The 72,089-nt window shown below is 41.4% G+C and overlaps 1 protein-coding gene, 1 long non-coding RNA gene and 1 pseudogene across 2 annotated transcripts; 2 read left to right on the top strand and 1 right to left on the bottom strand.

Annotated features, from left to right (window-relative positions):
- Window positions 1-13,780: 13,780 nt before the first annotated feature.
- On the top strand, window positions 13,781-16,125 carry LOC110880670 (annotated as a pseudogene).
- A 2,048-nt stretch (window positions 16,126-18,173) lies between these two features.
- Window positions 18,174-19,274, bottom strand: LOC118484282. Its single transcript, XR_004873176.1, has 3 exons — window positions 19,180-19,274; window positions 19,052-19,104; window positions 18,174-18,911 (listed from the first exon to the last, which is right to left on the bottom strand). It is a non-coding gene; the product is annotated as an uncharacterized LOC118484282 (long non-coding RNA).
- An 844-nt stretch (window positions 19,275-20,118) lies between these two features.
- LOC118484072 lies at window positions 20,119-63,904 on the top strand. The gene is made up of 5 exons (XM_035979964.1): window positions 20,119-20,563; window positions 20,848-21,972; window positions 62,646-62,827; window positions 62,904-62,969; window positions 63,083-63,904. The coding sequence occupies exons 1-5, from the start codon at window positions 20,119-20,121 to the stop codon at window positions 63,902-63,904; spliced, it is 2,640 nt and encodes an 879-aa protein (XP_035835857.1).
- Window positions 63,905-72,089: the final 8,185 nt, after the last annotated feature.

Here is a 72,089-nt window from a genome sequence, read left to right as displayed (position 1 = left end):
CAAAACGAACCACACCCTTCCAGGGTGAGACTTTGAGTAGCACTCGATCCCCGACTTGGAACTCAAGCGGTTTCCTGCGCTTATCAGCGTAACTTTTCTGACGGTCGCGAGCTGCGCCATTCGTTGTCGTATCTGTGCAATCCGTTCAGTAGCATCAACTACCATTTCTGGGCCTGTGATCTGGCTATCCCCCACCTCTGCCCAACAGAGAGGTGACCGGCATTTACGTCCGTACAATGCCTCGAATGGAGCGGCTTGAATGCTGGTGTGGTAACTGTTATTGTACGAAAACTCCACTAACGGGAGGTGTTTTTCCCAGCTGTTGCCAAAATCGATAACACACGCCCGAAGCATGTCTTCTAGAGTTTGAATCGTGCGCTCAGACTGCCCATCCGTCTGAAGGTGGTAAGTTGTGCTCATGTCTAGCCGTGAGCCGAACGCTTTGTGCATTGCTTGCCATAGTTCTGAAGTAAATCGTGCATCCCGATCCGAAATAATAGAAGTTGGCACTCTGTGCCTCGAAACAACTTCTTTCAAGTAGACGTCTGCTAAGGTCGAAAACTTATCCGTTTCTTTGATAGCCAAGAAATGAGCAGACTTGGTGAGTCGATCTACGATCACCCAAATAGTATCATTCCCACGCTGGGATCTAGGCAGGCCAGTAACAAAATCCATAGAAATTTCTTCCCATTTCCACTGTGGTATCTTGGGTTGCTGAAGCAGGCCTGAGGGTTTCTGGTACTCCGTCTTGACCCTTGCACAGGTCAAACACTTGCCGACGTATGTTGCTATATGGGCCTTCATGCTTGGCCACCAATATGTAGTTCTAAGATCATGGTACATTTTATCTGAACCTGGATGTACCGAATAGCGAGACTTGTGAGCTTCATCCATTACAAGTTCTCGTAAACCGCCATAGAGTGGGACCCAAATACATCCTGTTACATAGTAGGCGCCGTCTTCCCTTTGTTCTAATCGTTGCCTTGAGCCGCGTAAGGCTTCAGCCCTTACGTTTTCTGGTTTCAATGCTTCTACCTGAGCATCTCGTATTTGTGCAGGAAGACTAGACTGAATAGTAAGCTGTAGTGCTCGCACGCGCCTAGGTAAGTATCCTTTCGACTGAGAGCGTCAGCCACAACATTGGCTTTGCCTGGATGGTACTTGATGGCACATTCATAATCATTCAGCAGTTCAACCCATCGACGTTGCCGCATGTTCAATTCCTTCTGCTTGAAGATATGCTCGAGACTCTTGTGATCGGTGTAAATAGTGCACTTGGTACCGTACAGGTAGTGTCGCCATAACTTAAGCGCGAAAATAACAGCTCCCAGCTCTAGATCGTGCATCGTGTAATTCCGTTCGTGAACTTTGAGTTGGCGCGAAGCATAAGCGATAACTTTATCCCGCTGCATCAATACGCAACCAAGCCCCTGTATCGATGCGTCACAATAAACCACAAAATCATCCGTGCCCTCTGGCAATGAGAGAATAGGTGCGTTGTAAAGCCTATCCTTTAGGTACTAGAAAGCCGTTTCTTGTGTATTACCCCAGCGATAAGTAACACCTTTCTGTGTTAGCAATGTAAGCGGCTGTGCGATCTTGGAGAAGTCTTTAATGAATCGCCTGCAATAACCCGCCAAACCCAAAAATTGGCGTATTTCCGTTGGAGTGCGAGGCGCAGGCCAGTTTCTGATCGAATCTACCTTGGATGGATCGACATGAATCCCATCCTTATTAACCACATGGCCCAAAAAGTGAACTTCACGAAGCCAGAAGTCGCATTTTGAAAACTTGGCGTACAGTTGCTCCTTTCGAAGAAGTTCCAAAATAAGACGCAGGTGCTGCTCGTGTTCCTCCTGACTCTTGGAGTAGATCAGAATGTCGTCGATAAAAACAATCACGAACTTGTCTAGATAAGGCTTGCACACCCTGTTCATAAGATCCATGAAAACGGCAGGTGCGTTCGTTAACCCGAATGGCATGACTAGAAACTCGTAGTGGCCGTAGCGAGTTCTGAATGCTGTTTTAGAGACCTCCTCATCCCGGACTCTCAGCTGATGGTAACCTGACCTCAGGTCAATCTTGGAGTAGTAACTCGACCCTTGCAACTGGTCGAATAAGTCGTCAATACGTGGACGAGGGTAGCGATTCTTCACTGTGACTTTGTTCAGTTCGCGGTAATCTATGCACATTCTGAATGTACCGTCTTTCTTCTTCACAAATAATACTGGTGCTCCCCAAGGCGAAGAGCTAGGATGAATAAAGCCCTTATCCAAGAGCTCTTGCAATTGCTTTGACAGTTCCTCCAGTTCAGTTGGAGCTAAACGATACGGTGCGCGGGCTATTGGTGCTGCTCCCGGAGCTAACTCGATTTGAAACTCGACCTGGCGATGAGGCGGTAGACCAGGTAAATCTTCAGGAAACACTTGAGGAAATTCGCGTACCACAGGAATATCCTCTATTCTTTTCTCTTTTGTTGATGCATCAGTAACTAGTGCCAAAATGGCAGTGTGCCCCTTTCGTAAACACTTTTGGGCCTTCAGGAAGGAGATGATGCCAACCACAGCACCACTCTTGTCGCCTTGAACTTCGAGAGGTTCTTGACCAGAACGGGGAATACGAATGATCTTTTCTTTACATAGGATCTCTGCTTGCTGCTTGGATAACCAATCCATACCAACGACGATGTCGAAACTACCCAGAACTATAGGAATAAGGTCGATGGAGAAAGCTTGACCAGCGAGGATAAGATTACAACCCTGAACTATGTGTGTGGCCTCTATGTTTTTACCATTAGCTAACTCTACGACATGTTTGGTGTTTAATGGAGTTGGTGCACGTTTTAACATTTGGCTAACTTTAAGAGACACATAACTTGTATCCGCACCCGAATCAAACAATACAGTAACGTAAAAGTCGTCGAGAAGAAACTTACCCATGACCACGTTAGGGTCGTTCCATGCGTCACCCCTACCCAGCACGAACACACGGCCTCTAGCATCATTGCCGTTGTTGTTGTTGTTTCCCCTGTTGTTGTTGTTCCCATTGCCCTGGTGATTGTTGTTGTTGCGATTCTGGTTCTGGTTCAATTGAGGGCAATCACGTTTGAAATGACCTTCAGCCCCACACTGGAAACACCCCCGGTTTCCTCGCTGTGGCTGCTGTTGCTGGTTCTGTGGAGCTGGTGGTAGGAGTTGCTGATTCTGATTTGCAGGTCGCGAACTCCTGCAGTCTTTAGCTTCATGCCCTAACTTGAGACATCTCTGACAACGTTCCTTGCGACACCGTCCACTGTGGTGTCTGTTGCACCTATTACATAGTGGGTGAATTCCCCGATATCCACCCTGCCCTAGACTGCCTGATGATTGCTGACCCGGATTCTGGTAGTCATTTATCTTGCGCTGCTGTGCTTGAGACTGAACAGAAACTGATCCCTTGCTGGAATCCCCATCCCATTTTCTCTTGTTGTCACTGGGAGTAGCAGAAGTAGTAACAGCAGTAGTGGTAGCACTGATGCATTTTGGCAGCTTGTTCTGTTCCACTGCTTGATCGGTGAGGCGATGAGCAAGACGCTGGATGTCTTGAATGTTGTGAAGGTTAGCCGATGTCACATGGCTCTGAATCTCTAGCGCAAGTCCCTTGAGATACAACTCAATGCGCTTAACTGGAGGGTCCACCATAGTTGGACACAAGATGGCCAGGTCGTTTGACCGTTTCGTATAAGCTTCGATTTCTGACCCCGTCATCTTCAGGTGGTACAGCTCCACCTCCAACTTGTGGATGTCATCACGCGTGCAGTATTCTCTCTTGATAAGTTCCTTGAAATCTTCCCAAGGTGTGGCGTTAGCAGCTGCCAACCCTAGGATCTGTACTTGCGCGTTCCACCAAGTTAGCGCTATTCCTTCGAGAGTGCCAGTGGCGTACTTGACCCTGCGTGCCTCAGGGCATTCACACATTTCGAACACTGACTCGAGCTTTTCAAACCAATGGAGGAGTCCCACTGCCCCCTCAGTGCCACTGAATGTGCTTGGACGACAGTCCATGAAGTTCTTGAAAGTGCAAACGGGTTGCTGAGCGTGTTGACCTATTGTGCAAGAATAGGACAGAGTTAAACACAAGAGTTGGGTTAGGAATGTAGGATCTAAAAATCCTAGTGTGAATCATATCCGCAGGGTATACTACCTGCTTGTGCAGCTGCAAGTGCCGCAGCAACTTGTTCGGCAATGAGAGCCGACAACTGGGCTTGAGTCATATTAACACGTCCAGACATGATCTTCATAGTAAAAGTAAAACAAGTGAGAATGGTTCGCGAGTAGTGCGATGACAGAAGAGAGTAAGCACTCAAGTGTTCTCAAGCAATAACGAATAGTAGGCAATGTATTCTAAGCATACCACGAGCAAAGTTCTATGTAATTCTAGCATGTAGGCAATAAACATAAACCTTATTACCTAGGATGTTGAGTCTTGCACGTGGAGAGAAGGGTCGTTGTGGATCGTTGAGAGCACTGTTCTAGTTATAGTCTGGTTTTAATAAAAACGTTTTTCCCATATTAAAACCAAGTTCTCTATAACCAATGGCTCTGATACCAATCTGTCACACCCCCAAATCCACATGCGGAGTACCACCGCTTGGGAGCGTGACTGACCAGGATCAAGCCACCAATCATATTGAACATAGCATATAATAATTAAAGTAGTTCATAAAAATCCAACTCAATACAATTGATGTTCAAACCAAACGTAGTTTAGTAGCGGAAGCATAATATGAAAACCCAATGTATGTAATAAGTTCAAGTGTTATAAAGTTTAACATGGCATCCACGATCCATGCTCCACAACGACCTGCTCCTCCCTGTGCAAGCTCCATATGTACCTAAGGTCCTGCAAGGCATGCAACAGAGAGTCAACAACTAGTTGAGCGAGTTCACAGTTAATAGTTCAGTAATTGTAATAATATAGTAAGCCTTGTGTTCGTTCATTAAGTCATGTGTCGTATTAGTTCGTATCGCGGCCCTCTAAGCATGTATGCGAAGATTAGGGAAAGTTCCCAAGTATTCTAGACTAGGTATATTTGTATCGCGGCCACCCGGCATGTGTGCGAAGTTTAGTGTATAGTTCGCAGCCTTCCTAGGCATGTGTGCGAAGATTAGTCATATTATCGCAGCCAACCCCGGCATGTGTGCGAAGATCAGTTCTATTAGTATCACTAGTCTAGTCGTATCTTATCAATAACCCTTCCTCACCCGAGGACCATATATCTAAGTTCCATAAGCTAGGTAAGTACAAGTAAATAATCCAAACCCATTCCCACCCTGGGAACCCCATGCCTTGGCTGTGTGAACTCACCTTGGTTTGCTCGGTATGCTAACTATGTGCTCACGAATAATCAATCACGTCCTATAGTATGCATGTATATTAAATCAGTTCAAGTTCGCATGCCATTTATGTCACGAAGTGTGTTTAAACAGTTATCACATATCACGTATGCAGTTTAGTCAAAATCGCACCATTTATGCTTGACAGGATTAACAGGCATTTAACATACTTCATACAGTTAACGCACTTAACAGAACTCATACACTAGCAATGTTACATGCCTAACAGAGTTATCTTGCTTAACAGGACATATTAGTTAACGGCGTTAACAAAAGTTAAGTGCATAACCTTAACATAGTAACATATTGAAAGAGTTAAATGATTTAACTAAGTAAACAACGTTTAGAGGCTTAACAGAATTAACAGAAACTCGGGCATACATCCTTTAACAAACTCGGACCTACACATTATACATTCAAAGGTCGGACTAGGTTATCCCTTCACAAATTCGGACCCCCATGCATTATGTAAAACTCGGACCCCCTTGCCTTATATAAAACTCGGACATCATCCATCCCTTTAAAAATTCGGACTCATTTCCCCCATATAAAACTCGGACAGGATCTCTTTGATACAAAACTTCGGACAAGATCTCTTTGATACAACAATTCGGACAAAGATCTATTTGTTACAAAACTCGGACAAGATCTCTTTAAAAGTCGGACATCCATTATATCATTAAAGGTTGGACCCTTGTATTTGAACAAAAGTCGGACTCCTTGTTTGTGCATTCAAAAATTCGGACCCCTTTATCAATTAAAAGTCGGGCCCCCTTGTTATATATAAAAGTCGGACTCATGTCCCTTATACAAAATTCGGACCCTTATAACTTTACAAGAGTTCGGATATTACAACACAATCAAAAGTCAGCATCAATCATACAATCATAAACTCAATATAACAGTTACGTTTTTGTTTGCACGATCAGGAACCCTAATTCATTCATATGCATTGCAGTAATCCAATTATCAAATCAGTAATTCTAACATATCTTGTATCTTAACATCAGGCAATGATTACACACTAATCAAATCATTCCACAATAATCAGAATTCAATAAACACAGAACCATTACATGTAGAACTAGGGTTTTAGCATGAATCAATCAATCGATGATTAATAATAAACAATCGTTAAACAATTACCTTGGATTGATTCTAGATAAGGAGAGGAATCAAGAGTGATGATTGAGAGCTTGCCAATGATTAAGAAGATGATTGTAGAGAGGATTAGAGAATGTGAAAGTACGTGTTTTGATTCTTGTGTGATGATTAGTGAAAGGGATTAGGGTTAAGAGTGATTAAGATTTCACTATCTACTCTACACACCCCTAAGTATCATCTTTTACATAAAACACACCCATCACAATATAATTTACAATTTCATCACCAAGTTCATGCATTTGTCAAATCTTTCATAAGTAACACATAACCATGCACAATTACAATACACTTTATCGAACCAAAACATATACAGTTACAAAGCAAACCAATTGTGCAAGTAAATAACTAAACAACCAGTGAACGTGCAATAAATGCGAAAGTGGAATCTTGGAAACTCGAGTTGTCACATTATCCCCAACTTGAAAGAAATTTCGTCCCGACATTTAGCATGCGGTTACTGAGGAAGCTAGGTAAGTCGTATCGTTTACTTGTTTTCCTGGGGTGTCACAAGCGGCGGCTATGACAGCACAATTCTTGCTGTTGTTGTTCTTTCTCTTGCGACGGGAGGACTTGGAAGCTTGCGGTGCGGTGGCGGTTTCAACGGTGGGAGCGACGGTAGCTTGATGAAAATTCTTCGGAGTGTTCTTGAAGTACCCAGCAAGAACTCGCTTGTCATTCATCTCGGCAACGAGTAGGTAGGTCTCTTCGATTGTTGTTGTCTTCGCGGCTTGCATGAAGTCAGCAACACAATCCGGTAAAGCACGGATATACTTCTTGATCCTCATATCAGGTGTTGCCACCTGGCTTGGACAAATGATACTCAGCTATTTGAAGCGGGCATTTAGACCGGCATTATCGCCACCATCCTGCTTGATGTTCCAGAACTCATTCTCCAGCTTCTAGAGCTCGTGGGGTGGGGCAGAATTCTTTTATCATGAGTTCCTTCAACTCATCTCATGTAAGCCCATAAGCTGCATCATTCCCACGTCTTTTCCTTTCGGCTGTCCACCATTCCAGCGCCCTGGACTGGAACACGCCAGTTGCGTTGACAATACATAGGTGTTCGGGACATCCACTCTGGCGTAGCGTGACTTCGATTGAGTCGAACCATTGAAACATAGCGCTTGGTCCGTCTTCTCCTGTAAAGTCCTTTGGGCCACAGGCCTTAAACTGCTTAAAGCTGAAAGTAACCTTAGGCGAGTCATTCCTTGATTTCTCAGAGGACTTGCTAGCGTTTTCATTAAGCTCACTGCGATTTGAGCGATAACTTTAGCCATCTGCTTAGCGACTAGAGAAGCGATTCGCTTGTCAGCGTAATTGCGGCGAGCGGCGCGGGAGTGATGCGATTCAAATGACGGCATTGTCTGCAACAGACATCGCCATAGGACTCAAACACTATATAATCGAATCTCACCTTACACGCACTACTACTGAATAAACTCAGGAACACATCAATCACGTAATCACAAAGGCACATAATCCACATAGGCACGTAAGCACATAAGCACGTAAACACATAGCTCACAGAAACCACGAAATACACTATATTTGTCACGTATTCACCTACATATATTGCACGTATTCACCTATCATTCAAGTCCGCGAAGCGCGTTCAAGTGTAGCGATTGCGAGTAGCGAGTAACACAGCGAGTAGTATAGCATAAGTGAGTAACATGGCATGCGATTTGTTAGCGTATTGAGATAGATGTGCAGTGCGAGTTGTGCGTGTTGATCAAAGCGAAAAGCAAAAAGCATATAAACCACCAAATATCAAAACACATAAGCATGTAAAACCACATAAATCACATAAAATTCCACATGAAAGCGATAAAGCACAGAGTTAGCGGCTTGCGGGCTCAGAATCGAAACACATAAAATCGAAAAGAGATTGTCTCGGCTGATAGACGTCGACTACCCAAAGTGATTTGACTATTCTCAAGGACTTTGAGTACACGTTTTGGCCTGATAGATTGTGCTCTGTCACCGGAATACGGTGAATGGCACGCATCCTTTCAGTTATTTACGCAACTCGAGTCGTTGGAATCCATCGAGACCTTGGTGAGAGTTTTGTAAAACCAAACTAGAGAGGGGAACAAGTCATCAAGGTTCGGGTTTCACCCCTATCTTAGCGACTATGTTCCTGTTTGTGTGATAGAACCACGAGACAGAGAGAGAGATTTCCGTCAAAGTATGGATTTCACTCCTGATTCAACGCAAATTCTCGTGTTTATAGTAAAAATCGCGCGTCGAACAAGCGATCCAATCGATCCAATCGAGAGTTTGCAGTTTTCACACCTAATCTTGACCTAATCACTTGTTCATTTTCGAAAATAGTGTGCGGTGCTAGCCTTAGGAAAGGCTAAGTGATAGTGGTCGACCTTAGGAAAGGTCAATGGAGCGTAGTATGTTCGCGAGTCGATCGAATAACAGAAATAGGCTCGCGCGGAACCCCTACCGGGTTCGCACAAGGCGGTCTGTTGGTGCTTAGACAATAGACTAGGTCGTTTCTAAGACATCGACCCGGACTAGGTCGAGTCTTGCCTAATTCCCTATAGTTATGGCTCTGATACCAATCTGTGACACCCCAACTGATGGCGGAAACATCAGGGTGAGGCACTGAGCGAAACAGATCGTCCAAGAGAAATCCATAACAACTAAATTACCGGATAATTAACATTATGTCCCATACCATAACTTATCAAATAAAGCAGTTACTACAGACGTAGATATCCCAAAGACAAATTATAGTTTCGACAACTCAAAATATTAATTATTTTGTTTCTAGACTCTTCCTAACTGGATTCCACATAACAAGCATCCTAGCATCTCAAACACCTGTCACATACGTTAAAATAGAGGTCAATACACATAGTGTAAAGGTGAGCATACAAGTTTAATAGTAATATAGATAGCGAAATCGGTTTACGCATAACCAGCATGTAACATGTAGCAAAGTGAAGCTAGTAGGTTATCGACAATGAAATATGCACAGACGTGACTGCGAGTTGTAGAATGCACAACACATATCACCACTGTGACACGTGAATTAAAAAAACTTATAAATATAGTACTAGTAATTAAACAATATAATTAAAATGATATAAAATGTATTAAAAACTTATAAATATATTACTAGTAATTAAACAAATACATAACACTAAAATAAAAAAAACATTACATAAATTTTAGAAACATTACATAAAATTAAAAATACGAAACTAAAAACCACATAATTTAAATAAAAAATATAATGAATTCCACGCCGAGCGGAACTTGAATTCATGGTTGTGCACGTGCCTAAAGTTGATGAGAGCCACTTGAATGATGTCGTCCTCCCCGAGATCACCACTCTCGATCTCCACGGCGGTGTGGATCGTCTCGAATCTTTCACAATCAAGACGGGTCGTCCTAAAAGAGACGAGAGGGAGTCGACGGTTCGTTTGTTATGACCCGTATAGGCTTGGAAGTGTTATCGGATTGACCTCCAAAAAGGATCGCTCGAGCGCCTACCCGACATGTGGTGGCTCAAAGCTTTGACCCATGACTCGCAAAGTGCAATATCCTCTTCTTCGGTCCACGCCACGACTCCCATCCTCGGTTTTCCTTTGGGTGAAGTGGAACGACGTTGAAGTGGAAAAGTTTGTATGAAAATGAAGAAGTGGTGGAGTTTGTATAAATTTGGGTAAAAATGTTGGTTGTATTTATACTTTATAGTGTGAAATTATAATTTAAAAAAAAGTATTTTTTTTTTTAAATTTAAAAGTTAACCGTTGGGGTTAAACGACTAACATTCACGTCCATTAACCATGTGGCACGTTGTCTGCAAAATGTCTTACACGCTGGTGGAGATTCCCCCGCCCTTTGAATAACGTCGTGGTAAACGCCATGGACGGGATGGTGTGAACGACGTTGAGCAGCAACAACGTTGAACGCTGTCACACCCCAACCGATGGCGGAAATATCGTGGTGAGGCACTGAGCGAAACAGATCGTTCAAGAGAAATCCATAACAACTAAATTACCGGATAATTAACATTATGTCCCATACCGTAACTTATCAAATAAAGTAGTTATTACAGACATAGATATCCCAAAGACAAATCACAGTTTCGACAACTCAAAATATTAGTTGTTTTGTTTCTAGACTCTTCCTAACTGGATTCCACATAGCAAGCATCCTTGCATCTCAAACACCTGTCACATACGTTAAAATAGAGGTCAATACACATAGTGTAAAGGTGAGCATACAAGTTTAATAGTAATATAGATAGCGAAATCGGTTTACGCATAACCAGTATGTAACATGTAGCAAAGTGAAGCTAGTAGGTTATCGACAATGAAATATGCACAGACGTGACTGCGAGTTGTAGAATGCGCAACACATATCACTACTGTGACACGTGAAGTAAAGCCCTTAACAACCCCTGTCCACGACAGGTGCTGATTCCAAACTATAGTACTATCGTTGCTAAGGTGTCAGGCAACAATCACTGTGTAAACATAACATACAAGCATTCATCGAGTAACACGTATAACATGCAGTAACGGTCAACGTATAAAAGTGTTTGCGTTGTGTCTTGATTGTGATTTGAAATAGGTAACGTTTGTAACACCCAAAAGTACGTAAAGCAAAAAGGGTTCGAGTATACTCACAATTCGTGTTAAACGAATAACACAAGCTTGGATTGAAGGGAGCGCTGGAAAGTTAGTCTGATTACAGAACGATGGCATAAGCGATGAACGGTGCATTAAACGGTGCGAGTGAGACAAGTGACGGAGGGTCATTCGATCGGATGACAATCCGGACGGATGGTCATCCGGTCGGATGGCCATTCGACCGGATTGTCATTCGTTTAGGATGGATATGTTTGTGTTTGTGTATGATGTGACTTTGAAGTTTTCGTTGTAGCATTTTAAAAACAGAGAAGTATCTCTACCTTTCAAGGAGTCCGGATGGTCATCCGGTCGGATGGCCATTCGGCCGGATTGTCATTCGTTTGGGATGGATGTGTTTGTGTTTGTGTATGATGTGACTTTGAAGTTTTCGTTGTAGCATTTTAAAAACACAGAAGTATCTCTACCTTTCAAGGTCGTTCGATCGAACGGTCATCCGGTCGGATGGTCGTTCGATCGGATGGCGATCCGTTCCAGGTGAGACATTCCACAAAAACAAGTTCACAGTAGGATGGTCATTCGGTCGGATGGTCGTCTGATCGGATGACCATTCGTTTGGATAATGACATGTATTGAAAATTTGTAAAATGTTTAAGTATTTGTGACCACAAGTCATCCGATCGGATTGTCATTCGATCGGATGGCAATCCGATTGGACGGCAGTCCGTTCAGCGACCTGATCGTTTGAAACTTGCAAAATTTTGTTAAGTTTGAAAAGTTTGCGGTTTGACCGAGACGGTATGACAACGTGTTAAACAACGGAAACTCCACCAAGTCCAAGTCATCCTATTGCATGGGAATGACCCCGTCTGATCAATTAACTGTTCTTGACGGTTGTTCATGTTCACCTCGCTAAGTCGTTTATCTCGTCGATAAGAATCAGTTCTCGGACCGACACATAACTAGAGAATGAATGGAAGGCCTGAATGAGCTCAGATTCTATCGGTTTTGAGTACAAGAGTGTAAAGGAATTGAAAGAAACTTTAATCGGTTTGAAGATGTTTGGATTTTTAGGTGAAATCAGTGTTTAAATATGTTGAAATCTCTTAGATCTGAGTTGTTCTTGGTGGAATGGGGTCACACTTTGAAGTTCATGAGAACCCATGATGACATCACCCTAGAATAGCCCAAATCGGTAGATTTCATGGTGAAAAGTTAACATTTGATGGTGAAAATGATGGAGAAGTGTGTGTAGATCAAGAAAGTACAAGATTTGAGGTAGAAACTTACAAGAATTGCGAGGAATCGAGAGAAAACTAGGCTGAGAAGTTGATGGGTCGGAGGAGAGCTGTCACATCACTGTTCATGATGTGACATGTGAGTATTTATAGGTGCAGAGGAGAGAAAGGCGGTGTAGGTGTGCGATCGGAGGGCAATCCGATCAGATGGCCATCCGATCGGATGACCATTCGATCGAATGGTCCTTCAATCGGATGGCGGGTGCGAGTTGGATTTCGACGTTTCGTTTCGTGCGTTGAGCGTTGCGATGCGTTTAAGCGAGTGTCGATTAAGCGATGCGATAGATTTAAATAGTAGTTACACAAATAACATAACTAACATACAACAACATAATTAAACTTGCGTTTCCAGTTCGCGATGAGATTGCATTGCGATAGAGTTGCCATTGCGTTTTCGATTAATCGCCACAAACATAAAATAAACATGCACAAGTAACACATAGATAGCACACACACGTAAAACAATATTCAGAACCTGCGATTCAAGTTGCGACGCCATTGCGATGCGATTAGCGATAAATTGATTAGCGATTAACATGCGATTAAACTGCGATTATTATAGATACTCCACATAATACAACTAAAGTACACAAATAAAAGACATCGATTGACGAGTCAAAGAGTACAATCAATAATTAAGCAAGGAGTGACAGATCGCATTTAGCAATCTTTTCTTCCTTTGACTTTGACTTTGACTTTGACTTGTACTTTGACTTCAAAAATGCGGGTTGTTACAAACGCCCACACAGTGTGGTCTTATTGTAGGGCCTATAGGTAAATACCAGTTTTAATTAATTTATTGTATTGTCATAAATTAGCTAACTAATTAAATATGTAACTCATTTTTTAAAACATAGTCTTTCAATTCAACCTAATTTATGGCGAATGGACAATTTTCGATATGTGTGGGATAAAGTGTATGACAAATTTTGATGTGTGTAGGGATAAAATGTGGATAAATTTTGATATGTGTAGAATAACTTGTTAATTAGGAGTTATAAACTATTTATTCTTTTTCTATTACATTCTTCCTTCCTTTTCTTTTCACATTACATTTTTTCTCAAATGATCATTCATCTATATATATACTAGTAAGAAACCCGCATGATGCGACGACGGTGACAATTTACAATGCGGTGGTGGCGACAGTCTTCCTCGATTTCTTCTTTTTTTTGTGGTTTCTTATGATCCCTTCATGCCTGTCGTTTTTTAGACAATTGCTTTGGATCACGCTATGAAAGAGCATATTAAATAATTGTTTTAAATTGGGTACCTTTTTGTTTTAATAAATATGTTTAACATTACCCTAAAACTTAAAGCACAAAGTCGGTGCAAATTTCACATTACATCCCTCGCACGTTTTCCTCTTTTTCCCTCTTCACTTCCACATGTCTTGCAACGTGGCTATCATCTTCAAATGCTTCCTTCCTTCACTTTTCTCTCAGATGAGAATAATTGGAAGGCTTTAGTGCAAGATTGAGAAGATTAGAACGCAAAGGAAATCAGCAAATCATCTAAAATCGTTCAAATCGTCAAGAGGGCTTTCAAGTTGTAGGCTACCAGGACCTTTAATTTGCTTTTCAGGTGAGTTTTTCTTAGCACATTCCTTTTAATTAATAGTCTAGGGTTTCTTAACTTGAATGAAGTTGATGCATGTATGATTGCTTTGTTTTGACTTGCTGAAGATATTGGCTTTATGAAATTTTGCTGCTGGGATGTTATAAATGTTAGCAAACTGTAAAAAAATTGGTGGGATGTTTTGACTTGCTGAAGACATTGGCTTTATGAAATTTTGGTGGGATGTTATAAATGTTAGTAAACTGTAAAAAAAATTGGTGGGATGTGTTTTACCCAAAATTTGAACACTTGAATAGTTATGTTCCATGTGAATTCTATGAATTTGTGTTAACAAATTATGAAAGCATATTTGAACAGTTGAATACTTATGTTCCTATAATGTAGAAGTAAAGTTCAGCTTTTTTAACGACTCCTAGGCTACACCTATCAGGCTATCCCCGTTAGGGGGATTAAATCCTTTTCGCTTTGAATGAAGATTTCCCACAGTTTGAATAAATGTATGGCGTATTATACTCATCGTGCGATTCCAGCAGCTTTGACTTACTATTGGCATATGAAGATGCCGCAAACCGCACGTTTCACCGCTTTGGTAGCAAAAAACGCTAAACAAGCGACGCAAGACATGGCTCAAGTTTTACAAGTTTAAATCAAAGCCGAAGAGCATAAGGTAGACAAAATTGCTCATTCTACTAGAAACTCGTTCGGATTGTTTTTGAAAGACTTCGCCCGTCGCCACAGCCTCCAGTTGCATGGATTCACTTCCACTTGGTTCTTACTCGATATCGCTTTCTACTGAAACAACGAAAGCCCAAACCTTTATCGCGATATTCAGTACCGTTTATCTTTTTCATACATCGCATGGATCTTTTCGCAATCCAACTCATGGGATTCTTTTTCATGACCGTATTCTTGTTCGTCCTTGCCATTCCTTACCACCACTGGACCAAACACGAGAACCATATCGACTTTGTACATGTGCCCCTTAATATTCTTTTTGGCCAACTTCGGCCCTAACTCCACCACTTTCGTGGTTCCAGCCGAAATTTTCTCCGCAAGACTCCATTCCACTTGTCACGGTATCTCCGCCCAGCCGGAAAAGCTTCCGCCATTGTCGGGGCCTACGGGCTCCTCTACGCCTCTGAAAGTACATACCCGAAAAAGACCGACGCCAGTTATCCTACCAGTATTGGAATCAGGTACATCCTCATCATTTTGGCTGTAATCCATGCATTAGGATTGTCGTTTACGTTTTTGGTCCCCGAGCCTAATGGCAAATCGTTCAAAGAAATGTCGGGTGAGAACAAAGAGGAGAGAGAATTGTAGAAATATTTCTTCATAGCCATTAGCTGATAGATCTAAGTTTCTGTTTGTTTTTTTTCTCATGCTTCATATCCCAATCTCAGAATAAAGGCAGTGTAGCCAATAGTTACAGGGACAAAGGTTGAACGAGTGTGACATGTATTTCATGAAGGGCATGACTGCCAACATGGCACTGAACCAGTTGGTCAGTGAAGTTTTCCGTAAGGCTTCTCCTCTGGGGAGGTCCCAGGTTCGACTCTTTCTGTGTACATATTGGGATTTCAGTATGGAGTTGGGCCTGGGCAGGGTTTAAGAGCTTGTCTCGCCCTGTGGGGTAGTGGGTCCTTTGGCTCCTACAATTGTCGTTCGAAAAAAATTAAGGCATCACTATTGACGAAGGATACTCCATTCCGATGAGGCGGCCAGAGGAAGTTATCCAGCAGGCCTGCTGCAAAGAGCTCCAAAACGTAGACGAGAAGTGCCAATGCAAGGCGGTAAAGCAGCTGTTCCAAGAAGCCTTGCGGATGGTGAAACAACAACAATCGGTACCCATATTGGGCTCTCAATGACAGAAGATCCAAAAGTTGAAGCAGAGGGCTCAGATTCTCCCTAATGTATGCAACTTTCAATCAAAACGATGCGAGATCGGAACCATCACCACCACCATCACTGACAGCAATATGGAAAGGGAGTTTAGTTATAATAATAAGGAGCACATAGGGTAATTCATTTGTAATCGTGGTTTTCATCTTATCTTTTAGATGTTGAATGACACAAATGAGTTAAAAAGAAAAGTGACATGATGTTCATGAAAATCAAATTAAAATCTAAAGTTAATGATTAAAAGCGATTTTTCTATCTATTTAACAAATAGATGTATCTTGGGCATAGAAAAAACTATAGAGTTGAATTTAACGTTTCAAAATTCAATTCTCATTACCAATTACCAAATTCTATAATTTGCAATATTTTTAGGCATAGAGGTGTTGTACCTTATGCTTTGAGAGTTTTGAAAAAATGATTTTTTTACTTTTAACCCAAAACTATTTGATTCTTTACTTTTAACCCAATTAGATTTTTTTTTTTACTTTTAACCTAAAAAATTATTGATTTTTTTTTACTTTTAGCCCAAAAACTTTTCGTCTTTTGCAATTAAATCTCATAACTTTTTTACTTTTAGTTTTGGTCCTCTATACTTTTCATAAATAACAAATAGACCTTCTCTTTAAAAAATTGTCTTCTATTTTTTCTAACAATAATAATAATAGTAATAATATTTATAATGTTTTGCTTATACGAACACGCAACACCATTTCATTTCGTACCTTTTGCTTTTTATTCAGTGTTTAGGGATTCTTTTTATCATTCTTGATTAGTACTTTTACAAAACGAATCAATACTCATCGAACAATATCAGTGTTATTAGAACCGGTATTAATAATCGCTTTTATAGCTTTCTATTGTTGTACAACCTAAACAAATAAAAATGAACACAATAGTTTACAATTAGTCAATATGATGTAGACATGTTTTATTAGTTTCATGCATGCTTTTCTTAAGTTTGGCTTGCTGTGCTGTTTTTGATGGTTAGAAAAAATAACTTACATAAAACTCTTTCTCCAGTCACTATTACATAGCTGAATCTTTATGCCTCTTATCGTTGTTTCATATTTGTCTAATGATTATGCGTGTGTACATCTACTTACTGGTTTTTACTTATGATTTTTGCTTTACCTTTTTAGTTTTTTTGGTTGGTACCGTCCGTTCAGGTTAGTTTGTAATTTGCTTTGTATATGCTTTGCTGTTTATTTTATTTTCTTAACTAGTTTATAAACCCGTGTATTACACGAATTAAGTATAAAAAAACTTAGATTGAATAATATTTTAATTTATAAGTGTTTAAACCTGTGTATTACACACGTAAAATAAAAAAAAATTGTAAACCATACTTCTATATAATCTTGATCACACAGATAAAAAAAATGTAATAATAGTATAATCTAATTAATATAAGGATGATTTACTAAAAAAGATCTAATTATTGGGTTTTTTTATTTTACGATAATATTTAATAAAATACATTGTCTTTATCTATAAAACTAATTAAATAGTACATCCTAATATAGTTATTAACATATTTAAATTAAACTTATTATATGAATAAGGATAAAGATTAAAAAAATATTTTTAAATAAAATGTAAGTCTAAATTGTAAAATTGAAGGAGAGAGTGGCCCGTGACAATAATTGAAATGCTATATTAAAAGTTAAATAAGATTTAATGTTTCTTAGAAGTTAAATTAGAGTGACATGTGGCATTAAGGGGACCTTTTTATTAGTAGATTTGTTACTTTATCATCTTTATCGATAATTAATATTTTAAATCATATGGTTTTAGAAATATATGTGGTTAATCTTAATGAGGTGTTATATTGTCAAATAAAGTAAATATAATAATGCATAAATAATTAAACCGGAGATATTAATAACAATAAAAAAATAATAATAGGTTTGTTATAGATAATAATAAACCTACGATTAAAAGGCTTTTGATTTTAAAGGATATTCATATTAAATAGAGACATATTAAAAAAAATATAATGACCCTTTATCGTATGTCATAGAGGTGGTGAATGGGTCAAATTTCTAAATGATTTATAATTATTTGCTTTCAACCCTAATGGGGCTTTTCATTTTAATATTCTAAATGAAAAGAGAAAAGGTTAACAAAAAGCATCATCACTAAAAGCTAACCTTCTTGAGAAGCGATTTCGGGTAGGTACATTATTGTCGGGATCGGTGAACTCGATTATAATTCCGTGCTTTCCAACCTGCAAGATAGGATGGTCTCAAGAGGGGTTAGAAACCAAAATGTAAAAACCAAGAGTAAGGGAGGAGAGTCTTTGTATGTATACATAAACAAAAATAAAAGAACTCAAAATAGACTTATACAATGTACAGTACCTCCCAATAGAGATAATTAGCAGCGTTTTCATAATTCGTAAGAAGGGAAACTGTACATTGCAAGGAACGGTAATTCTTTAGCTTGGATCGGTGGGAATCGCCGATCCCTTAAAGTACTGTGAGAAAAAAAAAACACATATAAACCAAGTCGTTGAGTCGTTCACATACTTTGTGGATCAAAAATAAATATTAGAACGCATGTTCTTAGTCTTTTACAACAGATTTCACTATTTATGCAAATATGACAAACTACTATCAAGCCAAATGTTTTCATACAGATGTTGAAACTTCCTCAACTCTTGCATATTTATTTCTAGATAAGAATTTCTACAGTTTTAATATAGATAATAATTATTAATAAGAGAAATAAAAACTGTAATTTTATAAATTTAGAAGCTGGGATGAATGTGGAACCTGATAATTGATAGGATGTTCCAGGTGACCTAGTACTGGCAAGTTCAGATCTTACGGTTACAGATTGTGATTTTTTCTTTTGGTTGGGCAATTTATATTCAGCATACATGCTAATGGACCTTTCTTATCGGTGAAAAAAGCATTGGGATTTATAGGGGTATTTTGGGTAAATAGTTTTACTAAAGAGAACACAGTTCCGAATACCATCTGCAGAAAAGATCAAGAGGAACTTAGTTATATAATTTTAACTAATCCCTGTTACTGTTAGTGCATAGAATAAGTGTGAATTACTATATAATTTCAATAAAACCCTATTGATTTATAAATAAGAGTATAAGACCACTTACTATGTTCTAAATGCTTCCTGATAGGATCTTTTATACAGAGAACAATAAAGTCCCTTAGGAGCATTGAATAAGTAAATATGATCTATCTATTATTATAATCAAAATATCAGATGTTGATGAATTCTGACCTGTTTCCAAAACATGGAAGTTTCAACGATTGATAGCTCCAATTTTGTTGCACAAAGTTATATAAAATCAACTAAAGCATCATTTATAACTTACATGTAATGTAGAAAACAAGATCAATATATTGACAAGTTCTAGAACAATAACTAAACAAGAACTGAAACAAGATTGGGAACAAGAATAGAAACAAACCTGCAAATCGGTTCGGGTTTCTCAGAAATTGGTGTTCACCTTCGATTTGATCGTCATTTGTTTTTCATCTCCGGTTCTTCGTCGTCCGATTGGAGGGCGATCGAGGAAGATAGGGTTCCAGATCGAGAGAGAGAGAGGGAGAGAGAGAGAGAAGTGAGATTGAGAGAGTGTGAATTGAATTTTGCTAGGGTTCTAGTTTGTTATGGGATTTGTATGGTCTGGAGGGCTGAGGGGAAGAGAAGGAAACGGTGGGCTAAGGGAAGATGAAGCGAGTGTGCTTTAATTTGAAGTTCCGACGTTTTAATTCAGGCATCCTGAAGGGATAAACGGAAGGGTTATAAGGTTTCTTCCAATTAATCGTGAAGATCAACTTCCATAAAGGTAGAAACGATCCAGGGAATTCAAGTCGATTCAGGTGAAGAAATGAAGAAACTGATGATGGTGGCTGTCGATTGTAAGGAGAGGAGGATAAAATGGGGAAAAAATGTAAAAATATAGGTTTTATTTAAGCCTTTTAGTCTGCCATCTTAAAAATTAGGGGTTAAATTACTTTTGTATCCATTGGAGATGTATTATATAGTTATATAGATATATAGATATATAGATGGTTGATGTAGTATAATAAATTGCCACATGGCATTTTAATAAAATCCTTTGTTATGAGAGAATGCCATGTGGCATTAATGAGATTTTTTTATTAGGATTAGATTGTTGTCCTCTTAGTATGTTAGGAAACCTTATTGTTAACTATGTCTAACTCTCAAAAACGGCGTCGTATGCTTACTGAATCTCTTTCTTCTCCTAATGCGTCCACTTCAGTACCTATACGCCAGTCTTTTACGTCATGTAGGAATGAGGTCTCTAATTCCATGTACATAGATAACGGTGATTGTACCTGCATATGCGAACATTGCAATGCCTTATTTTGGTACGAAGAACGTGTCAATGCGATGTCTTCTAATTGTGCTTGCTATAATTATTGCTTTAAACATGGTCGTGTCAAGCTTGATTCTCCTTCCCTTCCTCCTGCGTCATTGTTACATCTATTTAATAAATCTGAATTTCTTGATAATATACGTGCATACAACAACATGTTCTCAATGACATCTTTTGGTGGAATAGTTGACGATTCTATCAACGATGGCTCTGCTCCTTACGCTTTCAAAATTGAATGCCAGATTTACCATTCGCTTGGTTCTTTCTATCCAGCACCGAATTAACGTCCTCGGTTCTTGCAAATGTATCTGTACGATATTGAAAATGAATTTTCCAAAAGACTAGGCATATTGGGAAACGATAGCCGTTCGCAATTGATTTCTGAGACTTTCGCTTTGCTTATTCAGATCCTTGAGAGTAGTAACAAGCTGGTTAAACTTTTTAGGGACACAAGAGATCTGTGTCGATCAACTGATGTAACCTTATTCTACGTCCGTTTGTATAATTCTTATAACTCTTTACGTTATGATAATCCAACCCAGGTTGCATTGGTGCTATTATCAATGATCCTGGACCTGAGTCAAATGGGTTTGACATTGTCATTAGACATAAGGTCACTGGCCCTCAAAGAATAAACATACTGCACCCATTGTACATGTCACTGCAATATCCTTTGTTGTTTATTCATGGTGAAAGTGGTTGGTCCCGTGACTTGCGCCTACAGGGTAATGGCTCAAACAGAAATAATACTTTGACTAGGAATATGTTCTATTACTACCAACTACATGATCGTGCCAATACCTATTCTTTACTACTAAGAGGTGGACGTCTTTTCCAACAATACCTGGTAGATGCTTACGTGTGCATCGAGCAAGACAGGCTTAACTTCCATAGATATAATCAAAATGCTCTTAGAAGTGAATACATGCAAGGAATACATGATGCAGTAACACGTGGAGACACCGAAGGAAAGGATATAGGCAAGCGTATAATTTTACCATCCACGTTTACCGGTGGTCCACGCTACATGTACAAACACTATCAGGATGCCTTGGCAATGTGCAGAGTTCATGGGAACCCAAAGTACTTTATTACATTCACCTGCAACATTAAATGGCCTGAGATTCGTAGATACATCGCCAAATTTCCAATCCTAAAGCCGGAGGATCGTCCAGATGTCATAGCAAGAGTCTTCCATATGAAAGTTACTTCATTTGTAAATTTTCTTAAAGTTAGAAGACCATTTGGAAAGGTTACTGTAGGTAACTTATCTGCCTCATATTATATAGAAAACTCCATATCTGTTATAGAGGCATACTCATGTTACTTGAAAGCCGTTCGTTTATGTTATCCAGACTTATACACCATAGAGTTCCAAAAAAGAGGTTTGCCTCATTGTCACCTTCTTTTATGGGTTGATGAAGCACACAAAATAAAGAACGCTGCACAATTAGATGCCTACATAGCAGCGGAAATTCCAGATCCCATCAAGGAGCCAACTTTGTATACAATTGTCATTGACTCCATGATACATGGACCTTGCAGCATCGCCAAACCTAACTCACCATGCATGGCATTAGGATCATGTAAGAAAAATTTCCCTAAGGATTACGAGCCTGTTACAAGATTCGATGACAATGGCTATGCACGCTATAAGAGACATCAAAGTACTCACTCTGTTCAAAAGAATGGGATTTCATTAGATAATGGTTATGTTGTACCATACAACCTGTCACACCCCAACCGATGGCGGAATCATCGGGGCGCGGCACTGAGCGAAATAGATTGTCCAGAAGTTTCCATAACAACTATATTTACCAAATATTTAAAGAAACATGTCCCATACCATGTCATAAATGATAATACAAATATTACATAAAAGATCTAGTCAAATTGTTCTGTTCCGACAACTCATATTTTTATTACAGACAAATGTTTATTGTTGACCTAGGTCTTTCCTAGCCTCGATTTCACAGCAAAGAAAGCAAATAAGCATCCAAAGCACCTGTCACATATGTTAAAATAAAAGTCAATACACATAGTGTAAAGGTGAGCATACAAGTTTAATAGATATAATAGAGTTCGAAATCGATTACGCATAACCAGTATGTACACAGTGTAAAATGAGGCATGTTAGTTATCGACATGAACCTATCGATACCAATGACTGCGGGTTGACTACCCAAGGCAGTTTGCGATACACACTCACCACTGTGAGCCATGTAACTAATTGTCCTTAACAACCCCTGAGTGAACAGGTGCTGAGTCCAAACTATAGTTCTATCGTTGCTAAGACAGGTAGACAACATTCCATGTGTAAACATAACAAACAAGCATTCATTAAGTCACGTATAACATGCAGTAATGGTTAGCGTTAAAAGTATTGCGTAGTGTGTTTGATGTGATTTAGAATAAGTAACGTATGTAACACCCAAAAGTGCATAAAGCAAAAAGGGATCGAGTATACTCACAGCGATTGATGGATTGAAGGGAGCGCTAGAGAGTAAGGTTAGCCTGATCAGAACGATAGCATAATGATAAGCGACGTGTAAAACGATGCAAGGTGTAAGTGGGTAGGACAGCAGTTCGATCAGATGGTAGTCCGATCGGACAGCTGATCGTGCGAGTGATAGCCCGCTCGGATGGTCATCCGATCGGACGACCTCTCGAGTGGATTGTTTCTTCCTTTAGGGAAAGATGTGTTTGTGTGTGATGGCTTGACTTTTGAAGTGTTTGTTGTAGTATTCTAAAGACATAGAAGTATCACTATCTTTCAAGTCAGTCGATCGAACGAACGTTCGATAGGACAATCAACCCGATTGGTTGGACATTCTAGTGAGAACAAGTTCACAGCAATTGGTTACTCGATTGGTCTGTAGTTCGATCGGGTGGCAACCTGCTGGTATTGAACATGTTGAAAATTGTTTAAGTGTTGAAGTTTAATTGTCACATGTTCGAGCAGTTAATCCGATCGGATGGTAGTCCGATCGGACAACAACTCGTTCAACGTTCAGACTTCAAATGTTGGTAAATAGTTTAAGTGTGGGACCCAAGGTGTGAATCGATCGGGTGACAACCCGTTCGGGTGACAGCCCGTTCAGACAGTAGTCCGATCAGACGACATTCCGTCCTGGTCGTTCCGTTCGTCTTACACTTGGTCATTTTGATATTTTGTCGTTTTATCGAGATGTTTTGATAACGTGTTAAGCAACAGAAACCTCGTCAATACTTGGTACTCCTGATCGGACAGGAACCACCCAAATCAGGTCAGTTAACTATTCAAGACGGTGTTCCATGTTCAACCCGAAATCAGTAAACCTCGTGGATAGAATTCAGATCTCGGACCAACACAACCACATGAATGAGTAGGAAGTTGGTACAAGCTCCGATTCTATCGGTTTTGAGTGCATTGAGTGTAAAAGAGTTGAAAGAAAGTTGGAAAACCTTCTCTCAATTCCTTTTCACCGTGAATATGTTTAGATCTATGAAAGATCTTTGTTTATTTATGCGGAAATCGCTTAGATCTAAGTTGTTCTCGTTGGATTGAGGCCAAAACATGAAGTTCTTTAAGAACACCATGATGACGTCATCCTAGAACACCTCAAATCTAGTGATTTCACGGTTAAAAGTTAAGATTCAAAAGATAGAAAGGTGTAGAATCAAGTGTAGATTAAAGATGTACAAGATTTAGGTCGAGATCTTACCGGGATTGAGAGAAATCGGAGAAAAAGCAAGGTTGAAGCGCTGGTCGGACAGAGAGTACCAAAAGTAGAAAGTTTGATGGTGACATGGGGTATTTATAGGGTTACCCAAAGTGGAAAGGGGCTGGTCGATCGGTTGGCAGGCCGGCCGACTGGCTGGTCGATTGAACTGCATTTCGATTAGACTGCTGGTCGATCGGTTAGTTGCCTGGTCGATCAGTCACTTGGTTTGATGAGTTTTGCCGTTTCGATCGCGATAGCGGGCGATGCGAATGCGATAGAGTTTCCTATTTAAATTACTTTTAATCCCAACTACTATATCTAACATACAACCATCCTTCGTTACTTGCGTTTAGCGTTTGCGATACGATTGCGATTCGAGTTTCGATTGCGTTTCGATTAATCACCATAACATAATAAAATAACATGCACAAGTAACACATAAGGCACACACACATGTAAAACAATATCCATAACGCATAATTCGAGCTGCGAGTGTGATTGCGATGAGCGATAAGCGACCAAATATGCGATAAATATCGAATAAACCTCGATTATTAATAGATACTCCACATAATACAACTAATGTAACATTTGTGCTTGTAATCATTATGAACAGTTCAATTATCAATAAAACAATGTTATTTGATCCCAATGTTTGTTTGGTTGTGTTTTACATTTTTTATGTTTTGACTTTTGTTCAATTTGAAACTCTACATCGCTTTCTGGAGAATTATACGCAAACTGGTGCGTAAACGTACTCAGTTTAATGCGACAAATACCCCGGAACATCAACATATACTCAACATACCTTAAATAACCTTTACATAACTTAGAAATAAGTTTTGAAGGCTTTGGTATGGCAAAAACAAGTTAATCCGCTTACAGGGACTAAACTTGACAAACTGCGAAAGTATGCCAATTCGAACTGTAACGAAGATTCCGGAACATGTCCATAAGTTAAACATACCATAAATATCCTTTACATAGCTTAGAAATAGGCTTTGAGGGGTTTGGTATGCTAAAACAAACTTTTGGATCATTCAGGGGCTAAAAGTGTCAAAAAGTGCACAAGTTTGCACTTTCGCGCATAACTTACGTTCTGAATACATCCGGACATCCAAAAATTTATGTAAGCATTATAATATTATGCCTTAGTGTTTGGCATGAGAAAAATCCATTCGTCGCGCAATTTGGATCATTTTTCGCGCTTATGCGCATTCCGTCGTAATTAACCGAACATCGCGATTGTACGGCCAAACGAACCAACACTCGACATATTTTTGAGCGTGTTCCATGTACACAATGTTTAGGCATCATTTTAGGGCCTTAAAGTTGGCTTTACGGGCCTTAGAAGTGTCGGAAATGGCTTAAACATGCAACAGGGACCAAAACTGCAAATTCTGAAAGTTTGTGCAGATCAGACATAGCCAGGCGGCCCGCCTGGGTTATGCCTGTATGCTGACGCGGGCCGCGTGGCCCCTTCAGTTGCAGAAACTTTGTTTTCTTGCAAAACTTGGCCTTTCAAACACTCCAAAGGGCAATGCCCTTTCACAATGTGTAGAGTTAGGGTCATTTTAAGCCACCACAACATCTTGACAAGTGTACGCATGAGATCGTGGCACGATATTCAAGAAACGATCCTAACAGCTTTACTCTTCCTATAAATACCCCCCCATTTGTGTTAAAACCCACCAAACTGATCAAAGAGCTCTAAGTTGATGCCATTGCTTCATACCTGAGCTCCTAGATCAAGTTTAGCTTTCGGGGACCTTTCGTAAGTGTTCTTTCGTTCTTTTAATCGCTTTCTAGTGCTAAAGTCAAACTTTGTTTGACTTTCTGCATTGACCAGCCTATGGTCAAAACAAAGTTCATTGGAACTTCATAACGTGGGCGTGATCACGATGGTTATAGTCCATGGCGACTATACCTACTGATTACCACGTTATCTAGGCTCAGTGACGAGTCGTAGTTTCGGCCAAAATGCGCATTCTTGCGTATTTTGTAACTAAACTACTCGTGAGCATCAAAGCCGTTTGTTTTGATGCCAAAACCGTTTTCTAAACGTAGTTAAGCATGTTCTAACATGCTTAGCTTGTCACTTTTAGTATAGTGCTTATATAGGGTCGTAAGGTAAGCGATCTAAACCATCGCTTATACTTTCGAACCCGACCCATTTGGTCGATCATTAGGATCCGACCAAACACATTAGGTGACCATAGCTGTAACATTCCGAGGTTATACCTTGTGGTCACGATGTTAGGCGTTCCAAACGCGTTCTTCGTGAACGACGCGTTAAGGTAACATAAGCTACCTAAACGGGTCGTAATGGGTCGCAAGCACTTAGGCTAGGTTTCATTTTAGTATGTAGGCTTTGTTAAACCATATTTCACGAGTCTCCATACTCGTTTGGTTTACGAACCCGCATACTATCCGATCCTTCCGATTTTGGTCCGGTATATTAACATAGCTACCTATTAGGTGCCGTTTGATATTCCGTGATCTCTAGCATTGTGTGATTATTACACAAGAACTTCAAAGCAATCTCAGGTGAGTACATTGAACCCCTCTTTTACTGTTTTCCAAACTGTTTTGGGTGAAACACATGTGCCTACTTGTTACTTTCATGCTTTCCATGTTTTCACATCATATACCTGCTATGTTCCTTATTACACTATAGTACATGATTACATTACGTTTCATGATATGTATGCCCATTGTGTGCGTACTTAGTACATTGTTTTACATTACATTTCATGCTATGTATGCCCATTGTGTGCGTACTTAGTACGTTGTTTTACATTACCTTCCATGCTATGTATGCCCATTGCGTGCGTACTTAGTACGTTGTTTCACATTACATTTCATGCTATTTATGCCTATTGTGTGCATACTTAGTACAATTGTTTACATCACATGCTTTCGTTTTGGTATGACATTTGGTTTGTTTAACATGGAACAATACATTCATTGACATTGATCACGCCATTCGTTAGTAGGTAGTGGTACCATAGGAATTGACAACTCCCGTTCCTGAAATCCTGGGTTTGTTTGGATTGGAAGGAATGACCGAATTCGAAATACATAACTTAGATAAACCTTTAATTTGTTTAAGGGTTTATCGCCACAGTCTCAAGGCTTGGATGTATGCATTTTCACAATACCGCATAAATGTTTGTATCAGTATAGCATGCATTTGTTCCACAAAACATAACGTTGATTTAAACCATGTTTTACTTCAATACCTTGTTTTTTGTGCATTTTACATATGGTTAGGTTGATACATTTCGCTTACCATACATGATATATTTTGGGTACACATTACATGATCTACATTAAACATAAACATTTTTGACATTGATATACATATTTGGTGGTTTACGTTGAACATGGACTCTTCAATATGGTTTACACAATAACACTTGACAATTGATTTATACATGAACATCTTACATGGTGGTTGGTTTGGGTAAATGGTTTGAGTAACGTGGCGTATGTAATATGATGCAAACATGGTGGATACGCCGCTGGTACTTCCTATATATAAATGCTTGTATAATATTATATATCGTAGCGTTATCTAAATCATTTCTATTTAGACATATTTCGTTTTACACAAATAACATCTTCTTCACAAGACATTATTTTTTTACAAACAACTTATCTTATACAAATTCATTTTACTAGGTTATACATTTAACCTTACACTTTATTGATACGTATCATCTGAACTTATCGTTTTTCATGCGATTTACAAAATAAAACAAATTACAAGGTTCATGACTGACTGTTATTAAACGTTTCTTTAAACTCAAGTCATGAATCCCATTTTTCACAAAACCTATGTATCTCACAGGCATTTTTATGCTGACGTACCTACTTTCACATGTGTTTTCAGGAGCTGTTCCATAGGATGATGATCATGACACTAGGCGGACCTGTGCCTTAGAGACTAAAAATGAAGATAGACTAGTTTAATTATTTCACGAACTCTTTTTTTTCCTGTTTAAGATAATGTATTTCGCTTGTTAAATAAATAAAATGTAACTTTGGTTTCCATGGTTATGAAACAATTAATTCTGTCCCAACACTCCCCGGCATTTCCGCCGCGGTTGCATGTTATACACGGCCGGGGTGTGACAGAAGAGTTGGTATCAGAGCCAATGGTTATAGGGAATTAGGTTATTAGTAATGCTTTAACCTAGACTATAACTTTCTAGGACCCTAACACAAGTTATCTTGTGTTTAGATTTTAAAACATGCACATCACCTATTCTTAGGTGATAACCACAACGGGAACTTCGATTCCAAATCCGCTTTGAAAATTAATCATCTATTCTAGGATGATTGATTACTAGGTTCCAAATCCGCTGAACTCAGAGCTCTTATGATGAGGGAGTTTTGTCCTCGTCATGAGCAACGAGCGTTGGAGAAGGAGTTTGATGATTTGAAACAAGATAGTGGCGAGCACAGGGCATATACTGATAGATTTGAGGAGTTGAGTCTGCTTTGCCCGACTATGGTTGCCCCACTCGACAAGGCTATCGAAAGGTACATCGACGGCCTGCCTGACTCAGTACAAGACATCATTACTGGTAGTAACCCTACCACACTCCGTCAGGTGATCGAGTTATCAGCGACATTGACTGAGTCGCAGATTCGAAAGAATAAATTACACAGGAAGGGTGACAAGGGCAAGAAACAGTCGTCTGACAAGGAAGATAACAAGAAAGGTCAAAACAAGAATGGAAAGGATTCTGGTTCATCAAAAAGGGCAAAGAAGCGTAAGGCTTCCCAGAACTATGCTGTCACTGCCCAAGCTAACCAGGCAGCTCCCAACCAAACCGCACAGCCTCTAGCAAAAAAGCCCTATTCAGGAAGAGCACCTTTGTGCAATCGATGCAACAGTCACCATCAGCCGCAATATCAGTGTCGTTTCTGTACTAACTGTGGGAAGTCAGGTCATCTTGCCGATATTTGTCGGTTTGCCCAAAATCGCGCAGTTCAGAACCCTGCTCAACAAGTTGCTCAGCCTCCTGCTCAGCAACAGGGTCAAGCTACACGACCACAATACCCACCAGGTGCTTGTTATAACTGTGGGGATCTGACCCACTACAGAAACCGGTGCCCAAGACTAGCCAACCAGAATCAGAATGCAAACCAGAATCAGGCTCGAGGGCGAGTCTTCAACATGAATGCTCAAGAGGCATAAGCAGACAATGAAGTGGTGAACGGTACGTTCTTTATTAATAATCAGCCTGCATCTGTTCTTTTTGATTCAGGTGCCGACAAGAGTTTTGTGTCATTGTCTTTTGAGCCGATGCTTCGAGTGTCTAGAACAAAACTAGGTAAACCATTGACAGTAGAGGTTGCCAGCGGTGAACCCATTGTTCTTAATTCTGTTCTACGCAACTGCCAGTTGAACCTTAACGACCATATTTTTCCTATTGACCTCACGCCAATGCAACTTGGAAGCTTCGACGTTATAGTGGGTATGGATTGGTTATCTAAGCATCGCGCAGAGATAGTTTGTTCTGAGAAGATTGTTCGTGTACCGCTGTCGACAGGCGAGATCCTACAGGTTAGTGGTGAGAAGCCTGCCGGTGGTCTCAAACTCATGTCTTGTTTTAAAGCACGGAAGTATCTACGGAAGAACTATGTGGCTTTCTTAGCACATGTTACAACAGATAAAGGCAAGGGTAAGTCTATTTCAGATATTCCTGTTGTTCGGGGTTATTCTGAAGTTTTCCCTGAAGAGTTACCTGGTCTACCTCCAGCACGCCAAGTCGAGTTCCGTATTGATCTCGTACCTGGTGCAAATCCCATTGCCAGAGCTCCATACCGTCTTGCACCGTCTGAGATGCAAGAATTATCTAAGCAGCTTCAGGAACTCTCTGACAAAGGTTTTATCCGTCCTAGCTTTTCACCTTGGGGTGCTCCCGTTCTTTTTGTCAAGAAGAAGGATGGATCTTTTAGGATGTGTATCGATTATCGTGAGCTTAACAAGCTTACCATCAAGAATCGATATCCCCTACCTCGCATTGATGATCTCTTTGATCAATTGCAAGGCGCTTCTTATTTTTCAAAGATAGATCTGCGATCTGGATATCATCAACTCCGTGTGCATGAAGAAGATATTCCCAAGACAGCGTTCCGCACTCGTTATGGACATTATGAGTTCACAGTCATGCCATTCGGTTTGACTAATGCTCCTGCTATTTTCATGGACTTGATGAATAGGGTCTGCAAACCTTATTTGGATAAGTTCATCATCGTTTTCATTGATGACATTTTGATATATTCTAAGACGCGAGCTGATCATGAGCAACATCTCCGTCTTACATTGGAACTCCTAAAGAAAGAGCAACTTTTCGCCAAATTCTCCAAGTGTGAATTCTGGCTTAAAGAAGTTCAATTCTTAGGACATATTGTCAACAAACAAGGTATTCATGTAGATCCCTCCAAAATCAGTGCGATTAAGGATTGGGATACGCCTACTACTCCTACAGAAGTTCGTTCTTTTCTTGGTCTAGCGGGTTATTACCGCCGCTTCATTGAAAATTTCTCGAAGATTGCAGTTCCTCTAACTGCTCTAACTCAGAAGAACAAACCCTTTGATTGGGGATTCAAGCAAGAGGAAGCGTTTCTGACTTTGAAACAAAAACTTTGCGACGCGCCTGTTCTAACTTTGCCTGAGGGCAATGATGATTTCGTCGTTTATTGCGATGCATCTAAATTGGGTCTTGGCTGCGTCCTGATGCAAAGGAACAAAGTCATAGCATACGCATCGAGACAGTTGAAGATACATGAGAAGAACTACACCACTCATGATCTTGAGTTGGGTGCAGTTGTTTTCGCTCTCAAAATCTGGAGACACTATTTGTAGAGTACAAAATGTGTGGTTTTCACATACCACAAAAGTCTCCAGCATATCTTCAATCAGAAAGAACTCAACATGAGGCAACGACGCTGGGTGGAGCTTCTAAACGACTATGACTGCGAGATTCGCTACCATCCTGGTAAGGCGAATGTCGTGGCCGATGCATTGAGTCGTAAGGAACATACTAAGCTTCATTGTGTTCGTGTCCAATCTGTTATTCAAACCGATATCCAAGCCCGTATTTCTCTGGCTCAACAATCTTGTATTTCACAAGGTTTGATGGATAAGGAATTTCCTTATCACATAACTCCTGCTCTGGAACTGAAGGACAATGGATCGTATTACTTCATGGACCGTTTGTGGGTCCCGAGCCAAGATAATCTTTGTACCCTGCTTATGGATGAAGCCCATAAGTCTCGTTATTCTATTCATCCTGGCTCAGATAAGATGTATAAGGATCTTCGTATTCAGTATTGGTGGCCTGGTATGAAGAAAGACATTGCCTTATACGTATCCAAATGCCTTACTTGTCTTAAGGTTAAGGCTGAACATCAGTGTCCTTCCGGATTATTGGAGCAACCAGAGATCCCAGTTTGAAAATGGGAAAACATTACTATGGATCTCATTACTAAACTCCCGCGCACAAAGAAAGGTCACGATGCCATCTGGGTAGTTGTTGATCGTCTTACTAAAACAGCGCATTTCTTGCCAATCCGTGAGGATTTTTCGGCTGACAAACTTGCTCAAATATATGAAGATGAAATTGTAGCTCGACATGGTGTTCCTTTGAACATCATTTCTGACAGAGATGCTCGTTTCACTTCTCATTTTTGGAGAACCATGCAATCTGCTATGGGGTCCCAACTTAATCTGAGCACAGCTTATCATCCGCAAACGGATGGTCAATCTGAAAGAACAATCCAAACACTGGAGGATATGCTTAGAGCTTGTGTGATCGATTTTGGTGGTAGTTGGGATTCACCTCTTCCATTGATTGAATTCTCCTACAACAACAGTTATCACTCCAGCATCAACATGGCTCCTTTCGAGGCTCTCTATGGTCGAAAATGTCGTTCACCAGTCTGCTGGAATGAGATCGGCGAGGCTCAGTGTCACACCCCGATTTCCACGTGTATCACCGGTGGGCCCGGTGGGGGATTACCGTGACGATGTTGGCAACAATATAGTCAAACCACACAATTATATAAATGCACAGCGGAAGCTTTAAAGATAATATATACTTCAACCTCTGGTTGTAATATCAAATGTATTACAGAAGTCGAATGTATCCACAGCGGATCAAAATAAATAAATATTGTTCATTCAGATACGGCATCGAGTTTGCGAGACTATTTGTGATGCTTAGGAAGCTTATACCAGCCAATTCCGTATAGTACCTGCACTTAATCTTTTTGGGGAAAATACGTCAGTTACACTGGTAAATACATTCAACTGACACATTTGAAAATGTTTATTAAAAATTGATTTGAATGCACAAGGCACAAACTCTTTTATAACTTGGGAAAATTATTAAAATCTTGTGAACGTTTTACATGTTCTTTTATGCGTTCAGTAGCCCGGGTCGTGCCGGGTTAAAGATTTATAGACACACCACATTGCGTAAAACCGTAGTACAAAAACCAACGGCTACGTCTTTTAAGTTAATGTCGACAATATATACCGGGTGTACGCCTACACCGGGATGTCGATGGTCGTGGCCATTTCGTAAAATGATGCCAAGGATATCCGGGACAACGGTCATTAAACCCCCCAAAGGCTTTTAAGAAACAAAACTGTTTAAATGAGCCGATCATATTATTTAATTAACCACCTAAGCGATGGAAAAATATAATGCTCAATCAAGCGGTATTAACATACCGTAACCCAAGCCCATATAGGGGAAATAAGTTAAAGTATTTACCTTTGCAAGTATTATTCCTTAGTTTGATTAAATCACCGATAGCTTTTACTGGGCTCCTAATCTGGAACGAAGGCTTTAATTAACCTCTTAGAATCCTAACGGGTCTTTATATTGGCCGTGGCCTAGACCGGTTGGTTTCCGGAATATCAATATGGTTTAATCGCGTGAAAGGCGAAAACCGAGAATGGAGTGTGATTCTGACCCAACAAGTTCAGAGACTTGTTTTATATGGGTTTATGGTTCACACTCTGGATTTTGGGGTTCAAATAATATAATTTGACCCGTATCGGCTAAACTATGAAAACTAGTTTCATAAGCCGAACCGTGCGCGCAATAGGCGAAACGGTTAACCATGAGAGTCTTACGCTTATTTCCTAAGTCAATATGCCTTAAAGAGGTTGTGGTACCAGTAGGATACCTTCCGTGATGCCCGTAACGAGTTTAAGTTAATATTATGCCCCGTAGGGGCTTTTTGGTTATTTTAAAGACTTTTAAAGAGCTTTTCGAGTTCTACAGGAAATCTGAGTTTCCCGAACAGTTTATAAAGTCTAAAATACTTTATTTATTATTTAAAATCGGTAGCAACTGGAATCGGGTTAAAAGACCTTGTAGAACTCAAGTTTTGGCCGAAAAGGGCATATTCGGTATTTACCGAACCGTAGCCATAACCGCAGGTTATGAGCGAGGTAAAAATTATTAAAAATCTTTAAAATTCCCAAAATATTATTTTAATACAGTGGGTAAAAGTTTTGGTGACGAAATCTTGGTTTAGATAGGCGTTATGCTAATTGCGCCGTTTATTACAAAAGTTTACTTTAATTGCGCTATTTTAGCATAACTCTCATTCTAGACCTCGGATTGACGTGAAACTTTAAGGACATGCTCATAATTTAATAAGCAAGGTTCTGGTCCGTTCACGTGTCCGGAATACTCGTTTTATTTCCAAAATGGCGTTACGGTCAACTTTTAGGCGATTAACGGAAATGTGCAAAAGACTCGGATAACTCATGAACCGATCACAGAGGTTTATACCATCATGTAACCTGGTCCTAAGAGAGTCCTAAGGTATATCTATACCTCACTAAAACGGGTCAGAACTGAAGTCAAGGCAAAAGTCAAACTTTTGCGACATTCGGCTCCGAACCGGGTTAATATAGCAAATGGTCGATTCAAACGAGCGCAAACAAGTTTATATACTTATTATCATGTTTTATGAACATCAAAACAGGTTTCATAACGTATACATTACAGATTATGTAGAAAATGGCAAAATGACTTTCTGTTGACTTTTTAAGTGCGCGTTTGACTCGATATTTGACATAGTTAGAGTGGTGATCAGAGGGAACCCTTTTAGGGGTTTATTACCCACATAAATACCAACTCAAAACTACTTTTGATCCGACAATTCACTGGACCATTTGTGAGTTATCTCTATAACAACCGTTAGTTACGACGGTTGAGTTTATAAGCCAAAACTATGGAAATGTAAGACCAAATTGGTTATGAACGACTTACAGAAGTGGTATTTTGCTTAGAGAGCAGAAGAGAATGCTAGAGAGCTCTTGGAATGATCAGATGAATGAGTTTGTGTTGTGGTGAAAGTTGTGTGCATAATGTGGCTATTTATAGTGAAGCCAAGCATCTAGGATCATCACAAACACCTACAACAGGCCAGGGATGATGGGCATGTGTCCCCTGAAGCTATGGGTCAAGTGTAGGGTGCCCATGCTTCATTTATTGAGGTTTGATCGTTCATAATGTTCAAAAGGCAAGAAAACACAAAGTTTCTGCATCTGGGCGTCCCACGCGGCCCGCATGGGAGTTCCATGCATGTTTAATGCGGGTCGCCTGAGTTTCAAATATCAGACGCGTATCTTAGGGGGCTCGCGGCCCGCCTCAACTTAAGCCTAACCTTCACGCGGGTCGCGAGAGGTCTGTTTTTCAGGTTTTTAAAATCTTTTGTAATGATTACGAAATCCTGGTAATTAATAACGAAATCTTTCGTAATGATTTACCTGACCTTTCGGGTTTGAAGGGGTAACTTTGCGGTTTGGCCCTCGGTTAATTACAACTAAGGACCTCGTGTTATTTACCCGCGTTGTTAAGTCCCTATTTAGTTTATTAATTATTCAGAAAGCCTTAACTTTCATTATTGACGCTTTTAACCCTTCTTATACGAATTTGATCGTAACTTTCCTGTTTCATAACGAAATTTCGCGAAATTTATATATTATATTTTAGTGAGTGTATAACACTGTTACAAAGCTTTGGGAACGTTAAAGGGTCACTCAGAGGTATAATTAAACATGTTGACACGGTTAACCCTTGTAGCTTGTAATCTCTCACTTTCTTTCGTGTTTCGCTTCTGTACGATCTATGATTCATTCGTATGAAGGTTCAAGCATTATTTAGGGTTACTATACAGTATATTTACCCTTGTTGACATTTATAACCCTCGAATTTATATACTTTCAAGGTTTGTCAAAATTAGTCCTTTATTTAATATCAATGCCACGTGTAAACAAACAACACGTGTTAACACATTATTGGACACAAAAATTCAAGGTGTTACATCCTCACCCCCTTAAAATAAATCTCGACCCGAGATTTACTCAAATAAATAGGGGTACTTTTCTTTCATTGTGTCTTCGACTTCCCACGTATATTCGGGACCTCTACGAGCATCCCATTTGACCTTTACAATCGGTACGTGCTTTCTTCAAAGCTTCTTCACCTGTCGATCTTCAATCGACAAAGGTTTTTCTATAAATTTTAAGCTCTCATCTATATGCACATCTGTGTGTGGAATCACCAATGATTCATCGGCGAAGCACTTTTTGAGATTGCAGATGTAGAACACATTGTGAATTCCATTGAGCTCTTCAGGCAAGTTCAACTTATAGGCGACTGACCCGACCCGTTCAATGACCTCAAAAGGTCCTATGTATCTCGGACTCAGTTTGCCTTTCTTGCCGAAACGCATCACCCCCTTCCAGGGTGATACCTTAAGCAACACTTTTTCACCTACTTCGAAGTGAAGATCCTTACGTTTTGGATCAGCGTAGCTTTTCTGCCTATCGCGGGCAGCTTTGAGACGTTCCCGGATCTGGACAATCTTGTCCGTTGTCTGGAAAACAATCTCTGGTCCTGATAATTGGACCTCTCCTACTTCCGCCCAACAAACAGGCGATCTACATTTCCTACCGTATAATGCCTCGAAAGGCGCAGCCTTTATGCTGGTGTGGTAGCTATTATTGTAGGAGAATTCGATCAGGGGTAGATTCTTATCCCAGTTACCGCCTAAATCGATTGCACATGCACGAAACATGTCTTCTAGCGTTTGAATGGTACGCTCACTTTGACCGTCTGTCTGTGGATGGTAAGCCGTACTGAAGTTCAAACGCGTGCCCAAAGATTGCTGTAAACTCTTCCAGAAATGAGACGTGTACCTGGTATCCCTGTCGGAGATAATAGTCACAGGTATGCCGTATAAGGCTACAATCTTATCAACATAAAGTTGGGCTAACATATCGGAGCTATACGTCTCCTTGATGGGTAGAAAATGAGCTGATTTAGTCAGCCTATCGACTATGACCCATATTGTATCGTTTCCTTTCCTGGTTTTGGGTAACTTGGTTATGAAGTCCATAGTTACGCATTCCCACTTCCACTCGGGAAGCTCAGGCTGTTGTAGCAAGCCAGACGGCTTTTGGTGCTCGGCTTTGACTTGAGCACAAGTCAAGCACTTTGCTACGTGGGCGGCCACAGACTTTTTCAAGCCTATCCACCAATAATTTGCCTTTAAATCTTGATACATCTTGTCAGCACCAGGATGGACCGAATATTTGGAACTATGGGCTTCCTGGAGGATAACATCTCGTAGTCCTCCATAAATCGGAACCCATATTCGTCCGTTTAATCTAAGGATTCCATCCTTGCTAAGAGTCAACTGCTCCTCAGTTACTCCTAACTTTTCATTAGGATAATTAGCTTCCAACACAGCCTCTCGCTGTGCAGCTAAAATCCTTTCAATTAAATTGTTCTTGACCTCAATGCTTTTGGCATTGATTCGAATAGGTTTTACCCTTTCTTTCCTGCTTAAGGCATCAGCGACCACATTCGCCTTGCCGGGATGGTACCTGATCTCGCAATCATAGTCATTCAAGGTTTCCATCCAACGGCTGCCTCATGTTCAACTCCTTCTGGTTGAACAGGTGCTGGAGGCTTTTGTGATCAGAATAAATCACAAATTTAATACCATAAAGGTAATGCCTCCACAATTTTAGTGAAAATACAACGGCACCCAATTCCAAATTATGAGTGGTGTAATTCTTTTCGTGCACCTTTAATTGTCTTGAAGCATAGGCAATCACTTTGCCCTTCTGCATAAGCACACACCCCATGCCTGTGTGTGATGCATCGCAGTGAACTACGAATTCTTCTGTACCCTCAGGTAAGGTCAACACAGGTGCATTGCTTAGCTTCTGCTTCAGAACTTCGAAGGACTCTTGCTGCTTTGGGCCCCAAATAAATTTTTCTTTCTTCTTGGTTAGAGAAGTCAAGGGCGCAGCAATCCTCGAAAAATTTTCAATAAACCTCCGGTAGTATCCTGCTAACCCCAGGAAGCTACGGATTTCGGTAGGCGTCTTTGGCTCTTGCCAGTTCATGACCGCCTCTACCTTAGCGGGATCCACTTGGATACCACGCTCACTCACAACGTGACCTAAAAACTGAACCTCTCGTAGCCAGAATTCACATTTCGAGAATTTGGCGTAGAGTTTCTCACGCTGTAGTAATTCGAGAATGCAACGGAGGCGCTTCTCGTGGTCAGCTTGGTTCTTGGAATATATAAGGATATTGTCGATGAAGACTATGACAAATTTGTCTAAATACGGCTTGCAGACGCGATTAATGAGATCCATGAACGCAGCCGGTGCATTTGTGAGCCCAAAAGGCATCACTAGGAACTCGTAATGACCATAGCGAGTTCTAAATGCTGTCTTATGTACATCCTCATCTCTGACCCTTAGCTGATGATAGCCCGACCTCAAGTCGATCTTCGAGAAATAGCTTGCTCCTTGCAGTTGATCGAACAGATCATCGATCCTTGGCAAAGGATATCTGTTCTTTATGGTAACTTTATTTAGCTCCCGATAGTCGATGCACAACCGCACCGATCCGTCCTTCTTCTTTACAAATAGGACTGGTGCTCCCCAGGGAGATGAACTAGGTCTGATAAAACCTTTCGCCAGCAGTTCATCCAACTGGGGCCTCAGTTCTTTCATTTCCGTTGGAGCTAGCCTGTAAGGTGCTCTTGCTATCGGAGCTACTCCAGGAATGATGTCTATTCTGAACACCACTTGTCTATCTGGTGGCAAACCAGTTAGTTCTTCTGAAAAACCTCGGGGTATTCAGAAATGACAGGAAGATCCTCGATCTTCGGCTTCGGTTCTTCAATTATCACCTGAGCCATGTAAATTACGCAGCCTCTGTTCAAACATCTTGAAGCTTTGAGCATAGATACGTCCTCGGGTAACCCGTACTGCGTGTCTCCTCGAATGGTAAGTGATTCACCACTCGGAGTCTTTAGCACTATATGCCTCTTGCCGCAAATGATTTGGGCCTGATTACGGGATAACCAGTCCATGCCTAGGACTATGCCGAAACCCGCAAGTTTGAAGGGAAGTAGAGATAGAGGAAAAGAATGGTTCTTAATGGACATTTCACATCCCTCTAGCACAGTGGAGACGGTTTCTATCGTGCCGTCTGCTAACTCTACTTCGTATTTCACATCAAGGGTTTTGATAGGCATATTTAGTAGTTGGCAAAATTTCTGGTCTACAAAGGATTTATCAGCGCCAGAATCGAATAGTACTCTTGCAAATATATTATTTACGAGAAAAGTACCTGTAAGCACGTTGTCGTTCTGGACCGCTTCCTTTGCATCCATGCGAAAAACTCTCGCATTTGACTTCTTTGTCTCTTCCGCCTTCTTGGCATACTTAGGGCAGTTACTCTTGATGTGCCCCTTTTCGCTACAACCATAGCAGGTTGCATCCTTGATCTTTTTGCATTCCACAGTCTTATGATCCTTGGACTTGCATAGTCCACATGAAGGAGTCTTTGATTGCGACTGTGAGTTCGATGCAAATCTGCATTTCCCAGAGTGGGGTTTCTTGCAGACTTTGCAGTTGGGCCTTTCTCCAGCTTGCCCATCTTTCTTTGCCTCCGACCCCTTTTTGCCATCACCGTTTCCACGGTGCTTTTTCCCTGACCTCCGCGAGGTATCATCCTCACGTTTTCTCTTCTCAGCCTCCTTGTTCCTTAGTGTCCTCAGATGGACAGCGTCTAAGGTGAGAGACAAGGAGAGGTCAGTAACTGACCTAAAGGTCGTCGGCCGAGAGGCCTTTACACTCGCCTTTATCGCGGGCTCTAAGCCCCCAATGAAACGGGCGATTCTTCGGGGTTCTGGTGTCACAAGGTATGGGACCAGGCGGGACATCGTATTGAAGCTCGTCAAATATGCCTGGCAGTCCAGGTTCGTCATTACCAGTGACACAAAGTCAGCCTCGATCTTCTCAACCTCATGCTGAGGGCAGTAGTTTTCCTTAATGAGGGCAATAAATTCCTCCCATGTCATCTTGTACAAAGCAGACTTACCCGATGCCTGCACCAACGCTCTCCACCATGCCAGGGCCTCGCCCTTAAATGACTGGGACACATACTTCACCACATCCCTCTCTGCACACCCGCTGATGTCCACAATAGTGTCCATCTCGTCTACCCAGGTGATACAATCAACAGCACCTTTCTCTCCTGTAAATTCCCGGGGCTTACAAGATACAAAGTATTTGTAGGTGCAACCCTTAGCATTGGATGCATCAGTATATTCTCTATCGCGATGAACGCTGTTCTCAGTGGACGAGTGTTTGTCGTCATCTTTCTTGGGTTGAGAGGGTGGTTTGGAGTGTGTCTTTGGTTTAGAGGGTGGTTTTGATACGGTTCTGCCTTGGGACTCAGTATATTGACGATCAAGAGCTGCCTGAACAGCATTGTCAATCAGAGCCTTTAGCTGTGCGCCTGTCAGATGCACTGGCGCGTTGTCGTAGTCATCTTCATTTGTATGGCTGTTCTCTCCATTGGGATCCGCCATTGTAACTTGAATCTGTTCCAGAAGATAACAAATTTTTAGAAGTTTATTATATAATTGTCTTTCATGACAATTTGTCAACCATGGTAACAGAGACCATATTTGGTTAACTTATTACTCATTAAATCTTAGGATTTGAATATATCCTATTTTAGCTATATCAATAACATTGGCGGCATAAAGCCTAATTACGAGGATGTTTTATATTATTAGTCGAGATTTCAGAGAATCAAGGGCATAGAGATTTGAACCGTAGTTCTTTTATCTCCTTCTGACAGAGAGTCATAGACCACCACTGCCTTTTGTCTTTATAAGACAATTATTATGGCCCATAGGCACTGCACCTCTAATGGATGTTTCAATATGGTTGGCCCGTAGGCGCTACATCGCTAATGGATGTTTTAATAAGATTGGCCCGTAGGCATTACATCACTAATGGATGTTTTAATAAGATTGGCCCGTAGGCACTACATCACTAATGGATGTTTTAATACGATTGATCACTTGCATAGGTGATTTAACCCATGATTTATAAATCATTTAGTTGGGCTTTGAAATCCTTAAAGGATTATTGTATAAGAATGACGCGCATGATTTTAACGAATCACATCTGCCATGGTTGTTAACATGCTTGCAGCGGTTAACAAGGAATCTGAATCTTTTAATTAAGTCCTACCATCTTGACCGGATCTTAAAAGACACCAGGCTAGGTTTCACTCGTAAGATTCTTTATTTAGGCAGATCAATTTAAAAGGAATGGTTTTGATTTATTTCATACATATTAAAACAAAACTCATAACATACATTCCATAATCTCAAATACAATCACATATTGCCCTAAACGGGTTTTTCAAATAGTACATACCTCCATAGAGGTTTAAAATAAGTGACAAGTCCACGCAGGGACTAACATAAGATAAGTGTCCATGCAAGGACTAAAAGATAAGTCCACGTAGGGACTGAAATACGATAAATGTCCACGTAGGGACTTCTTTTAAAGTAGAAATTACATTAGTACAGCTATTAAGGGCTAGTGGTCACGTTTCTTCTTTTTGCCCTTTAGTAGGTTCGCCAAGCCCTTGAGAAATCCTCGGTGGCTCTTTTTCTCTTCCTCGAACTCTCTCTCCACACGATCTAGTCGATGGAGTATCTCTTCCTGTTCAGGAGGAGAGAATCGTGGTTGTGGCGCTTGTTGTGGAACTGGAGGTCTGGGAGGGATTGGATACCCATGAGCTGAGTAGTCCGGTGGTCCCATGTTCCCATGAGCTCCGTCGGGGTAGCGCGCATTATATCTAGCCGACACCACATATGGGTCGCGCTCATAATTATAGTTGTATTGTGCTTGTGACGGTTCGAACGGGTTGTAAGCCGTTGGACCCGTGTAAGCAGGTATGGGTTGGTCGTACCCAAATGGTGGCGAATTTGGTGCAGCTGGTGCGGAGTTCGCCTCCTGTATAGGACTTGAAGGTCCTTCTTCTTGTAGTGGCGGATAGTGGCTACTACTAGAATGTCGAGGGGTGCTGAAGTGGATACCCCCTCCTCCTCGTGTGGACATACGAGCATTCGTCCTCCTACGCCTTGGCGGATCAGGCATTACTGGTTGCGCCGGTGGCGGAGGTGGTGGCGTAACTGCCTCAAAGCGTGAATCCTCAGAGGGATCCTGTGGATGACGCGGTTGTTGTGATGTCTGTTGAGGTGGCGTGTAGTACCACTTATGTCGGTCGAACAACGCTTGGAAACTGTTTGGTCCCTGATAGGGTGTGCCATAGAAGGATGACCCATCAGAGACTTCTATCGGATGCGTGGGCGTACCACGAGCAGGTTCAGTTGGATCAGTATCTTCATCCATATGGTCTTCGGAGAAGTGATCTTGTGGCCCTAGTGGAACAAAGCCTGAAGGTTCCTGTATGTAGTCAGCTGGATTAAACTGACCTATGAAGTATGGAGTAGGGTCGTCATAGTTTCGGTGCGATACCTAACGTTGTAGAGGTATGAAGGAAGGTTGTGGGTTGTTGGGATCATTTTCTGAGTTTGGCCCAAAGGAGTGCCGGTAAGATGGCGTCGAGCTATGCGAGGTGGAATGCCTCGCGGGTTCGTAAAGGTCTCTTCGTCGTTGTGGTTCTTCGCTCCTTGTCATTGAAGGATGTCTTGTTCCTGATGGTCCAGCTTCGTTGTCGTGATGCGTCACGATATCTCCTCTGCCCCTTCTTCCCCTTCCTCTTCCTCGGAATATAACAGGTGGCATTTTCCTGCTCCAAAACTTATTAAAAATCGAATTGAAAATAAAGACAAAAAGGAGTATTAATCCGAATTTGTCCTAAGTTATTGTCTAGACTCAAGTATGTGCAATTGTGTCATTGAGATTAAACACAATAGGGTAGTGTTTAATTCACTCAACGTTGGCTCTGATACCAACCTGTCACACCCCGATTTCCACGTGTATCACCGGTGGGCCCGGTGGGGGATTACCGTGACGATGTTGGCAACAATATAGTCAAACCACACAATTATATAAATGCACAGCGGAAGCTTTAAAGATAATATATACTTCAACCTCTGGTTGTAATGTCAAATGTATTACAGAAGTCGAATGTATCCACAGCGGATCAAAATAAATAAATATTGTTCATTCAGATACGGCATCGAGTTTGCGAGACTATTTGTGATGCTTAGGAAGCCTATACCAGCCAATTCCGTATAGTACCTGCACTTAATCTTTTTGGGGAAAATACGTCAGTTTACACTGGTAAATACATTCAACTGACACATTTGAAAATGTTTATTAAAAATTGATTTGAATGCACAAGGCACAAACTCTTTTATAACTTGGGAAAATTATTAAAATCTTGTGAACGTTTTACATGTTCTTTTATGCGTTCAGTAGCCCGGGTCGTGCCGGGTTAAAGATTTATAGACACACCACATTGCGTAAAACCGTAGTACAAAAACCAACGGCTACGTCTTTTAAGTTAATGTCGACAATATATACCGGGTGTACGCCTACACCGGGATGTCGATGGTCGTGGCCATTTCGTAAAATGATGCCAAGGATATCCGGGACAACGGTCATTAAACCCCCCAAAGGCTTTTAAGAAACAAAACTGTTTAAATGAGCCGATCATATTATTTAATTAACCACCTAAGCGATGGAAAAATATAATGCTCAATCAAGCGGTATTAACATACCGTAATCCAAGCCCATATAGGGGAAATAAGTTAAAGTATTTACCTTTGCAAGTATTATTCCTTAGTTTGATTAAATCACCGATAGCTTTTACTGGGCTCCTAATCTGGAACGAAGGCTTTAATTAACCTCTTAGAATCCTAACGGGTCTTTATATTGGCCGTAGCCTAGACCGGTTGGTTTCCGGAATATCAATATGGTTTAATCGCGTGAAAGGCGAAAACCGAGAATGGAGTGTGATTCTGACCCAACAAGTTCAGAGACTTGTTTTATATGGGTTTATGGTTCACACTCTGGATTTTGGGGTTCAAATAATATAATTTGACCCGTATCGGCTAAACTATGAAAACTAGTTTCATAAGCCGAACCGTGCGCGCAATAGGCGAAACGGTTAACCATGAGAGTCTTACGCTTATTTCGTAAGTCAATATGCCTTAAAGAGGTTGTGGTACCAGTAGGATACCTTCCGTGATGCCCGTAACGAGTTTAAGTTAATATTATGCCCCGTAGGGGCTTTTTGGTCATTTTAATAAAGAGCTTTTCGAGTTCTACAGGAAATCTGAGTTTCCCGAACAGTTTATAAAGTCTAAAATACTTTATTTATTATTTAAAATCGGTAGCAACTGGAATCGGGTTAAAAGACCTTGTAGAACTCAAGTTTTGGCCGAAAAGGGCATATTCGGTATTTACCGAACCGTAGCCATAACCGCAGGTTATGAGCGAGGTAAAAATTATTAAAAATCTTTAAAATTCCCAAAATATTATTTTAATACAGTGGGTAAAAGTTTTGGTGACGAAATCTTGGTTTAGATAAGCGTTATGCTAATTGTGCCGTTTATTACAAAAGTTTACTTTAATTGCGCTATTTTAGCATAACTCTCATTCTAGACCTCGGATTGACGTGAAACTTTAAGGACATGCTCATAATTTAATAAGCAAGGTTCTGGTCCGTTCACGTGTCCGGAATACTCGTTTTATTTCCAAAATGGCGTTACGGTCAACTTTTAGGCGATTAACGGAAATGTGCAAAAGACTCGGATAACTCATGAACCGATCACAGAGGTTTATACCATCATGTAACCTGGTCCTAAGAGAGTCCTAAGGTATATCTATACCTCACTAAAACGGGTCAGAACTGAAGTCAAGGCAAAAGTCAAACTTTTGCGACATTCGGCTCCGAACCGGGTTAATATAGCAAATGGTCGATTCAAACGAGCGCAAACAAGTTTATATACTTATTATCATGTTTTATGAACATCAAAACAGGTTTCATAACGTATACATTACAGATTATGTAGAAAATGGCAAAATGACTTTCTGTTGACTTTTTAAGTGCGCGTTTGACTCGATATTTGACATAGTTAGAGTGGTGATCAGAGGGAACCCTTTTAGGGGTTTATTACCCACATAAATACCAACTCAAAACTACTTTTGATCCGACAATTCACTGGACCATTTGTGAGTTATCTCTATAACAACCGTTAGTTACGACGGTTGAGTTTATAAGCCAAAACTATGGAAATGTAAGACCAAATTGGTTATGAACGACTTACAGAAGTGGTATTTTGCTTAGAGAGCAGAAGAGAATGCTAGAGAGCTCTTGGAATGATCAGATGAATGAGTTTGTGTTGTGGTGAAAGTTGTGTGCATAATGTGGCTATTTATAGTGAAGCCAAGCATCTAGGATCATCACAAACACCTACAACAGGCCAGGGATGATGGGCATGTGTCCCCTGAAGCTATGGGTCAAGTGTAGGGTGCCCATGCTTCATTTATTGAGGTTTGATCGTTCATAATGTTCAAAAGGCAAGAAAACACAAAGTTTCTGCATCTGGGCGTTCCACGCGGCCCGCATGGGAGTTCCATGCATGTTTAATGCGGGTCGCCTGAGTTTCAAATATCAGACGCGTATCTTAGGGGGCTCGCGGCCCGCCTCAACTTGAGCCTAACCTTCACGCGGGTCGCGAGAGGTCTGTTTTTCAGGTTTTTAAAATCTTTTGTAATGATTACGAAATCCTGGTAATTAATAACGAAATCTTTCGTAATGATTTACCTGACCTTTCGGGTTTGAAGGGGTAACTTTGCGGTTTGGCCCTCGGTTAATTACAACTAAGGACCTCGTGTTATTTACCCGCGTTGTTAAGTCCCTATTTAGTTTATTAATTATTCAGAAAGCCTTAACTTTCATTATTGACGCTTTTAACCCTTCTTATATGAATTTGATCGTAACTTTCCTGTTTCATAACGAAATTTCGCGAAATTTATATATTATATTTTAGTGAGTGTATAACACTGTTACAAAGCTTTGGGAACGTTAAAGGGTCACTCAGAGGTATAATTAAACATGTTGACACGGTTAACCCCTGTAGCTTGTAATCTCTCACTTTCTTTCGTGTTTCGCTTCTGTACGATCTATGATTCATTCGTATGAAGGTTCAAGCATTATTTAGGGTTACTATACAGTATATTTACCCTTGTTGACATTTATAACCCTCGAATTTATATACTTTCAAGGTTTGTCAAAATTAGTCCTTTATTTAATATCAATGCCACGTGTAAACAAACAACACGTGTTAACACATTATTGGACACAAAAATTCGAGGTGTTACACTCAGCTTACTGGACCTGCCCTCATTTTAGAGACAACAGATAAGGTTAAGAAAGTTCGTGATAACCTCCAGACAGCTAGAAGCCGTCAAAAGAGTTGCGCGGACCTAAAACGCAAGCCCTTGGATTTTCAAGTCGGTGATCGTGTATTACTTAAGGTCTCACCTTGGAAAGGTGTGATCAGATTTGGAAAGAAAGGAAAACTTGCACCTAGATACGTTGGACCATTCAAGATCGTCGAAAGAATCGGTAAGGTAGCCTACAGACTTGAATTACCTCCTGAACTTGGAAATGTTCATCCAACCTTTCACGTGTCCAATCTCAAGAGGTGTTTAGCTGATGAGAACCTCCACATACCGCTTGACGAAATTCGTGTTGATAAAACACTGAAATTTGTTGAGAAACCGGTGGAAATCATGGAACGTGAAGTCAAGTGGCTTAAACGCAAGCGCATTCCTTTGGCCAAGGTTCGCTGGGAATCTAAACGTGGACCCGAGTTTACTTGGGAACGTGAAGATCAAATGAAGGCGAAATATCCGCATCTTTTTCCACGAGTTTCCTCTAAATAAATTTCGGGACGAAATTTCCACAAGTAGGGGAGACTGTAACATTTGTGCTTGTAATCATTATGAACAGTTCAATTATCAATAAAACAATGTTATTTGATCCCAATGTTTGTTTGGTTGTGTTTTACATTTTTCATGTTTTGACTTTTGTTCAATTTCAAACTCTACATCGCTTTCTGGAGAATTATACGCAAACTGGTGCGTAAACGTACTCAGTTTAATGCGACAAATACCCCGGAACATCAACATATACTCAACATACCTTAAATAACCTATACATAACTTAGAAATAAGTTTTGAAGGCTTTGGTATGGCAAAAACAAGTTAATCCGCTTACAGGGACTAAACTTGACAAACTACGAAAGTATGCCAATTCGAACTGTAACGAAGATTCCGGAACATGTCCATAAGTTAAACATACCATAAATATCCTTTACATAGCTTAGAAATAGGCTTTGAGGGGTTTGGTATGCTAAAACAAACTTTTGGATCATTCAGGGGCTAAAAGTGTCAAAAAGTGCACAAGTTTGCACTTTCGCGCATAACTTACGTTCTGAATACATCCGGACATCCAAAAATTTATGTAAGCATTATAATATTATGCCTTAGTGTTTGTCATGAGAAAAATCCATTCGTCGCGCAATTTGGATCATTTTTCGCGCTTATGCGCATTCCGTCGTAATTAACCGAACATCGCGATCGTACGGCCAAATGAACCAACACCCGACATATTTTTGAGCATGTTCCATGTCCACAATGTTTAGGCATCATTTTAGGGCCTTAAAGTTGGCTTTACGGGCCTTAGAAGTGTCGGAAATGGCTTAAACATGCAACAGGGACCAAAACTGCAAATTCTGAAAGTTTGTGCAGATCAGACATAGCCAGGCAGCCCGCCTGGGTTATGCCTGTATGCTGACGCGGGCCACGTGGCCCCTTCAGTTGCAGAAACTTTGTTTTCTTGCAAAACTTGGCCTTTCAAACACTCCAAAGGGCAATGCCCTTTCACAATGTGTAGAGTTAGGGTCATTTTAAGCCACCACAACATCTTGACAAGTGTACGCATGAGATCGTGGCACGATATTCAAGAAACGATCCTAACGGCTTTACTCCTCCTATAAATACCCCCCCCCATTTGTGTTAAAACCCACAAAACTGATCAAAAGCTCTAAGTTGATGGCATTGCTTCATACATGAGCTCCTGAATCAAGTTTAGCTTTCGGGGACCTTTCGTAAGTGTTCTTTCGTTCTTTTAATCGCTTTCTAGTGCTAAAGTCAAACTTTGTTTGACTTTCTGCGTTGACCAGCCTATGGTCAACACGAAGTTCATTGGAACTTCATAACGTGAGCGTGATCACGATGGTTATAGTCCATGGCGACTATACCTACTGATTACCACGTTATCTAGGCTCAGTGACGAGTCGTAGTTTCGGCCAAAATGCGCATTCTTGCGTATTTTGTAACCAAACTACTCGTGAGCATCAAAGCCATTTGTTTTGATGCCAAACCTGTTTTCTAAACTTAGTTAAGCATGTTCTAACATGCTTAGCTCGTCACTTTTAATATAGTACTTATATAGGGTCGTAAGGTAAGCGATCTAAACCATCGCTTATACTTTCGAACCCGACCCATTTGGTCGATCATTAGGATCCGACCAAACACATTAGGTGACCATAGTTGTAACCTTCCGAGGTTATACCTTGTGGTCACGATGTTAGGCGTTCCAAACGCGTTCTTCGTGAACGACGCGTTAAGGTAACATAAGCTACCTAAACGGGTCGTAATGGGTCGCAAGCACTTAGGCTAGGTTTCATTTTAGTATGTAGGCTTTGTTAAACCATATTTCACGAGTCTCCATACTCGTTTGGTTTACGAACCCGCATACTATCCGATCCTTCCGATTTTGGTCCGGTATATTAACATAGCTACCTATTAGGTGCCGTTTGATATTCCGTGATCTCTAGCATTGTGTGATTATTACACAAGAACTTCAAAGCAATCTCAGGTGAGTACATTGAACCCCTCTTTTACTGTTTTCCAAACTGTTTTGGGGTGAAACACATGTGCCTACTTGTTACTTTCATGCTTTCCATGTTTTCACATCATATACCTGCTATGTTCCTTAGTACATTATAGTACATGATTACATTACGTTTCATGTTATGTATGCCCATTGTGTGCGTACTTAGTACATTGTTTTACATTACATTTCATGCTATGTATGCCCATTGTGTGCGTACTTAGTACATTGTTTTACATTACCTTCCATGCTATGTATGCCCATTGCGTGCGTACTTAGTACATTGTTTCACATTACATTTCATGCTATTTATGCCCATTGTGTGCATACTTAGTACAATTGTTTACATCACATGCTTTCGTTTTGGTATGACATTTGGTTTGTTTAACATGGAACAATACATTCATTAACATTGATCACGCCATTCGTTAGTAGGTAGTGGTACCATAGGAATTGACAACTCCCGTTCCTGAAATCCTGGGTTTGTTTGGATTGGAAGGAATGACCGAATTCGATATACATAACTTAGATAAACCTTTAATTTGTTTAAGGGTTTATCGCCACAGTCTCAAGGCTTGGATGTATGCATTTTCACAATACCGCATAAATGTTTGTATCAGTATAGCATGCATTTGTTCCACAAAACATAACGTTGATTTAAACCATGTTTTACTTCAATACCATGTTTTTTGTGCATTTTACATATGGTTAGGTTGATACATTTCGCTTACCATACATGATATATTTTGGGTACACATTACATGATCTACATTAAACATAAACATTTTTGACATTGATATACATATTTGGTGGTTTACATTGAACATGGACTCTTCGATATGGTTTACACAATAACACTTGACAATTGATTTATACATGAACATCTTACATGGTGGTTGGTTTGGGTAAATGGTTTGAGTAACGTGGCGTATGTAATATGATGCAACATGGTGGATACGCCGCTGGTACTTCCTATATATAAATGCTTGTATAATATTACATATCGTAGCGTTATCTAAATCATTTCTGTTTAGACATATTTCGTTTTACACAAATAACATCTTCTTCACAAGACATTATTTTTTTACAAACAACTTATCTTATACAAATTCATTTTACTAGGTTATACATTTAACCTTACACTTTATTGATACGTATCATCTGAACTTTTCGTTTTTCATGCGGTTTACAAAATAAAACAAATTACAAGGTTCATGACTGACTGTTATTAAACGTTTCTTTAAACTCAAGTCATGAATACCATTTTTCACAAAACCTATGTATCTCACAGGCATTTTTATGCTGACGTACCTACTTTCACATGTGTTTTCAGGAGCTGTTCCATAGGATGATGATCATGACACTAGGGCGGACCTGTGCCTTAGAGACTAAAAATGAACATAGACTAGTTTAATTATGTCACGAACTCTTTGTTTTCCTGTTTAAGACAATGTATTACGCTTGTTAAATAAATAAAATGTAACTTTGGTTTCCATGGTTATGAAACAATTAATTCTGTCCCAACACTCCCCGGCGTTTCCGCCGCGGTTTCATGTTATACGCGGCCGGGGTGTGACAACTAACGTTAAGCATAAATTAGACTAACTGCGAGTCAAAGAAGTCAAAACAGGAATTGGGCAAGGAGTGACAGATCGGAATTAGCAATCTTTTCTTCCTTTGACTTCAATCTTGACTTTGACTTTGACTTTCGAAACATGGGGTGTTACAGTCTCCCCTAGTTGAGGGAATTTCGTCCCGAAATTAGGCTTCAGCCTTAACAAACAACTGCGGGTACTTCGCATTCATGTTGCTTTCGAGTTCCCAGGTGAACTCTGCGCCTCGTTTGCCTTCCCATCGGACTTTCACAATAGGAATGCGCGAGCGTCTGAGCTGCTTGGTTTGGCGGTCCATGATTTCGACAGGCTTCTCCACGAAGTGTAGTGTTTCGTTTATTTGGAGGTCATCACGAGGTACAATTAAATCATGCTCAGCCAGGCACTTTCGGAGGTTCGAAATATGGAAAGTCGGGTGGACGTTACTCAGTTCCTCTGGTAGTTCGAGTCTGTAGGCGACTTTTCCGATCCTTTCCAGAATCTTAAAAGGTCCAACATATCGAGACGCTAGTTTCCCTTTCTTGACGAATCTGACCACACCTTTCCAAGGTGATACTTTTAGGAGTACGTAGTCGCCAACGCTAAATTTAAGGGGCTTGCGTCGTCTATCGGCATAACTTTTCTGACGACTTCGAGCTTTCAGCAGATTGTCTCATATCTGGAGGATTTTGTCCGTCGTTTCTTGCAGTAGTTCAGGACCGGTTAGTTGCGAGTGACCGATCTCGTGCCATACAATAGGCGATCGACATCTTCTTCCATATAAAGCCTTAAATGGTGCCATTTGAATGCTGGAATGATAACTGTTATTATGCGAGAATTCGACTAACGGCAGGTAAGTGTCCCAATTACCACCGAAATCTATGGCACACGAACGGAGCATGTCTTCAAGGGTACGAATCGTTCTTTCCGTCTGACCGTCGGTTTGAGGATGGAATGCGATACTCAGATTAAGCGTTGTACCGAGAGCCGCTTGAAACGTTTCCCACAGTCGCGAGGTAAACCGAGCGTCACGGTCAGAGATGATGTCGCGAGGCGTCCTATGATTACAAGTGATCTCGTTGGTGTAGATTCGGGCCAATCGTTCTACCTTGTAGTCTTCCCGTATTGGTAGGAAATGAGCAGATTTGGTCAAACGGTCAACGACAACCCAAATGCTATCGTGACCTGCGGTTGTTCGGGGGAGTTTGGTTATGAAGTCCATAGCTATGCTTTCCCACTTCCACATAGGGATCGGGGGCTATTCAAGCAAGCCGGAGGGTCTTTGATGTTCTGCCTTGACCTTCGAGCAAGTCAGAGACTTTCCAACGTAGAGAACGATATCCCTCTTCATGCCCGACCACCAATACTTATAACGAAGGTCCTGGTACATTTTATCGGCACCAGGATGAATGGAATACCAGGATTTATGGGCTTCGTCCATCAGAATCTGTCGCAAATCGTTCCGCTTAGGGATCCAAATTCGGTCCAGGTAGTGAAATATCCCATTCGACTTGTTAACAAGCTAGGCTCCATCGTGGTGAATCCTTTCTTTCTTCAAAGTGCGTTCATTAAAATAAGCCTGCTGGGCTTCGCAAATGAGGGTTTCGAGATGATGTTGGGCTGGAACGTTGGGGATACTATGCAGATAGCTTCGCCGGCTTAGAGCGTCGGCAACGACATTTGTTTTGCCTGGGTGATAACGGATCTCACAGTCGTAATCGTTGAGAAGTTCTATCCATCGGCGTTGACGCATATTAAGTTCCTTCTGATCAAAGATATGTTGTAGGCTCCTATGATCGGTGAAGATCGTACACTTGGTACCATAAAGGTAGTGTCGCCAAATCTTTAACGCAAAAACAACTGCGCCTAGCTCGAGGTCATGGGTTGTATAGTTCTTCTCGTGGATCTTGAGCTGACGAGATGCGTAAGCGATAACCTTGCCTCGTTGCATAAGAACACAACCAAGACCAAGGTTTGAGGCATCACAATAGACAATAAAGTCGTCGTTTCCGTCGGGCAAGGTGAGGACAGGAGCATTGCAAAGCATGTGCTTGAGGGTTTGGAAAGCAGACTCTTGTTCGGTTCCCCAAACAAAAGACTTATCTTTATGGGTGAGAGCGGTAAGCGGCACAGCAATTTTTGAGAATCCTTCGATAAATCGACGATAATAGCCTGCTTGTCCGAGAAAAGAACGGACTTCAGACGGGTTCTCGGTGTAACCCAACTCTTAACTGCTTCAATCTTCGCGGGATCGACATGAATACCTTGACTATTGACAATGTGACCGAGGAATTGAACCTCCTCCAGCCAAAATTCGCACTTGGAGAACTTGACATTGAGTCAATTCCCCTGGAGTAGCTCAAGAACCAAACGTAGATGTTGCGCGTGTTCGGCTTTCGACTTGGAATAGATCAGGATATCATCGATGAACACGATGATGAAACGGTCAAGAAATGGTTTACATACGCGATTCATCAGATCCATGAAAACCGCGGGTGCGTTAGTTAAACCAAAGGGCATAACAACGAACTCATAGTGGCCGTATCGAGTGCGAAAAGCAGTTTTGGGTATATCCTCCTCTTGAATACGTAGCTGGTGATAGCCTGAGCGTAGATCGATCTTCGAGAAACACGTAGCACCTTGTAGCTGATCAAACAAATCATCAATTCGAGGCAGGGGATAACGATTCTTGATTGTCAACTTATTGAATTCCTGATAGTCGATGCACATCCTGAATGACCCATCCTTCTTTTTGACAAAAAGGACTGGCGCGCCCCAAGGAGAGGTGCTCGGGCGAATGAAGCCTTTATCAAGTAATTCCTGGAGCTGACTCGAGAGTTCACGCATTTCGGACGGAGCGAGTCGATAAGGAGCTCTAGCAATAGGGTTGGCTCCAGGAATGAGGTCGATTCGAAAGTCGATATCACGACTTGGCGGGAGTCCGGGAAGATCATCAGGGAATACATGAGGAAATTCGCAGACAACAGGAACATCTTTCACTTTGGTCTTCCTTTTCTTTTCCTTCTCCGCTACACAATGTTAGCCAAGAAAGCTCTGTATTCCTTGCGGGGATAGTTGCTAGCTTGGACACATGACATAAGCTTAAGACCTTTCGAAGGAGTCTCACCATAAACACACCAAATATCACCGTTAGCGAGTGCGAATCGAATCATCTTATCAAAGCACACAACTTCAGCATGGTTTTCACGAAGAAAGTCCATGCCTACTATGATGTCAAAACTTCTGAGCTGCATCGGAATGAGATCAATCGAAAAGATGTGATTGTTGTGTTCAAGGGTACAATCACGAAGAACAGAATTAACAGCGACAGTTCTTCTGGTGGCAACTTCGACATCGAACGTTGAGGGGAGATGGGAGCGCTTACGATTAAGGAGCTTCTCGAATTCAAACGACACAAAACAGTTATCTGCTCTAGTATCAAACAAACACGAAGCATAAATACTGTTCACGAGAAACGTACCATTAACCACATTGTTGTCGGCTTGTGCTTGGCGCGCATTGATGTTGAAGGTTCTGGCGCAGGCGGCTTGTTGCTGTTGCTGTTGAGGCTGTTGCTGCTGCTGTTGCTGAGGCTGTTGGGGCTCTTGTTTCACAACCCTGTTTGGGCACATGTTCGCAAAGTGGTTGGGATCACCACATGCGAAGCAGACTCTGGCATTGACCGCAGGTGCCTGAGCCGCTTGCTGGCCTTGAGGGGCTGGGAGCAAAGCTTAATGAGCAGTGGCTTGAGCTGGTGCTTGGCGGGGACCAGTACGGCAGTTAGCGGTGAAGTGGTCGTACATATTGCAGTGAGCACGAAAACGGCAAGCTAAACCCACTGGCTGATGATAGGTGCATGTTGGGCAGGCAGGGTGAGGGCCTGTGTATGCACGCTTTGCAGGCGGTGCATAGGTGATTGGAGCTGGAGCTGAACGGTGATGTTGTTGGTGGTACCGCTTGAAGTGGAGCAGCGGTAGTGACAACACAGTTCTTGTTGCTGGAGCTGATGTTGTTATTCTTCCTCTTGCGACAAGAGGACTTCGATGACTGAGATGCAGTGGCGGGGGTGTCAGCGGTCAGTGCGGCGTTGGTAGCTTGGTGTAGGTTCTTTGAAGCTTTATCCCAAAAACCAGCTTTTACTCGCTTGTCGTTGATTTCAGCGGCAAGCAAGTAAGTTTCTTCGATTGTAGCTGGCTTGGAAGCATGCACAAAATCTGCAACACAATCCGGCAGAGCGCGGATGTACTTCTTGATCGTCATGTCAGCGGTCTTCACTTGATCGGGACAGATAATGCTGAGCTGCTTGAAGCGAGCAGTGAGGGCAGCGTTGTCACCATCTTTCTGATTGATGTGCTAGAATTCATCCTCCAGCTTTTGGCGCTCATGGGGAGGGCAGAACTCATCGAGCATAACGTTCTTCAACTCGTCCCATGACAGACCATAGGCTGCATCATTTCCACGCTTGTTCCTCTCGGTAGTCCACTAGTCTAAAGCGTGGGACTGGAAGACGCCGGTCGTATTCAGTGTGCGGAGATTGTCAGGACATCCACTCTGACGCAAAGTGACTTCGATCGAGTCAAACCATTGAAACAAAGCCGTAGGGCCTTCTTCTCCAGTGAACTCTTTCGGTCTGCATGCCTTGAACTGCTTGAAGCTGAAAGCAGCTTTGGGAGTTTCGGTTCTGGATTCCTCAGACGATTTGCTCATGTTCTCGTACAGTTCACTGACGACTTGGGGTACAACCTTTACCATTTGCTTAGTAATCATGGCAGCGAGGCGTTTGTCTGCTTGCTTTCAGCGAGCATCTCGGGTAGCGCGAGATCCAGATGACGACATTGTCTGCAACAGACATCGCCACATGACTCAACACAATATAATCGAATCTCACCTCACAATCCTAATACGACTAAAGCTCAGAAACGCGTATAATCACGTAACCACAAAGTCACACAGGCACATAATCACAGATTCACATAAGCACAGAAGCACATAAGCACGTAGGTCACAGAAACACAGAAGCACATAGTCCTCCTAAAAGCACATAGGAGCAGTCAGAATACAGAAACCTATCATTCAAAGTCCGTGATCTTTCGAGAATAGCGATCGCGAATAACATAGCGAGTAGTATAGTATAAGCGTATAACCTAGCATATGGTCATCCATAATTAGCGATTTGTCAGCGTTTTGAGATAGAGATGCAGTGCGAGTCGTGTGTGTCGATCAAAGCGAAGGGCGAAAAGCGAATAAATCATCAAAAATCGAAAACACATACGCAGATACATCATATTAAAACACATAAAACCTACATAAAATCAACAAATCTCATAATCGAAACACATAGAAATCGAGAAATAGATTGTCTGCGGCTAGTTAGACATCGACTGACCAAAGTGATTCGACTATTCACAAGGACTTTAGTTCACACTTTGGCCTTCGGGACTGTGCTCTTGCCTCGGATCTGGGCGAATGGCACGCATCCCTCCAGTTTTAGTGCGACTTTGAGTCGTTGGAGTCCGTCGAGATTTTGGCGAGAGTTTTGTGAAACAAAATAGAGCGGAATAAGTCGTCAAGGTTCGGGTTTCACCCCTAACTTAACAACTTTCGTTCCTGAGCTTTTAATAAAATAGAGGGGAGTTATGCGTTAAAGTATGGATTTCACTCCTGGTTCAACGCAAATTCTCGTGTTTTATAGGTAAATACAGATCGAATAAGCGATCAGATCGAGAGTTTGCGGTTTTCACACCTAATCTCGACCAAATCGCTCGTTCGTTTGAATAATAGTGTAGTGATAGTGTAGCGTACGCAAGAATAGCGAGGGATAGCATGTAAGCTCGTACAAAACCCTACAAGGTATGTACAAGTCGGTCTGTTGGTACCTAACTATAGACTAGGTTATTTCTAAGACATCGACCCGGACTAGGTCGAGTCTCGCCTAATTCCCTCTAGTTATGACTCTGATACCAATCTGTCACACCCCAACCGATGGCGGAATCATCGGGGCGCGACACTGAGCGAAACAGATTGTCCAGAAGTTTCCATAACAACTATATTTACCAAATATTTAAAGCAACATGTCCCATACCATGTCATAAATGATAATACAATTATTACAGAAAAGATCTAGTCAAATTATTCTGTTTCGACAACTCAGATTTTTATTACAGACAAATGTTTATTGTTGACCTAGGTCTTTCCTAGCCTCAATTTCACAACAAAGAAAGCAAATAAGCATCCTAAGCACCTGTCACATACGTTAAAGTAAAAGTCAATACACATAGTGTAAAGGTGAGCATACAAGTTTAATAGATATAATAGAGTTCGAAATCGATTACGCATAACCAGCACGTACACAGTGTAAAATGAGGCATGTTAGTTATCGACATGAACCTATCGATACCAATGACTGCGGGTTGACTGCCCAAGGCAGTTTGCGATACACACTTAGCACTGTGAGCCATGTAACTAATTGTCCTTAACAACCCCTGAGTGAACAGCTGCTGAGTCCAAACTATAGTACTATCGTTGCTAAGGCAGGTAGACAACATTCCATGTGTAAACATAACAAACAAGCATTCATTAAGTCACGTATAACATGCGGTAACGGTTAGCGTTAAAAGTATTGAGTAGTGTGTTCGATGTGATTTAGATTAAGTAACGTATGTAACACCCAAAAGTGTATAAAGCAAAAAGGGATCGGGTATACTCACAGCGATTGGTGGATTGAAGAGAGCGCTAGAGAGTAAGGTTAGCCTGATCAGAACGATGGCATAACGATAAGCGACGCGTAAAACGATGCAAGGTGTAAGTGGGTAGGACAGCAGTTCGATCGGATGGTAGTCCGATCGGGCAGCTGATCGTGCGAGTGATAGCCCGCTCGGATGGTCATCCGATCGGACGACCTTTCGAGTGGATTGTTACTTCCTTTAGGGAAAGATGTGTTCGTGTATGATGGCTTGACTTTTGAAGTTTTTGTTGTAGTACTCTGAAGACATAGAAGTATCACTACCTTTCAAGTCGGTCGATCGAACGAACGTTCGAACGGACAATCAACCTGATTGGTTGGACATTCTAGTGAGAACAAGTTCAGAACAATTGGTTACTCGATCGGACTGTTGTTCGATCGGGTGGCAACCTGCTGGTATTGAACATGTTGAAAATTGTTAGTGTTGAAGTTTAATTGTCACATGTTCGAGCGGTTAATCCGATCGGATGGTAGTCCGATCGGAAAACAACTCGTTCAATGTTCAGACTTCAAATGTTGGTAAATAGTTTAAGTGTGGGACCCAAGGTGTGAATCGATCGGGTGACAGCCCGTTCAGACGACATTCCGTCCTGGTCGTTCCGTTCATCTTACACTTGGTCATTTTGATAGTTTGTCGTTTTATCAAGATATTTTGATAACGTGTTAAGCAACAGAAACCTCATCAATACTTGGTACTCCTGATCGTACAGGAACCACCCAAATCCGGTCAGTTAACTGTTCAAGACGGTGTTCCATGTTCAACCCAAAATCGGTAAACCTCGTGGATAGAATTCAGATCTCGGACCAACACAACCACATGAATGAGTAGGAAGTCGGCACAAGCTCCGTTTCTATCGGATTTTGAGTGCATTGAGTGTAAAAGAGTTGAAAGAAAGTTGGAAAACCTTCTCTCAATTCCTTTTTCACCGTGAATATGTTTAGATCTATGAAAGATCTTTGTTTATTTATGTGGAAATCAGTTAGATCTAAGTTGTTCTCGGTGGATTGAGGCCAAAACATGAAGTTCTTCAAGAACACCATGATGACGTCATCCTAGAACACCTCAAATCTAGTGATTTCACGGTTAAAAGTTAAGATTCAAAAGATAGAAAGGTGTAGAATCAAGTGTAGATTAAAGATGTACAAGATTTAGGTCGAGATCTTACCGGGATTGAGAGAAATCGGAGAAAAAGCAAGGTTGAAGCGCTGGTCGAACAGATAGTACCAAAAGTATAAAGTTTGATGGTGGCATGGGGTATTTATAGGGTTACCCAAAGTGGAAAGGGGATGGTCGATCGGTTTGTTGCATGGTCGATCAGTCACTTGGTTTGACGAGTTTTGCCGTTTCGATCGCGATTGCGGGCGATGCGAATGCGATAGAGTTTCCTATTCAAATTACTTTTAATCCCATCTACTATATCTAACATACAACCATCCTTCGTTACTTGCGTTTAGCGTTTGCGATACGATTGCAATTCGAGTTTCGATTACGTTTTGATTAATCACCACAACATAATAAAATAACATGCACAAGTAACACATAAGGCATACACACACGTAAAACAATATCCATAACGCATAATTCGAGCTGCGAGTGCGATTGCGATGAGCGATAAGCGACCAAATATGTGATAAATATCGAATAAACCCCGATTATTAATAGATACTCCACATAATACAACTAACGTTAAGCATAATTTAGACTAACTACGAGTCAAAGAAGTCAAAACAGGAATTGAGCAAGGAGTGACAGATCGCAATTAGCAATCTTTTCTTCCTTTGACTTCAATCTTGACTTTGACTTTGACTTTCGAAACACGGGATGTTACACAACCGTTCTTTGTTGCTTCATTTTCATGCCCACATAATGTCGAATACTGTGGGTGAAGTATGCTCATAAAATACCTTTCCAAATACATATCTAAAGTGTAACACCCCAACCCGGAAGGGCTGACGTGTTACAATAACGGTAACATAACCAAAAGTCATAATTCCATTTATTTATTTGATAAGGATACAACCACACGACCATTAAAATTAAGATTAATATACAAGCGGAGACATTCATCTTAATTAACTAACATCTTCAGATTTATTCCTAGGCTTTATTCTTCTCTCTTTTCCCCTCCCAAAATAATCTGTGGACCTGTATATACAAAAAATTTACGGAATGAGCCGAATGCTCAGTACGGAATTTTAGGCTCAAATAACAAATAACGCTTTATATGAAATCTTATCCAGATGGAACTTTATGCGAAAATGATACGATGCAAGAACATAATTTCATAATCATATCTTACGGATGTACCCATGAGCAAACTTAAAACGTGACAATACACAGGTAGCTACTCCTGCATAATTATCACATAAGATGGCGAATTGGCATACCCGTTATCCACCTCCTTATACTTAAATCCTAGGATCGATCCATATGCCTCCTAATAGCCTTATGTACCACACTTGTACTTAAGAGACGCCGTGAACTGATCTCTCCGTCACGGATGGAGCACATGATGTTGATGCCACAACAACATGCTCGTGGGACACTCCACGAGAAGCGATACTCAGGGTATCAGAGTACAAATGGTCTTATTCACATAACTTATAAAACTTATTTTCATAACAAAACGGAACATATATTGGAACATGCGATAATGAGTATAACAACATAATACTATCGCATGACATGAAAGTTAAATCAAATGATAGGAATCGAACGGACTGTCAAATGAATCGATAATCAAAGACGTGAGGAGTTTTTTTTTTTTTTTTTAAAGATATAGTAACTTAGTGGTTTATAACAATTTGAATATGAAGCAATAAAGAGTGGGGTAAGGATCCGTACCTTAATAACTCCAAAGTGAAGCTACCTTGTGCTAATATTTTAGATTTATATGGGCAGAGTTTAGACTACTGCTTAATCTTTTAACCTAATTTAAATAACATGCACACAAACTAGGTTAGTAACTTAATACAGCATTTACGATAACTCACGAGATCAAATTCTCACAACGAACGACAAAGTGCGATACTTAAACATCCATCGATTTAACGACGAACGACAAAGTACGATACTTAAACTCATCCATCGAATTAATGACGAACGACAAAGTACGATACTTAAACTCATCCATCGAATTAACGACGAACGACAAAGTATAACCCTAATGTGGGCGGCACTTAAACATCCATTGGATATATTGATCAGTCGGAAAATGAATCGTAATAGCGATCGAGTTATTACCCTGATTGTGGCAGCACTTCGTGAATTAGTGTGTGTTGTGGACCGATTTAACTATAACTCGACGTACACAGAACTTATGAGCGTCGTTTCAACTTCCCAGATCAAGTCCCAATGTGCTCTATTTATACTAATTTTTGGGACATGCTTACCTACCTGCTTGACATGCCTACCTACCTGCTTGACATGCCTACCTACCTGCTTGATTGACATGCCTACCTACCTGCTTGATTGACATGCCTACCTACCTGCTTGACATGCCTACCTACCTGCTTGATTGACATGCCTACCTACCTGCTTGATTGACATGCCTACCTACTTGCTTGATTGACATGCCAACCTACCTGCTTGATTGACATGCCTACCTACTTGCTTGATTGACATGCCTACCTACTTGCTTGATTGACATGCTTGGGTGTCTTAATTAGGGTTTTCTAGTGGTTTATATTTACTATTATTCTTTTTATTTCTAGAATAATGGTTTTAAATTTATGGGCATTACAACTATTACCCCCTTAAAAGAAATTTCGTCCTCGAAATTTTTCAAATAAGAATATAACCTATTGCATAAGTAACAGAAACGAAACTTTTATAGCAGAGTTACTAACTTATATAACCAGAATCTCCTAACCACACATGTGTATCTGAAATTCATAACTAAGGTCATGACTATACTTGTCAATTACCTTATATATGTGTCCTAATGGTCCTTTTATAACGTATCTTAATAAAATATCTTACCGTACGAAAAGTCAATAGAGACTTACGGATACTTAGAGTGACTATTAGTACTGATATTTCCTACGTGGCGGACGATGAGGAGGTATCTATAAAAATAGACATAGGAGTTAAACCAAATAAGAGATCAAGTTGAATCCTATCATAGATATCTACCCATTCCTCACAGGTCTTAATTACTATCTTCAAGTTTTCTACAGGAAAGAGCCTTTGCTCTGATACCATAGCTGTAACACCCCAACCCGGAAGGGCTGACGTGTCACAATAACGGTAACATAACCATAAGTCATAATTCCATTTATTTATTTGATAAGGATACAACCACACGACCATTAAAATTAAGATTAATATACAAGCGGAGACATTCATCTTAATTAACTAACATCTTCAGATTTATTCCTAGGCTTTATTCTTCTCTCTTTTCCCCTCCCAAAATAATCTGTGGACCTGTATATACAAAAAATTTACGGAATGAGCCGAATGCTCAGTACGGAATTTTAGGCTCAAATAACAAATAACGCTTTATATGAAATCTTATCCGGATGGAACTTTATGCGAAAATGATACGATGCAAGAACATAATTTCATAATCATATCTTATGGATGTACCCATGAGCAAACTTAAAACGTGACAATACACAGGTAGCTACTCCTGCATAATTATCACATCAGATGGCGAATTGGCATACCCGTTATCCACCTCCTTATACTTAAATCCTAGGATCGATCCATACGCCTCCTAATAGCCTTATGTACCACACTTGTACTTAAGAGACGCCGTGAACTGATCTCTCCGTCACGGATGGAGCACATGATGTTGATGCCACAACAACATGCTCGTGGGACACTCCACGAGAAGCGATACTCAGGGTATCAGAGTACAAATGGTCTTATTCACATAACTTATAAAACTTATTTTCATAACAAAACGGAACATATATTGGAACATGCGATAATGAGTATAACAACATAATACTATCGCATGACATGAAAGTTAAATCAAATGATAGGAATCGAACGGACTGTCAAATGAATCGATAATCAAAGACGTGAGGAGTTTTTTTTTTTTTTAAGATATAGTAACTTAGTGGTTTATAACAATTTGAATATGAAGCAATAAAGAGTGGGGTAAGGATCCGTACCTTAATAACTCCAAAGTGAAGCTACCTTGTGCTAATATTTTAGATTTATATGGGCAGAGTTTAGACTACTGCTTAATCTTTTAACCTAATTTAAATAACATGCACACAAACTAGGTTAGTAACTTAATACGGCATTTACGATAACTCATGAGATCAAATTCTCACAACGAACGACAAAGTGCGATACTTAAACATCCATCGATTTAACGACGAACGACAAAGTACGATACTTAAACTCATCCATCGAATTAACGACGAACGACAAAGTATAACCCTAATGTGGGCGGCACTTAAACATCCATTGGATATATTGATCAGTCGGAAAATGAATCGTAATAGCGATCGAGTTATTACCCTGATTGTGGCAGCACTTCGTGAATTAGTGTGTGTTGTGGACTGATTTAACTATAAATCGACGTACACAGAACTTATGAGCGTCGTTTCAACTTCCCAGATCAAGTCCCAATGTCCTCTATTTATACTAATTTTGGGACATGCTTACCTACCTGCTTGACATGCCTACCTACCTGCTTGACATGCCTACCTACCTGCTTGATTGACATGCCTACCTACCTGCTTGATTGACATGCCTACCTACCTGCTTGACATGCCTACCTACCTGCTTGATTGACATGCCTACCTACCTGCTTGATTGACATGCCTACCTACTTGCTTGATTGACATGCCAACCTACCTGCTTGATTGACATGCCTACCTACTTGCTTGATTGACATGCCTACCTACTTGCTTGATTGACATGCTTGGGTGTCTTAATTAGGGTTTTCTAGTGGTTTATATTTACTATTATTCTTTTTATTTCTAGAATAATGATTTTAAATTTATGGGCGTTACATAAAGGCACAGACCGTGTAAAATACACTCTTAAAAAGACGCCTACCCCAACAGACAACTCTACAGGTAACACTGCAACAGAAATCGACGAAATTACAGACTTTGTTGATGGCAGATTCATTTGTCCACATGAATCAGCTTGGAGAATCTTTAATTTCATGATTCATGAACCAAACCCTTCTGTTCAGGTAATTTTCTTAACTTACAAAACATCCGTTGGAAACTTTTTGGTCATTTGCTAATAATGGATTTCCTTCCATGTAGATGCTTTCCGTTCACTTAGAGAATAGGCAAAATGTCACATTCAAAGACAATGAGAAGCTTGAGAATGTCTTGCGCCATCCAAATGCCAGACGCACTACCTTACCAGAATGGCTAAAAAATAAGTGTATAGACGACAGTGGACTCCATCTCCGCTACATTGACTACCTTTCTGAATACAGATGGAATCTACGGGAAAATGTTGGCTTCGTAGAGTCACAAATAAAACACCAGCAATCGGCAGACTTGCATACATACATCCAAGTGCCGGTGAGGCGTTTTCCTTTCGAATGCCTTTGTCACATCAGAAAGGTTGTAGGTCATTCGTAGACATACGAACCATTTCTGGTGAAGTCCTTCCAACATATCGCATAGCGTGCGAGAAACTCGGCTTACTTAGAGATGACAATGAATGGTCGCTTGCGATAGAGGAAGCTGCTACGTGGGCAAATGCTTCTGAATTAAGGTCTTTATTCACTCGTATGCTTCTGTTTTGTAAAATGTCAAACCCCAAAAGACTCTTCGATCAAAAATGGAAAAAAATGAGTGATGATGCAAGTCATATACATGGCATAGTAAATGATGAAGACCAAATGCAATATGTTCTTTATGAAATTGAGTTGTTGTTACATTCTGGAACACCCTCGACTTCATTGTCTGATTACGGATTACCCATGCCTAAACTAGAAGTACTTGCATCATTGATTAATCGACTGCTGATGGAAGAGAGAAATTACGATAGACAAACACTTAGAACTAAGCATGAGTCATTCCGCTCTAGCCTACATCTAGAGCAAAATTATATTTATGAACATGCCATCACATCTTTATCATTAAACATACAAGTTTTGGCATTTGTTTATGGGCACGGTGGAACTGGAAAGACTTTCCAATGGAAAACAATTATTACTAGACTACGTTCTGATGTAAAGATTGTTTTGGCAGTTGCAGCCTCGGGTATTGTTTCGTTGTTGCTTCCCTCTGGCAGAACAGCTCATTCATGATTTAAAATACCAATAGATCTGACCGATGAATCACTATGTTATATAAAGAAAAAGACACAACTCGCTCAGCTGCTAACAGAAACCTCACATATAGTTTGGGATGAGGCTCCAACGGATGATCGCCAATGCTTTGAATCATTAGACAAAAGCCTAAGATTTATTAGGTGATTGTAGCAGGCCATTCGGTGGCAAATCAGTCCTTTTAGGTGGCGATTTCCGCCAGACTTTACCTGTTAAACCAAAGGCATCTAAAACGGGAATCTTAAACTCAACATTACCTAGGTCGTATCTATGGCGGTACTTCAATGCTTACAAACTGACCGAGAACATGCGACTACAATGGCCAAACATGGATTTAGCAAACAGAACTCAGGTTGCGTCATTCTCAGCATGGCTACCGAAGGTGGGCGACGGGGTGTTAGGCACACCAGACGATGATGACCCGCTTAACACAAAACAAATTGAAATACCGTCAGACTACATGATACCTCCAAACGATAATGCTATCAAAGAACTCACTCGATTCATCTACGATAGCCCAACTCTTGAGAATCCAACTGCTCAAAGTCTATCTGAAAAAGCAATAGTCTTCCCAAAAAGTGATACCATGGATGAAATAAATACAATGGTTGTGACAACTCGAACTTTAGACTCGCTTTGTGTAACGCTATGTGCTTATGTGGACTAAATTATATGTTGGGATTTAATAAATGTCTTGTTATTATGTGTTATGTGAGCTTTGTGAAACATGTGTTGTGCTTATACTGTATGTATGTATGTACCGAACCGCACAAGATTCGCACAACACACACACCTACATTGGATCGCACAAAGCCGTTGGGCTTTACACCTTGTACGCGGACCAATAGGGCAGCCCATGTAAGGGCCGGCCCACCCCCTCTAACCGTGTAAACACCTTAGGGACTTGGTCTTTTCTCATTGGTTACACAACACAAGAACACACACCAAGAAACCCTAGTTCTCTCCCTAGGCCGACGGCAATCATCTTCCTCTCTTTCGAAGCTTGTGGTTGAATCACTCTCATCCTATCTCAAACGGTTAGTGTTTGATTGTGTTTTAGTGATTGAATAATGTTATTGTTACATGCTTTGATTAGGACGATTAAGATTGATTGTTATGTTGAACAATAGGAACCGTATAGATATATAGACGATCTTGTGGATCGGTTATGCATGAGAATAACTTAGAAATCGATTTGATGATGTTTGCTAAACTGTGGTGATGTTACGTGGTTCGAATTATAATCATGATGTTCATGAAATCAGCTCAAATATGTGCTACGGGTTATGTGGATGTCTCAGTTACATGTTCATATAACTTGATAGACTATTGTTCATATGAATGTTGTTCATGATTGATTGGATTAGGGTACTTATGAGTTAGTTAAATTGCCATGTTTTGATCGATCGTGTTGATAATGGAAATTGTTAGTGTTGTTGATTGATAATCACAAGAATGGAAACCAATGAAATTAGTCAAAGGAATTAATTTGATATATGTAACTGATTTGCTTGATTCTTGGAAGTTGTTAATCAGTCGCACAAGATCACACGTACAACAGGTCCACTCGCACAAGTGAACCTGCTCGCACAAGACTTGATCCAGTCATACAAGGACCAGTCGTACAATGTGACTTCAGTCGCACAAGAATTGACAGATCACACAAGTTGTTGGGTTAGCCTAACTGTTGGGCCGGACAGCCCAAAGTGTCTCGCACAACCCAGCTGAATCGTACAAGATCAGCTGGATCGCACAACATCTTTTCATGTTGTTTTGGGCCGTATGTGTTACTTGATAGTTTGGGCCGGATAAACTGTTGGGTTGGGTAAGTAGCTGATCGCACAAGTCCATTGTAAACGCACAAGATTGACTGTTATGTTAATTGGACCGTATAAGTCATGTTTACTACTTGTTTTATTTTGGGCCGCTTGCTATTGGATCACAATCAACATTGTTTGGGCTGACCTTTATATTTGACTTGTTAATTAGTTGGGCCGGGTAAGGTTTGGGCCTAGACTCACATCGCACAAGATGGTTGGGCTCGCACAAGTTCCTTGGCCCAACCATCCGAATAGCACAAGTGGTGTATTCAATGTGTTGACTGTTTACGTGCATACGTGTTTGCCATGATGTATACGTGCACTATTTGAACCGAACCTGACTTGTGTGGTAACCCTGTTAGGACGTGGTTGACCACCCTTAGTTCAAGAGCCTTTTATTTGTGTATCTGCCGAGCAAACCAAGGTGAGTTCACACAGCCAAGGCATGGGATTCCCGGGTTGGGAATTGGGTTGGATATGTTATTGTTAAAGGAGTTACTCGTACTTACGCATATACCAGACTATAGACCATCGTCCTCAGGTTAGTCAGGACACGTTACGTAAAGCCTACGTAACCCAGTATGTTTGCCATTTGTCTCCCGGGTCGGGAGGACACGTTACGTAAAGCCTACGTAACCCAATACCTTCTACTGGCTTCCGGGTCGGAAGGCCACGCTACGTAAAGCCTGCGTAGCCCCCACGCGTACCATGTCCTCGGGGAAGGGCACGTCACGTAAAGCCTACGTGACCCTGTACGTTTTCCTGTTCTCGGTAAAGAAGAACACATGGTCGGAAGTTAGTCTAGTAAGTACCATAATGAGAAGCCCGTTATAAAGGATAAACGTGAGAATTCCTCACCAATAGAATACACTTGCTTGGGAAGCCTTATTAGATGAACTTACGCATGATTATTACAAACTTATTTCCTGTGAACTCGCTCAACTAGTTTGTTGATTATTTGCTGCATGCCTTGCAGGGCCTTAGGTATACTTGGAGCTTGCACCAGAGGAGAGGCGGGTCGTTGTGGACAAGAACTCGTGAATGCCTATTAAACACTTTTACATTCACACATTGATACTTATGTTTTGGGTTTTACATTTAATGCTTCCGCTACTTAAACAGTGTTTGGTTTTGGAACATCAATCGTATCTATTATGCTATGTTTGATATGATTGATGGCTTGATCCTGGTCAGTCACGCTCCCAAGCGGTGGTGTTCCGCAGGTGGATTTTGGGGGTGTGACAGATTGGTATCAGAGCCATTGGTTATAGAGAACTTGGTTTTAATATGGGAAAACATTTTTATTAAAACCGGACTATAACCAGAACAGTGCTCTCAACGATCCACAACGACGCTTCGCTCCACGTGCAAGACTCGACATCCTAGGTAATAAGGTTTATGTTTATTGCCTGTTTGCTAGAACTGCTTAGAACTTTGCTCGCATTACGCTTAGATACACATGCCTTTGTTATATGAGAACGCTTATATGCCTACACTTTTCTGTCATCGCCCTATTCGCGAACCATTTCTTACCTATGCTACTTGTCACTATGAAGATCATGTCTGGACGAATCAACATGACACAAGCCCAGCTAGAGGCTCTCGTTCAAGCTCAAGTTGCTGCGGCAGTTGCGGCAGCTCAAGCAGGTAGTATATCCTGCAGTATAGGCACACACTAGGATCTTTAGATCCTACATTAACACTCGTATTTAACTTCGTCCTATTCGTACACAATAGGTCAACACGCGCAGCAGCCTGTCTGCACTTTCAAGAACTTCATGGACTGTCGTCCAAATTCTTTCAGTGGCACAGAGGGGGCAGTGGGACTCCTCCATTGGTTTGAAAAGTTAGAATCGGTATTCGAAATGTGCGAGTGCCCTGAGGCTCGCAAGGTCAAGTTTGCCACCGGCACTTTGGAAGGGATAGCACTGACTTGGTGGAACGCCCAAGTCCAGATCTTAGGGCTGGCAGCTGCTAACGCCACCCCGTGGAACGATTTCAAGGAGCTCATCAAGCGTGAGTACTGTACACGTGAAGATATTCACAAGCTGGAAGACGAACTGTACAATCTGAAGATGGTTGGATCAGGGATCGAGGCGTATACTAAACGGTCGAATGAGCTGGCCGTTCTGTGTCCAACTATGGTGGACCCTCCATACAAGCGCATTGAGTTGTATCTCAAGGGATTGGCGCCAGAAATTCAGAGCCACGTGACGTCGGCTAACCTCGAAAACATCCAGGAAATTCAGCGTCTTGCTCATCGCATCACCGACCAGGCAGTGGACCAGAATAAACTGCCCAAGCGTGTTAATGCTACTGCTAACGTCACCACCTCAGTTACTCCTGCTACATCTGGTGACAGTAAAAGAAAGTGGGATGGAGATTCCAGCAGAGGTTCAGCGACTGTTCAGCCACAAGCTCAGCAGCAGAAGACCGACCATTACCAGAGCCCCAGTCAGCAATCCTCTGGCAGTCACAGACAGAGAAGATATCAGGGTAGTCAACCCAGGTGCCACAACTGCAATAGGCATCACCACGGCCCGTGTAACAAGGGTCGCTGCCAAAGGTGTCTTAAGATGGGTCACGAGGCCAAAGACTGTAGGAGTCCACGGCCTGCGAATCAGAATCAGCAACCTCAGCAACCCGCTCCACAGAATCAGCAGCAGCAGCAGCAGCCACAGCGTGGAAACCGGGGATGTTTCCAGTGTGGGGCTGAAGGTCACTTCAAACGCGATTGCCCTCAGTTGAACCAGAACCGCAACAACAACAACAACCAGGGCAACGGGAATAACAACAACGGGGGAAACAACAACGGCAATGAAGCTCGTGGTCGTGCATTCGTGCTAGGTCGAGGTGACGCAGTGAACGATCCCAACGTTGTTATGGGTAAGTTTCTCCTCGACAATATTTACGTTACTGTTTTATTTGATTCGGGTGCGGATACAAGCTATATGTCTGTGAAAATGTGTCAACTGCTAAAACGTGCACCAACACTTTTACCCACCAAACATGTAGTAGAGTTAGCTAACGGTAAAAGTCTAGAAGCCACGCACGTAGTTCAGGGTTGTAATCTTATCCTAGCTGGTCAAGCCTTCTCTATTGATCTCATTCCCATAGTTTTGGGTAGCTTCGACGTTGTGATTGGGATGGATTGGTTATCCCAACACCAGGCAGAAATCTTATGCAGCGAGAAGATTATTCGCATTCCTCGTTCGGGTCAGGAACCTCTAGAAGTTCAAGGCGACAAGAGTGGTGCTGTGGTTGGCATCATCTCTTTCTTGAAGGCTCAGAAATGCTTACGTAAGGGGCACACTGCCATTCTAGCACTCGTTACAGACGCATCAGCAAAAGAAAAGAAATTGGAGGATATTCCAATTGTACGTGATTACCCTCAGGTGTTTCCTGAAGACTTACCTGGCTTACCGCCTCATCGTCAGGTTGAATTTCAAATCGAGCTCGCTCCAGGAGCAGCACCTATAGCTCGCGCACCATATCGTCTAGCTCCATCAGAATTGGAAGAACTGTCAAAGCAACTACAAGAGCTCTTGGAAAAGGGCTTCATTCGTTCAAGCTCTTCGCCTTGGGGAGCTCCAGTACTCTTCGTGAAAAAGAAAGACGGTACGTTCAGGATGTGCATCGACTACCGTGAACTCAACAAGGTGACGGTGAAGAACCGTTATCCTCTTCCACGCATAGACGACTTATTCGATCAGTTGCAAGGGTCGTGCTACTATTCGAAGATAGACTTGAGGTCTGGGTATCATCAACTGAGAGTCCGGGATGAGGACGTCTCCAAGACAGCCTTCAGAACTCGTTACGGTCACTACGAGTTTCTCGTTATGCCATTCGGGTTAACGAACGCGCCTGCCGTATTTATGGACCTTATGAACAGGGTATGCAAACCCTACCTTGACAAGTTCGTCATTGTCTTCATCGACGACATTTTGATTTACTCCAAGAGTCAGGAGGAACACGAGCAGCATCTTCGTCTTATATTGGAACTCCTTCGGAAGGAACAGCTGTACGCCAAGCTTTCTAAATGCGACTTCTGGCTTCGTGAAGTCCACTTCTTAGGCCACGTGGTAAACAAGGATGGGATCCATGTCGATCCATCCAAGGTAGACTCGATCAGAAACTGGCCTGCACCGCGTACGCCAACCGAAATACGCCAATTCTTGGGTCTGGCAGGTTATTACAGACGGTTTATTAGAGACTTTTCGAAGATTGCTCAGCCGCTTACGCTACTGACACAAAAGGGTGTTACCTATCGCTGGGGAGAGCCCCAGGAGACTGCTTTTCAGCACTTAAAGGATAGACTTTGCAGTGCACCTATCCTCTCATTGCCAGAGGGCACAGATGACTTCGTGGTTTATTGTGATGCATCCATTCGGGGACTTGGATGTGTGTTAATGCAGCGCGACAAGGTTATCGCTTACGCCTCTCGTCAACTCAAGGTTCATGAACGCAACTACACGACGCACGATTTAGAGCTGGGAGCTGTTGTTTTCGCGCTTAAGATATGGCGACACTACCTGTACGGTACCAGATGCACGATTTACACCGATTACAGGAGTCTCGAGCATATTCTTAAGCAGAAGGATTTGAATATGCGTCAATGACGATGGGTCGAGTTACTAAACGATTATGAATGCGCTATCAAGTACCATCCAGGCAAAGCCAATGTTGTGGCTGACGCCCTCAGTCGGAAAGACACTCTACCACGGCGCGTGCGAGCGCTACAGCTTACGATTCAGTCTAATCTTCCTGCTCAGATTCGAGCTGCTCAGATAGAAGCATTGAAGCCTGAAAACGTCAAGGCTGAAGCCTTACGCGGCTCACGACAACAGATGGAACAGAAGGCAGACGGCGCCTATTACGTAACGGACCGGATTTGGGTCCCACTTTATGGCGGTTTACGCGAACTTGTAATGGATGAAGCTCACAAGTCTCGCTATTCGGTACATCCAGGGTCGGATAAAATGTACCACGACATCAGCACTACTTATTGGTGGCCTAGCATGAAGGCCCACATCGCTACGTACGTTGGAAAATGCTTGACCTGTGCGAGAGTCAAGGTCGAATATCAGAAACCAGCTGGCCTACTTCAGCAGCCTAAGATACCTCAATGGAAATGGGAAGAAATTTCCATGGATTTTGTTACAGGCCTACCTAGATCCCAGCGGGGGAATGATACCATATGGGTGATCGTGGATCGACTCACCAAGTCTGCACACTTCCTACCTATAAAGGAAACGGATAAGTTCTCCACTCTAGCAGACGTATATCTCAAAGAAGTTGTTTCGAGGCACGGGGTGCCCACATCTATCATTTCGGATCGCGATGCACGATTCACGTCAGAACTATGGCAAGCGATGCATAAGTCTTTCGGCTCAAGGTTAGACATGACCACAGCATATCATCCTCAGACGGATGGGCAGTCTGAACGAACGATTCAAACTCTTGAAGACATGCTTCGGGCATGCGTTATAGATTTCGGCAATGGCTGGGAAAAGCACCTCCCTTTGGTGGAGTTCTCGTATAATAACAGTTATCACACCAGCATCCAAGCCGCTCCATTCGAGGCATTGTACGGGCGTAAATGCCGGTCACCTCTCTGTTGGGCAGAGGTGGGGGATAGTCAGATCACGGGTCCAGAGATAGTAGTGGACGCCACAGAAAAGATCGCACAGATACGACAACGCATGGCGGCAGCACGCGACCGTCAGAAAGCCTACGCGGACAAGCGTAGAAAGCCATTGGAATTTGAGGTCGGGGACCGGGTTTTATTGAAAGTTTCACCCTGGAAGGGTGTGGTTCGTTTTGGCAAACGGGGCAAACTGAATCCGCGGTACGTCGGACCATTCGAAATTATCGAAAAGATTGGCAAAGTAGCATACAAGTTGAACCTACCAGCTGAACTCGGGGCAGTTCACAATGTCTTTCATGTGTCGAACTTAAAGAAGTGCCTATCTGATGAAAACCTCATCATTCCTTTCAAGGAACTCACTATTGACGAGCGGTTGCAGTTCGTCGAGGAACCAGTAGAAATCACGGACCGGGATGTGAAGGTCCTCAAACACAAGAGAATCCCTCTTGTCCGAGTTCGTTGGAACTCCAAACGTGGCCCAGAGTACACCTGGGAACGCGAAGACAGGATGACAGAAAAGTACCCCCAGTTATTCGAAACCAATGCTACCACTACTGAGGTTGAAGCTACTACTTCGGAATTTCGGGACGAAATTCCAGATCAACGGGGGGAGGATGTGACACCCCAGGAAAACCAGTGAACAATACAGTTTACCTAGCTTCCTCAGTGAGTGCATACCAAATTTCGGGACGAAATT

The sequence above is a fragment of the Helianthus annuus genome, chromosome 11 (genome assembly GCF_002127325.2).
Source record: "Helianthus annuus cultivar XRQ/B chromosome 11, HanXRQr2.0-SUNRISE, whole genome shotgun sequence".
Lineage (NCBI taxonomy): Eukaryota > Viridiplantae > Streptophyta > Magnoliopsida > Asterales > Asteraceae > Helianthus > Helianthus annuus.
This window is presented reverse-complemented; position numbering and strand designations above follow the sequence as displayed.

Coding starts and splice junctions, on each gene's coding strand:
- LOC118484072 (XM_035979964.1), top strand. CDS start 20,119: ATGTCTAACTCTCAAAAACGGCGTCGTATGCTTACTGAATCTCTTTCT. Junction 21,973..62,645: donor ACGCTATAAGAGACATCAAA/GTACTCACTCTG, acceptor CGTTACATAAAG/GCACAGACCGTGTAAAATAC. Junction 62,970..63,082: donor ACAATGAGAAGCTTGAGAAT/GTCTTGCGCCAT, acceptor TTCTGAATACAG/ATGGAATCTACGGGAAAATG.